At 31.4% G+C, this 72,089-nt stretch overlaps 2 protein-coding genes and 3 pseudogenes across 2 annotated transcripts; all 5 read left to right on the top strand.

Annotated features, from left to right (window-relative positions):
• Window positions 1-24,406: 24,406 nt before the first annotated feature.
• Window positions 24,407-25,717, top strand: LOC129308144 (carboxylesterase 1-like). The gene has a single exon (XM_054949180.1). It carries the CDS (start codon window positions 24,501-24,503, stop codon window positions 25,590-25,592), a length of 1,092 nt encoding a protein of 363 aa, XP_054805155.1. The 5' UTR covers window positions 24,407-24,500; the 3' UTR covers window positions 25,593-25,717.
• Window positions 25,414-26,759, top strand: LOC129308152 (carboxylesterase 1-like; annotated as a pseudogene).
• A 1,947-nt stretch (window positions 26,760-28,706) lies between these two features.
• LOC129288626 (uncharacterized) lies at window positions 28,707-32,430 on the top strand. The gene is made up of 6 exons (XM_054925335.1): window positions 28,707-28,719; window positions 29,284-29,422; window positions 29,557-29,701; window positions 30,672-30,752; window positions 31,007-31,129; window positions 32,221-32,430. Exons 1-6 carry the CDS (start codon window positions 28,707-28,709, stop codon window positions 32,233-32,235), a joined length of 516 nt encoding a protein of 171 aa, XP_054781310.1. The 3' UTR covers window positions 32,236-32,430.
• A 16,668-nt stretch (window positions 32,431-49,098) lies between these two features.
• On the top strand, window positions 49,099-50,503 carry LOC129291044 (carboxylesterase 1-like; annotated as a pseudogene).
• Window positions 50,504-53,633: 3,130 nt separating this feature from the next.
• LOC129288549 (carboxylesterase 1-like) lies at window positions 53,634-54,644 on the top strand (annotated as a pseudogene).
• Window positions 54,645-72,089: the final 17,445 nt, after the last annotated feature.

Below are 72,089 nucleotides of genomic sequence, written 5' to 3'. Positions count from 1 at the left end.
TTGAGTGTTCGACACTTCTCAGTGGGAGAGGGAATTCGGCATATAAAGTGTGAGGTTGAATGCCTAGGCCAAGGTAGCCCTCACATGGAGAGTAAGTCGGGATGGCTCTGGGAAGGAGTTAGCTTTGACTGCTCAGGATTCACATTAAAAGGGCACAAGCAGTTCGATGGATCAGATCATGTCTTGGATTATATGTTGTGCCTGTGGAGGTACAGTGGGTACAAGGTTTACTTACAAGTTAAAGAGTGCCAAAGGGCATTCTATTGGTCAAGAAAGGCTATATCGGCCTATCTCATGCATTCAAGCATTTTAATTGGTTAATTATATGTTATTTTGAATCTATTATTTATTTACTTGACTATGGCTTTCCTTGTAATAAGGAATATCAATTTCTCTGTTACTGAGATTGTGGTTGTCTTACCCCTTTCTTTACAATATTTACAGGTCTAGGCAAAGGATCCATTGGTAGATGGGGGAAGAGCTAAGCTAGGTGTTTCCTTGTGATTTGTAAAGAACTGCAACCCCTTTCTTTTGAGCAAGTACATTATAATGTATTTAGGATTAGGGTGCCAATAGGATGTGATTATATGTATGCGCGTGAGTATGTGTGGATTGTATGGCTTGTGTATGAATTTTTGTTTGCTTGTAGACTTATGGCTAGGGAACTTGGTTATGGTGTGTGGTTTTAATAGATTTATTTAGTAGACCAAGTTTTCACTATAAGAAAATATTTATTTTAATATATATGTGATTCCATAAGCAAATACAAAATGGTTGCATTGCAAATAGTGTGCTATGAGCAAACATACACCTTGGATAGAGAGAGTAGGTGTGTGGGCCCCACAGAGATCTTTGAACCAAGTGAAAATGTTTGGCATGTGTATTCATATGTGCATATGATATTTGGAATAGTTTTTGGCCACTCTTGTGTGATTTGTGCATTTTGGGGGTTTAGGGTCTATTTTGAAAAAATGGCACCCGGGTGGTCAAATTCTGGTATAAAGGATTTTTCTATCATTTAAATATTCTAACAGGTTTTTTTAGTCCTATTTGATGTGTCCAAAGTGTTCCCATAGGTTTGTGACCATTAGGATGAGATTTTAAAAATTTTGAAAATGGTTTTTACCAAAAAACTGCACTTTTGCATTCAGGTGTCCAAATTTTAATCTGACCGTTGGATTTCTCTAAAATTTAGGTCACAAATAAAACATTTTATAAGTTCATGTGGGCTTTGGAATCACATTGATCGGATATCGAACGGAAAACGGTGCACTTCAGAATTTGGTTTGGAGGAGCTGTCATAGCAGCAAAAGTGCTGTCATGACAGCAACAGTAATGATGTTGCAACATACACGAAATTCAATCCGTCTGTTGGATCTTTTCAAAATTTGGTATGCTAATAGTACTATTTAAAAATGACATGTGAGCTTTAGAATCGCTCTGATCGGAGGTCGGATGATGAAATGGTGCACTCTGAAAGTTAGTCCAAAGGTGTTGTCATGACAGCTTTTTTTAGCTGTCATAACAGCAAAAATGACCAAACCTTTAACATGTCCAATTTTTAATCAAACCGTTGGATTTTTTTGAAATTTGTTACACCTATATTACCCTTTGAATGTGATGTGTGAGCTTTAAAATTTCTTCGATCAAGGATCGGATGACAGAACGGCGCCTCCTGGAAGTTGGCCCGTGAGGGCTATCATGACAGCATGACAGCATCTTTTTACCTCGCTTTCACCTAGCTTGCTTCCATGCGCTATAGGTAAAACTTATAAATTTTTTTATGAAAAAAAGTTTTAAATGTTTACTTTGGAATCATGTATCTTCTTAGTAATTTAAATGGTTTGTTTCTTAAGTTAGTGTTTAGGATTAACTCCTTAACCACACTTAGTTTTTTTGAATTGTGTGATTTTTGGATAACACTCGGGGCAAGTGTTACATTCTCTCTCTCAGTACTAAAGCTAGAGCCTGAAAAGTGTTAAATGAAAGGGATGAGTCTAGCCATTCATTAACCAAGATTAAACCTACCCTATGCAGTTATATATCAATTAAAAACCAAATATATGCATAAGAGACCAAGTAAGTAAAACATGCTTACAATTTATCATAACTTGTCATTATTCATTTAATAACTTCTTTATCTCACATATATTAGGTATATTGTCATCATATTTTCATATATGTGACCATGACCCATTATTCTTGTGACTTGCCACAACTTAACTTATGTGATACGTCATATATTTATTTAGGCAATGATCAACCAACCTTATACCCTCCTTATTTTCTCAAACTAAAACCGTAGACTATCACACTGATGAGGGCTCTGTCTGTATGATTGAACTACCCAAGCTCACCAATCGTGAGGTGTGACCTGACCAAGATCACAGGACTCACTCTCAAACTATGGCTTTCCCTATTCTCAAATCTCTAGGGTGTCTCATACCCTAGGCTATTCTCCTCACTTAACTAATAAAAATAACTAGGTTTTAATCCCTCGACAAATAATAGGACAGTTCCTCGACAAATTGTGGGACAAGGCTATACTCCCATGCACTAGAAGGCAACCTAAATACCATATAAAATTTTCTCTACTCCCAATCCCTAGGCGAACTCCCACCACTGATCATGTTATAATCAACACTCACTCATTTTCACATTTTCACTTTCTTTTACTCATTATCACAACAATTATGTTAGGCTCATAACTATGTACTACCCAAGTATGTATTCTTATCATTTTCTCAACATTATCTCACTTATCTCAAAATTCACTTCTCATTAACACACATTTACCTCTATTCAACATCACATTCATTAATTTTCCAAAAGCATGAGTATGGTCATAGTTCAAAAAACCTCTTAACTTTATATTTTTCATTTCAAGCCAAAAATAACATTATGCACATATAAATTTCCATACATTCATTAAAACTAATACATGGTTTCACATTGAAAATTAATCTGATGCATGTAATATTCACAATTCACATTTAACAATCAATTAATATATAACTATTTCAAGTAAGGTTCCCTCGATTACCTCAAACTTTTAAGAAGTTAAAGGTTTACCCCTTAATGTTATAGCTTTTAAGCTTGAATTTCCAAGCCAAATGGGTGACCAAGAGCCAAAAACTACAATCAACTAAGTTGAATGTCATCAACATCATCAACTCAAGCATTAACCCTCAATCCTCTACTTTTAAATTGCCCAATGTTCACTTTATAAGAGTTTGAGCCTATCTCTTGGGTTTATTAATTATCTTTAGTCTCTAATAACATTACATTCTTCCAACCACCCATACTAAATACAAATTTTGGATATTAATGGTGCTTAATAATCTAAGACACCAAAATTCATTATACATTGGTTTAGATACTCGAATCTACTCCCATTAACTCCATTTGGGTTAATAAAATCAGAGCCATAATCTATATGAATTGAAAATTTACTTTCACTATCAAACCCTAACTATAAACTCATAAATGTAGAAGAGGTGGAGAGATTAATGAGTGTAGTACTTATCTTGAGTGTTTGTAACCTCCAAAATACTCCTAATGTTATCCATAAGTAAGCCTAAGCAAAGCTTGGTGCATCCTCTTTGTTCTCTTCTTTCTTTTCTCTCTTTTCTGTCTCAAGTTCACATCTGATAACTTTCAAAAAATGACCATGCGCTCTGGTGGATGCATAATGTGCTGTGGCACATGGCACGGAGAGGTCCTCTTTTGCATATAAAGTGTCTGTGTGCCACGGCGGGTGATCTCTACGCTACAGTGTGTGGCAGAGTAATATCACTCTTTATTTTCTTCTCCTTTTATATAGTGGTATCACTCTTTTAGTAATATCACTCTTTATTTATAAAGTGTCTATGCGCCACGGTGGATGATCTCTATATTGTGGCGTGTGGCACAGTAATATCACTCTTTATTTTCTTCTCCTTTCGATGCCCGGGTGGTCCACCTTGATATCAGACCTACAAGTTGGGCTAAAATACAATCAAATATGCTTATTAGACCTTCCTAGCCATACACCACCTTAACTTACATAATTACTCTAATTAGGTTTAATTAATCAAGCCATTAAAAATTGGGATGTTACAATATGCATATGAAAGAAGGCATTACTGTTAAAATGCACTTGCAGTTGTGGCTATGGAAAGGGATATGATTTTAGATTTGATAAGATAGATCTCAAGGAGTTCCTAAATTTAACAGAGCTAAACATATCATGAGCTAAATTGGGAATCTTTTAAGTTTTTTGTCTACTTGTTTCTTTTATTTCATTTTACTTTCATACCAGTAATCTCATTTCAATGATATGTACCTCTATAATATTTGTTATGTGATGGGAAAACAAAATACATTTGGATTTTTGTGCCCAACAGTTGTGCAGAAAACTCATAATGTGGTATATAGGAGGATGACATTTGTGATGAATTATATGTCAGACACAAAATTGCCATATTATCTAGCACCAATATTGATGGGCAAGTATTTTGTATTCATGAATGTGTATTCATGTGTGTGTGTGTGTGTTCATATTATCTAATACTTATTTAAATTTTTATATGCTGCAACTACCATTGGTCACTTTGTGTTATTTGTCCAAATCAAAGTGTAGTATATTGGTTTTATTCTTTGGGCAGAACACCAAGTAAGGAGTTAACATGGATTTTCAATAAGTAAGCTTTTATCTATATAAAATTTTGCTTCTAGCTATATTTATGCTTTTGTAATGTTTTTTTTCATTTACAAATGATAATAGTTGACTTTTAGGGAATGCAAGCAAAAGTTATCGGTGGAATAGATTTATCTAAATGTAAGTATGAACCTTTAGCTTTTGCATTTAATTATTCTTTTCATTTTTTGGTTTAATTTTAAATTTTCATTTATTTTAGTGCCGTAAAATATATATTGTAGTTGTAACTTGTTGTATAGTGATTGTGGTTTTGCTGGCTGACTATTTATAAGCTATATAATTTACATGTTTCCAATTGTGGATGTACAGAAAACAAAAAAAATTATTTTTTAAATGAACTTTTAGCCATGGTTTTTGTGAAACCATTGTTAAAAATCTTTTAACCACAGTTGTTAACCAAAACCATTGTTAAAAACTGCTTTTAACTACAATTGTCATATGATAACCATAGTTAAAAGCAATTTTTAACAATGGTTTTTAGAAAATCATTGTTAAAATTCAAATTTTTTAAAAAAATTGAATTATTTTTTAGATCATTCAATGTCAGTTAGATATATAATTGACATTGAAAGTGATTTTTGACATAAGTTATTTAACCAAAGTCAAAAGCTAATTTTTGCTTCCTAATAATAACTAGCATCAAAAAGTTACTTTTCACTTCTCAATTTTTCATTCCCCCTTAATAACTGAATTTAAAAGTTCAAAATAATCATTTTTAAAAGTTCGTTTTGTAGTAGTGTATATACCAATGATATTTTCACATTTGCTTCAAAATTGCTTTTGGATTGGAATCTAGTTTCTGCTATAGATTTCTTTTTTCGTAAAAAATGGGGCAAAATGCCCAAAACATCCGGATTACAACTTACATTTCTTGGGCACCTAACACCTAAGGCATCCTTGTGTAATATCTCCATACAATCATCAGGAACAATTTCTAAAAAACATTATCAAAATTATAAACCAAGCTCATATTAGCTAATCTATTTGCACATTGATTGCCTCCTCTATAAACAGAAAAACAAACTTTATTAAATCGCCTTAGCTCCTTAATCAATAATGTCTAAAGCTAATTCACAGGCGCCTTACCATCAAACAAATTCTTTAAAGTACCAATTATAGCAACCGAATCTCCTTCCACCTCCAAATTCAACACCCTATGATTACCAGCCAACTTAAACCTTAAAAAGCCCCCTATATTTAGCAACAACAGCTCTGCACATACCAATCTTCCACACAAATCCACCTCTCCAACTTATCTCCTTATCTCTCAAAACCCTACCATATCCATATAAACCAGAACTCTTTACAGCCTATCAAAATTTAACTTCCACTAACCACCCATTGGTCTTTCCTGGTGAACTAACATAGATTGCTTATACAATCCATTAGATCTAAAAAAGCTAGTCAGGTTAGTCACATCCTCAACATATTTACAAATAACCAAATTAGGCCTACTAGGAAAAGTAAACCCATCTTCAAATAAACACCTATTCCTCCAATTCCACAAAAACCAAAAACAAATAAAAAAAATAATATGCCAATTATCACTATCCTTCATAAGATTCTGCATTATCCAGTCCACATGACCTATACTAAAGAAGGCACTACAAACGTTCCTCTAACCCAAGGCATGCCAAACACCCTCAACAAACCTGTAATCACACAAAACATGCATAATATCTTCCTTGTCAGTACCACAACGACAACAAATATTTGAGCCTCGCATCATGCAAGCCCTCCTCTCAGAAGTAAAAAGTTTATTAGACTAACCATAAGAAAGTTTGTACTCTCCTTGGCCCCTTCCACTTCCATATAATACCCCATAACATGTTCCCAATCATCCTGTAATAGAATAAATAGGGAGCAACGAGTCTTTCCAAACCCTTATGTCTTTGCCAAAGTCACTACTCGAAGGGGGCATGGCTCTGATTTTCATCACATCATCATCACATAGAAACCACTTTATCAAATGAACATTTCAGTCTGCCTCTTCCTCTTCCTTTATCCAATCAACCACTCTATTATCAAGCATAAAATTATCAGGTTGATTAAGACACCTCCACCTCAGACATTCCCCCTTGTCCAGCCATCTATCCTTCTAGAACATAGTTCTCCTACCATCATTAACACACCACATAATATTCTCTTCAATCTTTGGCCATAAATTAGCCAAATATGGAAAAGTTGCTGAATCAGACCTCCCACCCTTTTATAGCTTCCATGTTTCGAATCCCAAGACCTCCCACCCTTTTAGGCTTACATATAGTATCCCAATTAACTAGATGCATCCTCCTCCTTTCCGCTATAGTTCCCCACACAAAATTTCTTTGAATTTCTCCGACTCTCTACAAATATTTTTTGGCAAATGACTACTCTACATATGAAAAATCGGCATTTGAGAGGTGATTAACTAGACCAACGTTACCCAACCAGCTAAAGACAAAGTTTGGGCTTTCCAACTACTCAACTTATTTTGTACCTTATCAATAGGAAATTCAAACTTACTTCGATTAGTTCTCCCTTTGGTAATAAAAGCGCCCAAGTACCTTCCAAGTTTCACTGATAACCACACAAATCACATGATTCTTTTTGTTTCTGTCTTGACACACTACTAGAAAAGAACACGCAAGTCTTTTGTACATTAAGCTTTTGTCTTGACATATCACCGAACATACTCAAACAATCAATAACACATTGTAATTGCTTCATATCTGCCTCACAGAAGAGAAATAAATCATCAGCAAAAAGGAGATAAGAAATTGTTTTTCCATGCCTACCCATCTTCAACAGCTTCCATCTTCTCTCGAAAACCATATCAGCAATCAAATGAGATAATTTTTCCATTCCAAGAACAAATAAATAAGGAGATATTGGATCCCCTTGTCTTACCCCACGGGTAGGTTAAACTCATCCTTTTTTTCTCCATTCCACATAATGGACATCGTAGGAGAAATAATACAATATTTGATTATTTCAATAATGTTCATAGAAATTTTAATGTCAAGTAATACCTTCAAAATGAAACTCCAAGACATGCGATCATAAGCCTTCTCCAAGTCAATTTTAATTGCAAGAAATCCCTTCCCGCTCTTCATCCTCACCATTGAATGAGCAATTTCCTCTGCAATGATGATATTATCCTGTATGTTCCTTCCTGGTACAAAGCTGGCTTGAAAAGAGGAAACAAGCTAATCCATTAAAGGCTTCAATCTTTTCACAATCACCTTAGTGATACTCTTGTAAAGAACATTACATAATGCAATTGGCTGAAAATGTGTAACCAAATCAGGATTATCCATTTTTGGAATTAACACTAATAAAGTTTTCTTAATTTCATTTACCCTCTCAAGAGTTTTCCAAAGCTGCATAATAAAATCAACTACATTCCTCCCAATAACTTCCCAGTTTTTCTGATATTTTAATCATGATTCATTTTGCCTGGTGATGCTTTTTTTTTTTTTTAAATTGTGCAGGTTGCCTTCTTCACATCCAGGAAAGTAGCTACACTGGAACAGCTAACTCGGGCAAGTAATCTTGGTTTTATAGTAAGGTGTTTGGTGAGTTTGCCTTAGCTATGTTGATTGCTTCAATTTTATATGGTACTATTACATCTCTTCCTCTCTCAATTTTCAAGTAGAACATGAATGGCAACAGGGACAGGGTTGAGATATGTGGAATAAAATTATGATTGAAATAAATACATTATATTTTTATGCGACCAACCTCCTATAGTATCTTATATTACATGACTCCATTTTTAATTGTGTGATTTTTATATTTGTAGAAAATTTATCCTTATGTCTTCCAATTGGCATCTTTATTTCTTTCTTTTCCTTTTACAAATGATCTTGTTCTCTCAAAATTGGGTGTTCGTTTTGGATTATGATATTAACAATAATGAGCTTAAATCAAAGAAGATCACTTGGAAACAACGTAAGGCCTTATAGCTGGCCCAACCATATGTTCAATCAACTGCAAAACCACACTTTGAAAATTGTTTTTGCCTATTGTGTATTTGTTGAGGAGTATAAAAAAAAAAGTGGCTTAGTTTATATACCCAAAAAAGATGCTTGCTTTAATTATTCTTACGTGTTTATGTCTCCGTTTGCATGTGTATACTTTAAAATCTAAACTAATTAACACTGTTTCCTTTAAAATGAAGATTAAAGTTTCGCACAAAATTTAAATAACAAAACAAGGTTTCATATATAATTAATACTTGTTTTCAAACATATTCCTTCTAAGTAAAATTAACACTTATTTTTAGATATAATTATAAATTACTGTTTTGTGCTTAAAATGATTAACTTCTATATTATTATCTTAGGAAGAAGTTGGACCATGAAGAGAATGTTGGAGTGATTTCTGAGGTTGAGAATAATATTATTGTTTTGCAATTTCAAGCCTTGATATTTACCAAGTCCGTGTTTCTTTCTTCTTTCTTAGATTCCTTTTATATTTGGCATTGAATTTGTCTTTTACTTTGGGTCTTTCAAACGTTGGCCTTGTTGAAAACAGATTGTTATATTATTCAAAATTAAGCTCAAACCTTATATTTGTTATACAATTTATAGGTTTTACGTCCTAGATGTATAATTTTTTTTCAAAAAAAAAAAACACTTTAAACAATGGCTATCTAAAAAACTGTTGTGGAAAGCTTTTTACAATAGTTATATGTAAATAACCGTTGTGGAATCAGATGATCATTGTAAAAAACTTTTCACAATAGTTATTTAAATAAATGTTGTTAAAAGTTCATTTGTTTTAAAATGTAGTTTGTTTTTTGGGCAACTTTCCACATCGGTTATATAAACAACTAATGTTGAAAATCTTTTTCCATGTTAGTTTAATAACTGATGAGGAAAAGCAACTTTCTACTTTTCTTTTTTTTCTTTTACCTCTCCTTAATAAGTGACATAAAAAATTTAAAATAATCATTGTTAATATCCTTTTTTTACATTAATATATTAAAATTTAACTTGAATAGTTGAAAAATAGAACTGTATTAAAAAATATTTTATAATAACGTTTTTTCTTTTTTTTTTACCAAAATTCTCTATGTTTAGGTTAAATTTTAACCATTTAATTTTTTATTATATAATATAATAATAATTCATATAATAAAAATTAAATATCAATTATTAAAATTGAAATCCAAAAATAGGAAAGATGGAAGTGGATAAGACGATGGAAGCCAATTCTGAAAAAAGAGTGGTTTTAATGGAACAGAGTTAAGAGAAGCTGAGGGGAGTGAGGAATGGGGAGGGATTTTAATAATTTCCCGATTGTGGGGAGGGTTAAAAGAAGAAGAGAACGAATAAAATTAAAATTTATTTTTTAAAAAAATGTTGTTAAAATTAAAACTAACATACTCTTAATATCATACGATTATTTAACAGTATACCTAAACTCATTTAGGACATGAACTTAATATATTTTATAATAACATCTTCTTATATAAATATAAATATGATTAAGTTTATATAAGTACTTAACACATGAACTAAGCATGGCTTGCTTGTGTAATGTCCGTCCAAGAAAAAATGTTCACATTGGTGCACATGTTAAAAGTGACTAGTTCCTTTCAATGATAAAAAACATCTACCAGTTCATTTTTAGTAAGAATATATATATATATATATATATATATATATGTATGTATGTATGTATGTATCTATGTATGTATGTATGTATGTATAGTTTAATGTCAATAAAATAAACTACAACTAAAACAATATGATGTAATTTGGGGGGAAAACCATGCACACATTAATTTTTTAGTTATTGTTTTGAGACAGCGTTTTCTATCAGTTAGTTTTTGAGAGAAATGATCAAATTTATTTTGTCTTTTTTCGGGAGAATGTTTAAAGAAACCCAAATAAGAATATTTAATCTTTTCTTTCTAGTTTAGTTGGGAGAATAATTTTCTTTTGAATTTTTCAGACAGAAACTTTTCTCTCAAATTTTCTTTCCTGAGAGAAATGCAAATAGATCCGATGGAGATAACTTTTTACATAATATTATTTTCATTAATTGGCTATGAGAGAAAATTCCAAAATTTCTTACTAGAAAGTTATGAAAAAGTTTAAGGGCTTACCAACACAGGCACTATATATATATATATATATATATCTATCCACATCAACCACTATTACAAAAATACAAATTAGTAAAGGATTATCTTCCTCTCTAAAATGCTTAATTAGCGAGGAAATTAACAAGAAATATTGATTTCATAGCTTGACTAAAAATTAGTGAGAAAAAATAGTGAATGATTGTTTATCCCTCTCTAAAATAAGGTAATTAGAGAGGAAATTAACAAACTATTTTTATACCTCTCTAAAATGAGAGATTAATGACGGATTTAGCGAGGAATTTGCATTCCTCTCTAAAATAAAATAATTAATGAAAAAATTAGTGAGGCATTTTTATACTTCTCTAAAATGAGATACTAACTAGGGATTTAGCAAGAGTTTTTGTATTCCTCTCTAAAATGAGAGATTAGTGAGAGATTTAGTAGGAAATTTTGTATTCCTCTTCAAAATAAGATAATTAGTTAGGAAATTAACTAGGCATTTTAATACCTCTCTAAAATGAGAGATTAGTGAGGGATTTAGTGAGAGATTTTATATCCTTATATAAAATAAGATAATTAGTGAGAGATTTTGTATTCCTCCCTAAAATAAGATAATTAGTGAGAAAATTAGCGAGGTATTTTTACACCTCTCTAAAATGAGAGATTAGTGAGAGATTTTGTATTTGTCTCTAAAATAAGATAATTCGTGCAGGATTTAGTTAGGTATTTTGTATTTCTTTCTAAAATAAAATAATTAGCAAAGTATTTTTATATCTCTATAAATATATAATTAGCTAGGAAATTATCAAGAATTTTTACCTTTCTAAAAATATATAATTAGCTAGAAAAATATGGAAAGATATTTTTTTATACTTCTCTAAAAAAATTATATTAGCAAGAAAATTAGCAAGGTGATTTTATGCTTATCTAGATTGACTGATTGAGATAATTAGTAAGATATTTTTATGATTTTTTACTCCTCTTTATAAAAAATTATATTTTCTTAATACTTTCATAATTTTCTTAATATAAAATTTTATTTTTCTCTTAATTTTTAGGAGTAAAATTCAAGTTAGGCGCCAATGCTTTACGTGTTCCCTCTATTTTTTTTTTTATACTTGAATATTGATTCACCAGGAACAACTTTCATCTGTCAGTGCTCTAAGTCTCCAAACCCTTGACATTTTCTGGCTGGCTCTCTGTTCTGTTCCTTTCCCTCTTTTTTCTTTTGGTTTCCCTTTATGATTGAGTAATTTATCTGTGAAGAGATGGACTTGGACAGAGTGGAATAATTTGTGAATGTTCTATCTCTGGCTTTGATTTTGCCTATCAATAATTGATTTTTCCTACCATTAATCGAACTGGGAACCTTTCAGCATTTAAGCTGGACCTCTTAGATGAATTAATGCGTCTCAGTGAAACTTTGAAAAGCATAGTCATTTTATTTTTTGAGTAGTGGAATCTCAAGGGATGTATGAATGCAATAATTCCATTACAAATTTTGATTTTTGATTATTCAGTAATGCTGTGGGTGAGGTGAATGTAGCAATTTATTTGTTCTTTTTATCCAGACTTTTTTTTTGGAAATTATATGATTTTTTAGATTATTTAAAAGCTCTATAATTAATTATATTTTGAACCATCTATGATGTAGGTGATTTTGAATTGAATAATATTTATTGAAGCACTTAGGGTTGAGCTAAAGGAGAGAAGCTCAATGACACATGATTCCATCTTCTCTTTAAATAAGTTGGGGTCAATTTTTACGTTTTATTCTTTAGTGATACACAAATTTTGTTTTTTGTTTTTACAATTAAATCTTTAAATATTAACCAGCAAGTTTGGAATGATTAATATCATCCTCCAGATTTATGGGGAGATCATTAATAGAGTAGTTATCGTAATTACTAAATTTTGGAATTCATATTTGATTCATTCCTATTATGTGTATGTTTCATTCAGTATTAATAGAGATTGACCTTTTGTCAGTAAGCACCACATAAAACCTCCAATAAAACATTTCCTAGCTACTGAGAATGAAGGTTACAAGAATATCTTGCCCAACACATGAATATGGTTCCCACCAAGTAGCAGCCCATAAAATTGCAAAAGACAAATAAACTAACATCACTGCAAGTGAGAAAACAAAAACCTCCTCAACCTTAAGAATATTCATAGTCTTCCTCCCATATTTTGCATATATTCAATATGTAAAACAAACAATATAGTTGAGAAATATAAGATATCAAAAGCATTTCTCAATTAGAAAAATAAAAGCAGCAATAAACATTAACTACATGTTGGTATGAAATCAATATGCTTACCTCCTTTTAGCAGCGGGCAAATTGGAGTTTTAGACTGTAAAATAATAAAATACAAACTTTAAGATCTTAGATGAGCTTCTTTGAAGTGTTAATATACAAGGCTCACTAAATTAATGATTCTAATAAAAATTGTTTATTTTGCATGCTTGGCTAGCTCTCGTAAGTTTTGTAAATTCTTGTTTTTGGTGCATACTTATATGATAGCATTTAGAATTTGTTATAACTTGTGTTCTATAGATGACCAATTAAGCATTTTTTTTATTTTCATCTAATTGCAACTTACTCTTGTTATGTTACTCAAGGTGTAAAAGTTCATTGTCATATCATTAATATGTCTTGTTATGTCTTGTCTTTTCCCAATTGTGACTTCTTTAAGCAATCTTCTATAAATTGATGCTTGTCTTTTCATATGAATTACAAATATATTGTAATGTTAGCAATAACTTTTCATATGTAAGATGAGCCATATCCTATATAATCTTGTCATTATATTTCTCTTATATGTTTATATTTGTTCATACACAAAAATTAATTAGATTGAGTAGATCTAAGTGAAATGGTTAGTGCACATTCTCTTAGCACTCTTTTTATTTCTTTTATAATGTAGAAAGCATGAAGGTTGATAAAATTTAGATGTACAATAGAAAGGATCAAAGTAGAAAAAGGGTAACAGAAGAATTTATAAGTGGTATAAATGGTTTCTTAGAATTTGAAATATGTCAAGATGACTTTGTTTATGATGGCACGATAACATGTCCTCGCTCAAGGTGCTATAATCAACACTTTCTTGAAATAGATATTGTTAGAACTGACCTCTATAAACATGGTTTTGTACCTGAGTACTATCAATGGGTCTTTTATAGAGAATCTTACATAGCGATGGATAGAGCAGAATGTAATATCAATTGTACTTCTCAATTGAGTGAGGAAAGTGTGCCAATTATAAGTCCTTATTATAGGATGGTTTTAGAAGCTGCTAGTCCTAGTTTTAGTCCAATGTATTTGATGGGGATAGGATCTTTGCTAGAGATGAAATGCTTAGAGATAAGGAAGAGCTTCCTAATTGCGAGGCTAAGAAGTTTAAAGGAGCCGCTTTTACATGGGTGTAAAAACACATTCTACATTGTCCGCGGTGACAATATTGTTAAATATCAAATTGGAATTTAACTTGAGTGAAAGTTGTTTTAATTGCATATTGCAACTAATTAAAGAACTTCTACCTGGAGATGCAAAGTTGCCTAATAACTTGTATAAGACAAAACAGATGGTTAGTAGGCTTGGGCTAGGGTATGAGGATGGTTGTATTCTCTATTACAAGGAACACAAAGACAAGATCACTTGTCCTAAATGTGGTTATCCTCGTTATAAACCTAGGAAAAAGGTGATAAACAGAAGCATAATATACCTTATAAAGTTTTGAGATGCATGCCTCTCACCCCTAGACTATAAAGGTTGTATATGTCATCAAAAACATCTAAACACATGACATGGCGAGCAACAACTCATCGAGAGCTAGGGGTGATGAGCCATCCATGTGATGGGGAAGCATGGAAGCGTTTTAATCAATGCCATCCTTCCTTTAATATAAAACTCACAATGTTCGATTAGCTTTGCTAGCAACTCTATATTCTACATTAACAATGATTCATCTCTTGCTGCTCCCCAATCTACATTAAGTATAGATAATGTTGTTCAAACGCCTACATTTAAAGAAGCTGTTAACTATGCTGTAAAGGGAAGGGTACAATGTGTTCTCAAAGAAAAGAAGAACCAAGCATTGGATCAAAGATTGTCAAATATGAGACTTTCAATACAACAAGACATATTTAAGGCTATTCATACTCTAGTTAAAGGGTCTCAACTCCATAGCAAAATGCCAATAGCTCTAATTCCTCTAGGCAACAAGATTCTAATCATGATTATGCAAAATAACTTATGTATGAAGTGTTTTAAACTTGTTGTGTACTTCTTTCACTACTACAAAATAAGCTTACAGGAGCTTTTTTTTTTTTACCTCAGGGAGTGCTTTTGAAGCGCTCCCATATCGAGCGCTCTGAAATGTATAGGAGTGCTTAAAAAAAGTGCTCCTGTATGTACGCTATACAGGAGTGCTTTTCTAAAAGCGCTCCCGTAAGAGAGCTTCGGTTTATAAGGGCACATATCATGTACGAGAGCACTCTCTATAAGAGCACTCCTGTATGTCGCATACAAGAGCGCTCTCTGTAGGAGCGCTCCCGTATGCTGTCACCTTACTAGAGTACTCTTTAAAAGAGTGCTCCTATATGCTGACAACTTATCGGAGCACTCTCATAAGTTACTTTATAGGAGCGATCCTCAAATGAGCGCTCTCGTATATCATATTTATTTTTTTTTAAATCAAATTTTTCAAATTTCTCCTTTTACATATTTTTAACAATGGCAAATCATAATATCAAAAACTAATTTAAAAATAATATCAACATAAAAATTTATATACAAGAAAAGAATTTGAAACTGATACAACAATTTTAATTTTCTAACTAACCTAGTTTAATTTCTAACAAGCCTAACAAATGAAACTATTGTTATTTTTTTAACATTGAAATCTAACTTCCTATCACAAACAGCCAAGAATATATTCTGACCATTCTTCAACTAAATCTTCTATTTGCTCCATAGTAAAATGTCAATATTTTGCTCCAACAAAATACTACACAAGATATGAAAGCAATATATAAGTAATTAACATTATATTAACTTAATTTCAAAGCTTTTGACTTACATTTCCAGGAATGATCAACTCTTATTATATGATTTCTTCTCTCATAAACTTCATAACATAGTATCCACACTCCCAACCTTGTAATTGTGTAGGTACCTATAAAACAATAAAAGATGTCATTATCAAAATATGGTAGAAACAAATTCTAACTCAATTTGAAATACTTCAGTAATGAAGTTATATATATGATACAAGTATTTGCTATCGAAAATCCAACAAAGTCTCCCCTATAACTTGAAAGTTCCAGAATTTTCCAAAAATTCTATATCAATCCAGAACAACATATTTAGAATAACAAACATAAAATATCAATCAAACAATCATTTAGATATGTACCAACTTGTTTTATTAAGAAAATAATACAAACCTTTATTCTTTTTCATGAATAAAACTCAACAGGATCAGGTCTTTCGGTGTTTGGAGGGAGACCTTCACCTCCTCGATAACGTGCTACAACCCTATTATATAATGATTAAGCATACCAAGTAAAATTAATTGTTATAATAAACATATATAAAGAATATAGAACTAAAAACTTACTGATTAAATAATATCTTCATAGATTTGTAGTTCTTAAAGTCACTATCTCTTAATGAATCAAGATAATAAATCACAGGGACGAATGGATTGATACAAACAAGCACCCAATGTTGCCTGAAAAAATAAAATATTTTATTAACTAAAATATCAACTAAAGTTAAAAATAAACAATAATAACAATTCACCCTAGATTGTGAGAAGCTAAAAATAACATGTTTCTTTTGCCTTTGGCTTTGAATGCATCAATAATCTTTTGAGAATGGTACTCAACATTGTAGGTACTAGTGTTGTGCAAGCTAATAAATGAAAATTTGTTATCAATGAGCCCGGCACCATAAAAGTATGATATAAGTACCTAAAATGAAAACAAATAGAATCATTCACAACTAAAATTAAATAAATACCACAATAAGTAATAAAATTGAGAAAGTACCTGATGTATAAACTAATTTGTGTAGTTTGTAGCCAATCCTTGGTCAGAATCTTGTTAATATTTTCAGCCACTAATTTTTTACTAATTATTTCGCCATAAATCTCCTTTTCAAATTCTACTTCATGGATCTCATTTTTAAATGTTGTCCGTATAATCACTTTAAGTGCATTTTGATGAGGATATTTCAACTGAGTAGATTCTGTGCTGGTCTTCCCTGCCTTAGTCACAGAGGTAGATCCTTTTAACGGCTTTCCTTTCGCTTTGATTGGCTTCTTTACAACTTCTTTAAATTTTGAGGACTACAAGATGTAAAATGGATTGGTAAGGCTACAAGAAAACATGAATAATTTTAAAGAACTATCAACTATTATACCTGTAACTTAATAAACTTTGAAGGCCAAGCCATATAAGTTCCAACAACATCAAAAATCATGAATATATCCTCATCTTCTATTTGCACTAGCAACTCAACATCATTTTCTGTTGGAATAGTTATAATCACCTTTAAGTGATCAGCAGGCAATGATCTGAAGTGTATAGTAATATTATTGTCATTATACATAGATCCGAGTGCCACAACACGATAATATGGTGATTCTAACCATAATTGACATTGAGACTCGCCCTAAAAATTAAAAATTAATATTTTAAAAAAATGTGAAACATAATTTGTGAATAAAGAGAAGATGATAGAAAGAAAAATTATAACCTTAGGAAAGTCTTCTTTAGTATGGAAGGAGTAACTATCTTTATCACTGGGGCTACCTTGTGGCACATTTATATCTCCAATCATTTGCTCAAATCTCTTTTACATTTGAGCTTGAAATTTTTTTTTCATTCTCGCCTCCATTTCTGCCATCCTTTCATTAAAATCATCTTCAATAAAAATTTTGGACTGACATCCAAAGTAGGTGCCCTAAGAAATGCCAAATCCGACTCCTCTATCGTGACCAGAGACCTCTAGAGCCCCCAATGCCCTACCAAGGACATCCACATGCTCCCCCACATCATATTGTGATATTGATTGTGATAATGCTTCTTGTTGAACAAATTATAAAATAATTATTAAGTAAATAATGTAAATAAAGTAATACACTAAAATATTAATACTCACACAATCCTCCCAGAATTTTTGAGTGCGTTCATCAGGTAATTTGTCTTCTTTATCTTCACGAGCAGTCTTCCAAACAAGAGCTCGAGAAATTGGAGCATTAAGTTCAACTTCTTCCCTCTATTTAAAGAAGATATTAGAATAATTAAAAAATATTTCCTTATATATATATAAGTAATATCAACAGACGATATTAATTGAAACTTACCAAACCATGTTCAATATCTAGATAGCTCTTTCCTCCTGCTCTATATTGAAAAGGAGTACTTGCGTCTCTAGAGCGATTAACCTGGCTGATATGTTGAAATTCAGGCTGTTAGTGCATTTTAATAAATTCATCCCAATGCTCTTGCTAGATCTCTGGATACATTTTAGGAGGATGAGGATTGAATTCTTCATTTGCATCTTTTAGATGATATGTTGTGAGCGTGGCTCAAAACTTTCTATGAGCATATGTTGCTTTTCTCATGATATAATGCCTATGACTCTCATCTAGGTCAAAAGATACACACAAATCTTCCCATATATTATTTTTTTCTTCTTCAAGCTGTGGGTCATTTTTCTTTCTCCAGTCTGCAATGCAACAGGGAACATAATGACGAGCTAAGACCCCTATCATTCCAATTTACTGGTAATTTACGACCAGCTGCTCAAGCCCATATTACTGTTTTCATAACAATTTTACCTCATTTAACTTCTTTGAATGCTTCTTCTTCAGTGGGTAGAGCATCACCACTGTTCTCAGGTAGGGTAGCCATATACCTGAAAGGAAAAAAAGTAAATTTTTAGCAAAAAAAAAAATTTAACAACTAAAAATAAATTTTTAACAATTAAAATGAAATTTAAATAAAGAACTTACAAGTGTTAAAATTTATTTTTTCTTTTTTTTTCTTTTGTGTGTTCTACATGTCCCTCATCAATACAAATCCCTTCTGCGTGATCTTCTCTAATATAGAAGGCATTATCCCCAGTTGAAACATCAAATGTCCGTGATGTTCCCATGAAAGGGTCATCCTCAACATTGAAATCTTCATCCTCTTCATTACCCATTATTTTATTTGTTAAAAGAACAATTGACCAATTTTTATGCGCTGGATTTGACATATAGAACACTTATCGAGCTTATGATGCCAAAATGAATGGTTCATCTTTATGAGCCACCTTATTAAGATCTACTTGAATAAAACCTAACTCATCAATTCGAAAGCCGTTTTTATTGTCAACCTACGTGCAACAAAAGACAGGTTCGCAAAACTTGATATAATCCAATTTCCAAATATGCTTTATAATCCTAAAATATGACATCATTGTATAGATTAGGTTCTTGTCTTTAAAACTAGAGACATGCATTGATTGAGCTTTAAGCGTTATACGACTATTTTGCATAGTGCTCCGAGCATCTTGGCTTTTCGTATAAAATGTAAAGTCATTAATTACATAACCTAGATAAGAAAATATTTCAAATTCAAGACCCCTAGCTAAAAACCTCAACCTTTTCGATGGGTGAGACTCCTCAGAGATGCGAGCTCTAAACCAATATATAAAGTGCCAGTTGTGATATGTTGTTAGCCATGTTTCATTTTTACCTTTATTTTGACTCTTAACTATTGCCTTGTGTTCGTTGATAAATGGTTGAACTTCCTCAGTATTGTGTAAAACATACAAGTGAACTGGCTCCCATTGTGTCTTGTTTATGCTAATGAGTTTTTTCCCAATGATTCCACCCTATTCACTTATGGTGTCTTTTGTGTACTTTAGCAACCCAATGGCATCCACATTAGAGAGATATCTAGTGCATAATTCAACTGCTTCTTTCATGATGTACCTCTTAACAATATACCCCTCAGGCCGACTTTGATTTTTTACAAATCCTTTTAATACTTTTAAGTAACGCTCTACTGGGTACATCCATCTCAAATAAGTGGGGCCACGTAACTTTATCTCTCTAACTAAGTGAAATGATAAATGAACCATGATGTCGAAGAACGAAGGCAGAAAATACATTTCCAACTTGCTTAAAATCTTAGTTATTTCATATTCTAGCTTTGGCAATTTTTATGGATCAATTACCTTGCGACAAATTGCCTTAAAGAAGAAACAAAATCTAGTAATCGTGGCTCATACCTTCTTCGGCAAAATGGATCGTATACTAACCGGCAATAAATTTTCCATGATGATATGACAATCATGAGTCTTGAGACCTACTAGTTTGAGGTCTTTCATAGGTACGAGGCTACTTACATTTGAAGAATATCCTTCTGGTACTTTAACTTCATGCAAGAATTCACAGAAAGCTAATTTTTCTTTTCTAGACAAGGTGTGAGCTGCTGGAGGTAAAAAAGTACATTTTCCCTTCCTTTCTAGTGCCAACTCTTCTCTTAACCCCATGCTAATCAAATCCATCCTTATATTAATACCGTCTTTACTCTTTCTTGAAATGTGGAGTAATGTGCCAACAAAACTATCACAGACATTCTTTTCGATATGCATTACATCTAGAAAATGCCTAACATCTAGGTTCTTCCAGTATGGTAGATCAAAGAATATGAACTTCTTTTTCCAACCATTCTTAACAATCTTTCTTGCAAATGGTTTTCCAAATTCAATATTTAAATTTTTGACCTTTTCAAAGAGCTGTTCACTAGTTAATGGCATTGGAACTCTACCCTTCTCCCGGTGGCCATTAAAGGCCTTCTTCAGTCGTCAGTAATGATGTGTTTGTGGCAAAAATCATCGATAACCAATAAAGACATTCTTCCTACAATGTTCCAACCGCACTGAACAAGTGTGCTCCTCACATACTGGACATGCATCTCGTCCTTTGATATTGTATCCTGATAAATTGTCATAAGCAGGAAAGTCATTTATGGTGCCAAACAACATTGCTCGCTGGATGAAATGTTCTTCTCTATATCCATCATAAACTTCCACACATGCCTCCCACAAAATCTTTAAATCTTCAATCAAAGGAGCTAAGTACACATCTATATCATTTCCTGCTTGTCGAGGCCTAGAAATTAACAATGACAGCATCATAAATTTGCGCTTCATGCACAATGCTGGAGCAAGGTTGTAGATCATCAAAATAACCGGCTATATACTATGAGTACTACTTTGCATGCCATGTGGGTTCATTCTGTCAGTGGCTAGTGCAAGGTGTAAGTTTCTATCTTCAACCCCAAACTCAGGATATATAAGATCAAACTTTTTCCATTGAGGAGAATCTGCAGGGTACCGTAGCTTGCCATCCTTAATTCTCTCATCAACATGCCATGTTAAGTGTTTAGCATCTTCTACAATGCTGTATAGGCGTCTAAATCTTAGTATGATTGGAAAATACCACAATGCCTTCACTGGGCTACATCCATTTGTTTTGTACCATGATGCATCACATTTTGGACACTTATATAAGGTTGAATACTCTTTCTGAAAGAAGACACAATCATTTGGACATACATGTATCTTATTATAGCTCATCCCAATAGAACAGAGCACTTTTTTAGCTTCGTAAGTATTAGGTGGAAGCTCGTTGTACTCAGTTAACATTTCATATAAGAGTTCAAGCAAATCCGTGAAACTCTTATCGCTCCATCCATTCGCTACTTTCAGGTTGTATAGTTTCAAAATAACTGATAGTTTTGTGAATTTTTTACAACTGGGGTATAATAGTTTATCAGCATCACTCTTCAATCTCTCAAACATCTCAGGATAGTCCCTAAGATCCTCTTCAATCACATCAATCATTTCATCAACACGGTTAACATCATATATCCCACTATCACAATCAAATGTTGAGTAGCTCGCACTATCCCTCCAATCACTTGCATTATTCCTTGTCTCCCTATACATGGTCCAACAAGTATAAGTTGGATCAATCCTATTACATATTAAATGATCTTTCAATTCTATTAGCTTTACTCTTTTTCCATAACAACATTTCAAACAAGAACATATGACTCCACAGGGGTCTTAATCACAACAAAATGCAAATTCAATGAATTCATCCACACCATTCCAATATTCTCTAGATAGTTGATTAGCCAACATCCACTTATGATCCATATCACTAATATGACTACCAAAATTCAATAAACAAAAGACTTAGATTTTCATAAAAAAATTCAACAGCATCTTTCTTAAAAGAACAACCTCCCAAATGGGATTCAAACTAAAAAAATTAATTCATCCAAATAAAAATTTAGTAGCATAATGCATCTAAATTCTGTCAATCAATTGTAATTTAATCAATAACAATAATCTTCCTTAAAAGTATATTTCATAAATAAAATAAAAATGTTCAAGTAGTATCCTCAACTTTAATCTAAATTATCAACTACAAATACTCCATAATTTTAATATAAATAACTTCAATTCATATATTATCTATAATATTGATTATTAAAAAAATTATTTAAAATTTATTCTCAAATATATATAAATTAATTATTAAAAAAATACCTTCAAAGTATAGTCTTCATGGCAGAAAATAGCGGTATTCACGACAGCAGCGACGTCACTTCCTCCGCTGTATAGCAGCGACACACGGCGGCAACGGAGGTCTTCATGGCGTCGCTTCCTCTGGTGTACAGCAACAGCATAAATCTGGAACAGGAATGCAAATATGGAACAGCAAACAGCATAGACAGATGGACGGCGGCGCGATGAAGACGGCAAAACGGACGGCGATAGCGACGTAGGAGATGGACGGTGATGTGGCACAGAAAAAGAGACAGATGCGCAACACAGAGAAGGAACGAGCGGCAATAGCGAACTGGAACAATAAATAGTGGTGATCATAAACTAATACAACAAAGATCTGGAACTCGTTGGGAACGCACAACCTCAACAAAAGAGAAAGAAGTTTGAAAGAAATTGAATGGAGAAAAGAAAACTGACGGGAAATAAATAAAGGTTGGAAACACTCTTTCGGAGTGCTCGTCGAAGAGTGCTCTACTAGGCTCTTCCAAAGCGCTTAAGTACGAGCGCTCCCGAAGGTATTTTTAAATTTTTTACAATATTTTATATATATTAATTAGGAGCATTATTTTATTAAAAAACCTGACATACAGGAGCGCTTATTAAGAAAAGCACTCCAATAAATTCCGTATTCACATTTTAGAGTGCTTATTTAAAAAGCGCTCCAAATACCTACTTCTAAAGATATATTCTATAGTAGTGTTTCTATTTTGATCAACTCTTTATGCATGAAATAGCTTGAACTTTATGACTATAATTGATATAGTATTAAATTTTTATTATATTAATGTGATTATCGTTTATGATTAAAAATTTAGATGGATGGTTATACAGAAATCAAAATATTAAAAATTTAGAATTTGCTAAATTAAATTAGTGAGGGATTAGTGGAGGATTATATAAAAAAATTTTATATTTTTAATGAAGGATTTATCCCTTGCTAAAGTGTGCGCGAATCTCATTTAGCGAGGGAATGGTGAGGGCCAAGACCCTCACTATAAAATAGCAAGGGTTTGGTCCCTCACCATTGTCTCATTGAAAAGGTAAAATTTTAACCACAGTTAGCGATGGAATAGTGAAAAATAGTTTTGTTGCTAGTTTTATTGAGGGATGTTAGCCCTCATTATTTCCTTGCTAAATGGTCAGATTCTATCCCAGTTTGTGAGAGATAAGTCCCTTGCTAAATTTAGCGAGAGATATCTTTTCTTGCTAAATTTAGCGAGGGATATCTTTTCTCGCTAAATCTGTCGCTATTTTGTTTTATTTGAGAGTAATTTGATCATTTCATTTAATTTTCTAATAATAAAAAAATTTCATGGGATTCTAAGAAAATTATGTCATTTCATGAGACTAATATGTCATTTTACATAATTTAAATTTTTTCTGTCATTTTCCCTTACAAAAAATTATAAAATTTTAATAAATTTGTTTTTTTATCAATTTGAATAATACAGATTTAATTTAAATAATTTAATTTAATATTATATTTTTTAATAATTTTTATAAATTAACTATTTAGATATATTTTGAACAATCTAAATTTAATAATAAACTTTTTTATAAATTTTTATTTTAGTAAATATAATATTAAAAAATGAAGATAAAGATAATATTCAAATTGGCACTTTAAAAAATTAAGAAAGCATTGTAATTTAAAAATTTTGAATTTAAATTATATAGAGTACAGCTAGATAGTCAATTTATAAAAATTATAAAAAAATTTAATATTAAATTGGACCATCTAAATTAAATTTATATTGCTCAAATTAATAAAAAGATAGATTTATTAAAATTTTATATTTTTATAATAAAGATAAAATAAAAATATAAAAATAAAATCTTAAAATTAATTTATATGATCCAGATCATTAAAATCAAACTTGTATGAAGAAGAGTTTATTATTAAAAGTTTATTATTAACGAACTCCTTACATGTTCACTGCATCTAATCATGTGCAAAATCAATATATATTTCCCCTCTCTCTACGCGCGCGCGCGCAAAACGGCATGTATGTGTCCTTCGATAACATAGAAAACAATTTGTCAGTTCAGTCCCAGTCCCACCACTGTGTTTTCACTCATGTCTCTCTTGTCTTTTTCACCACCCAGATTCTTCAGCATAGCCGCCGTCGCCTTCTCTCTCTACTATCTCTCCGTCGCATTTTCAACCACCATCGTCGCGGGACCTCCACCAACCACCATGGATCCTTACCAACTCCTCCACATAATCCGGAATCCAAACGGTACTCTTACTCGCTTGGAAAAACACCCCGAGTCTCCTGCCGCACCAGATCCAAACCCTCATCTTCCTGTTCTTTCCAAAGATCTCACCATCAATCCTTCACGTGACACCTGGGCTCGCATCTTCCTTCCTCTTCGAGCACTCAACCATTCCCGATCTTCCCTCACCAAGCTGCCCCTCATTGTCTTCTTTCACGGTGGCGGCTTCATCTTCTATGCCGCAAACTCAACTTATTTCCATGACTTCTGTGTAAGCTTGGTACAAAACACCCAATCCGTCATCGTTTCAGTCAACTACCGTCTCGCTCCCGAGCACAGGCTGCCGGCGGCGTACGATGATGCATTGGAAGCATTGCACTGGATCCAAACCTCCGAGGATCGGTGGTTGACACGTTTTGCTGATTATTCCAGATGCTATCTCATTGGGGGGAGTGCAGGGGGTAATATCGCCTGCAATGCGGGCCTACGTGCAGCCGCGGAAGTCGATCAACTTGAACCGGTGAAGATCCAAGGGCTGATATTGATTCAACCATTCTTCGGCGGAGTGAGGCGAACTCCTTCGGAACAGAGGCTCGCAAATGACACGATTTTGCCACTGCTCGCGACTGATCTCATGTGGGAGCTTTCGCTGCCCGTAGGGGCTGATCGTGATCACGAGTACTCCAATCCGACGGCCGAGAGAGGTTCTAAGGGTTTTGATAATATCACTCGGCTTGGATGGAAAGTTATAGTGTTTGGAAGTTATGGGGACCCACTTGTTGACCGGCAGATAAAGCTGGTGAATCCATTACAAGAAAATGGTGCACAAGTGGAGAGTCACTTTCAGGGTGAGGACAAGCATGGAGCGTTCGTTGGCCAGCCTACGCAAGGGAAAGCCTTGGAGCTGTATGACACTTTAAAGAAATTATTCAACACGCCATTAGTGGCGTAGGTTTTTTTTTATTTTAATTCATTGTGGATTAAGTAGTTTAATTTGTTTTTATTTTTATGTTCGAATAATACCTTTAGGTCCTCTTCGTATCTTAAGATGCCAATGATGTTTGTTTGAGTCGAAGCACAGAGGTTGTTTGATGGAAGAAGAAGACCAAAGTCTTGATCCCCACAAGCACCTCAAGGTAGTTCTCAATCACGATGGCACCTTCACGCGCCTGCGCTTGGACCCACCCATTTCACCGGCGTCAGATCTTAACCTTCCGATTTCTGTTCTGACCAAAGATATCACGATCAGCCAAGAACTTAACGTCTATGTTAGAATCTTCTTGCCTCGGAAAGCACTGGATAATTCCTCTCCGAAGCTACCTCTGATCTTATACTTCCATGGTGGTGGGTTCATCTTATTCAGTTCAGCCTCATCGATGTTTCATGACTTCTGCATAAACATGGCCGACGATGTCCACATCATTGTTGCATCCTTGGGGTATCGTCTTGCTCCGGAGCATCGGTTGCCGGAGGCGTACGAGGATGCCATGCAAGCGTTGCACTGGATCCAAACCAACCAAGATGACTGGCACTCGGAATACGCCGATTACTCTTGTTTCCTCATGGGCGGTAGCGCGGAGGAAAATATAGCGTACCACGCGGGTCTACGTGCAGCTGCGGAACCGGAACGTTTGGAAGCGTTGAAGATCAGAGGGATGATATTGGTGCAGCCATTTGTGGGTGGGATGGAGAGGTGTGGATCGGAATTGAGGCTGGTGAATGAACCGGTGTTGCCGCTGTGCGTCAGTGACTTGATGTGGGAGTTGTCGTTGCCCGTTGGATCGGACTGTGATCATGAGTACCGCAATCCAACGGCTGGGAGAGAAGATGACGCAGAAGATGAAAGTGGGGAAGATGATGGGGCTTGGATGGAGGGTGATGGTGATTGGGTGTGAGGGGGACCCACTGGTGGATCGTCAGAGAGAGATGGTGACGTGGATGGAAGAAAATGGAGTGAGAGGGAAGGGTAGTTTTGAACCAGGGTTTAATTATGGGGTTGAACTGCGTAGTCCTCTTAAACAAAAAGAGCTCTTTTCAATGATCAAGACTTTTGTTTGTTCTTTATTATCTTCTGCTTAGACAAATGAAATTTAAATAATATGAATGGTTTCCAATTCAATGATCTTGTGTATTCTTTTCTATTACATCAAATGCCTTTATATTTCCTGTCACTTGTCTGTGTTTTGTTATTTGGGTTTCTATTTTACCATTATATTTGCTTGTATATTTTATACTTAATTTACGAGGGGCAAGTAGGCATGTCACAAAAATTTTATAAAAATTAGTAATTACTTAATTTTTACTCGTAAAAAATGCTTAAATTAATTATGGCCCCACTATCATGTAATTTTGCATTTTGGCTCTCCCATATAATTATTTCTGGATCCGTCTTGATAAGAAGATAAGTTGGATTGGTTACGTTTTTATTTTGCTTTAAGAGAACATATACATTATATTTTGCTTATGCTAATTTTATTTCAAATATCTTTATATATTATTTATAGCATATAATATATGAAAAATATAATTTTTAGTCCTTATAGTTTTATCAAATTTTGCTTTTAGTCCCTGTTATTTTTTTTGTGCTTTTAATCCAAGACTAAAATCACTGAAAAATTGAAAGTATAAGAATCTAAAAAATAAAGATCACCCAATATTTCTGAAACTAGTTATGGGGATTAAGAACATTTTTAAAAAAATAGGTATTAAAAACAAAACTCAATAAAATTATAAAAATAAAAAATTTCATTTTCCTTATAATAAATACTGAAGAATTTGCAATGTATAAAAAAGGCCTACTTTTTTTTTTCATTAATCGAGCTAAAATCTTTTTTTATTTTTGGGGTTCAAATTGAGGTAAAATCTTAATCATCTCCATGTTTCCATATCTTTGGTGCCAGCGTCAAGATTCGATCGGCCAAGTATTCGGGCATCTTGAAATTGACAACATCGTGGAGTATACTTTCTTCATTAAAAATATAAAATATATTTTTTATTAAATTTTATCTCTCATTAAAATAATTATTTTTTTAAATTAATTTATTTTTTTTATTTATCTCTATTAAATATTTTATAATAAATATAAAATCACAATCAATAGAACACTTAAAAAAAATAATAATTATATTTTAAAAGATTAAAAATACTTTTTATTTTTTTTAATATTTAATTTTTTAAAAAATGTCGACAGTATATATTATTTTTTATTCTCATTACGTGGATCCAAAGCCTAATTAAAGCTTTACCATTTTTTTTTCCCCGCTTTAACCGGTGTATCTTCCAATAGACCTGGGCTAAAGACTAATCTCTTGAAGTATTGAGATTTCATTCGTTAGTCAAAAAAAAAAAAAAAAAAGTATTGAGATTTCATTCAAAGGATTGACTTCTTTTATAAAAATACTTTTTCCACATATATACACATGGCTCAGGAATTTATCCTAGTTACATGTTTCAGAAAGTCAGACAACTCTCCATTGAAAAAGCTTTACTCCTTTTATTTCTTTGTCTACAATTTCTGTGATTCGAAAGTGTAGAAATTCAGGCGGGCCGAATTTATTCGGGCTCGACTTGAATAGACCCGAACCTGAACAGGCCGACTCCTTAAAAAGCCCGAATAGTCAAGCCCGACCTGAATTCTTTCGGGCTTTAGGCAGCCCGAATACTCGAATTTAATTTTTAAAATTATTTTTAATTATTTTTTACTTTAAAATTAATTATTTTATTTTATAAAAAATATAAAATATATTTTTTAATACTTAAACGATATCTAGGACTCAAATATATGGTATTTTAGTATAAATTTATCTAAAACTTAAAGAATTAATTAATATTTATTATATTTTATATATTTTTTAAAAATATAATTGTTTTATTCGAGTATTCGGGCCAAGCCCAAACCTGATCGGGCTCGGCCCGAATTTTTTCGAGCCTATTCAGACCGGATCAAATAGGTCCGAACATAAAAAACATCTTTTTTTTTTTTAAACCCGGCCCTAAAATTTTTCAGGCCAATTCGGGCTAACCCGTTGGGTTTGGCCAGAATTATCAGTTCTATGAAAGTGCATGAATGCCATTGTCAAGTTTGTGGACACCTCAATAGCCTTGTAGTCTAATAATATGAAAACTCTCTTATAAATGAGAGGTCACCAATTTGATCTTACTTGTAGCCTTAGGCTATTAATGTCTGTTCTTTAATTGAAAAAAAAAAAAAAAAGTTTGTGCACACTGCAATAAACATGTTGTTTGTGCTTACGATATACTAATTTATTGTACGTTGAAATTTACTTTCCAATGATTGATAAAAGCTTTTGCTGCGGATACTAATTAATATTCCATCCAATTTAAAATTTAAATAATTTTTTTAAAAAATTATATATTAATAAAATTTCCATTCTCATAAAACTATATCATTTTTATTTTTAATTATAATTTCCAATGCATGACACATAAATTTACAAAAAATTATGCTAATAAATAAAAAAAAGTAAATGCAAAATATATTTTTATATATATTAGATTATTTATATTTTAAACTAATATTAATTAAAAAATATTTATATTTTAAATCAACAATCTTCATCTAAAGGAAACTAAAAAGCAAGCCTGGACGACTACTCTTCAATTCAACTGTATCGCTTTGTCAGAATGCCATGATTCTTTCCAGCTCCTCCATATCGTCCCCGATCCTGATGGTACTCTCACTCGTCTGCTCCAAGACCCACACACTCCTCCCACATCCGATCCAAACCTCCCAATCTCTAGTGTTGACAGCGTTCGGTTTCGGTACTCAGCGGATGATGACGGTGCTCATCCACCGAAACGCACAGTTTAATTAAATGGAGAATCCCTGCCGTTCAATTGCGTTTTAATCTCAACTGTTCGTTCATTTTTTGATTTAATTAAATTTTTAGTAACAGCTTAGGCCGACTTTGGCGTTCGCTTGGCTATCGGGTTCAAGAGTTTCTCAAACTAGAGCTCCATCATCGTTTCCCTCATCGGCGCCGTCACTGTCACCGGGTTCTGTATCTCCATCTGGGCCTTCTCCGTCAGATTGTCGCCAAGGTAGCCTTTATCCGTATTTCCAATTATTGCCTCACTTTCAGTATTTATCCGTAGTTCCATACCTTCAAATTCAGGTGTGTTTGTTTTCTTTCTCTGTAACCCAATTATTCGCTTTAGTATTTCCATTCACTTTCAGTATCAATTTCGAATTTGTTTGTCCTTTTACCTCAAACCTTGTTTTTTCTCCTCTTTATAATAGAACTTATTTTGCTTTATAGAATAACTTATTGTAATCCAAGTTACACTTCTGTCCTTGACTTTTTATTTTATTGGAACATTGAATCTTATAGATTATTGCCGTGCTGTTTAGAAGAAGAAAATTTGCAATAAGTTTATGCCTCCTCTTGTGAATTGAAGGGAAGAAATTTTGAAAATTTCATAACCTTGCAATTAAAAACTGTTCTAAACATTTCTTGCTCTCGCCTCAAGAAATCGAGCCTTCTAATGAAACAAAGAAAATCTAGTCATGATGAAAACTCTTCAATAGGGATATCTAAATCTAAAATGGAGATTCCAAATTCTAAATGCTATAAGGTTTGGGCCTTCTTTCTTTCTGTTTGTTTGTTTCTGTTTTGGTTGGGGAAGTAAGTTTGTCATTAAGTAACCAAAAAATAAAAAAAATAAAATACTTTCGTTATTTGTGAAAGACAAATTGCCACATCTGAACATAGGAAGCCACATTGGCTGTTTGTGATAGCATCACTTTTAATTTAAGACATCTTGGTATCATTTTAGTTTTATCAGATGTCTTTAAGGAACTACTAGTCTAAGGCATCACTGAATTAATGCGCCTAGTTAAGGGGAATCTTTAGATATATATTAGTTAACTCTTGTTTGGTGTATTCTTTTCAAGCACATAACTTATCAATCTAAGTGAAGGAAAAATCATAAATAGTGAATACCAAATCGAGGATTGGTTCATTATCTTACTTGATCATACAAGAAAACTTTATTTCTTTCTTCTTCCCAGATCCTAGTCATATGCACAAGCAAATCAACCAAAGCTGAAAAGGATTTAAAAAACGTCGGGCTAATTAGCAACATGTACTATGTAAGCCAGGTGCAGGTTTATTAATGAATTAAGTCACTCATGTTTTATACTCGGGATTTTCTTGACCAGTGATTGAGCACGTTCTACACGTCTCAAGTTCTTATGATTTCCTCTACTTACTGTGTATCTTCCTGACACACACAAGTTTCATACTTTAGAATTTCAACATGGATTTAATTTTCATAAGATTTGAGGTGTCTATTGTTCTGTCTGATGTCTCTTCTAACATCTAAAATCTCAATCTTTCATTTCAGCTAATAGCATGGTCAGGGAAAGTTCATCCAATTCTACCAATGAAGGACGTTTACTTTGTTCTTCTATTGGCTAGAACAAGACAATTTTTCATTTTCTTTCTTTCAACACAGATATCACAACAGGTATTTAATGTCCTATCATGATAACTATTATACAGAGTTATTTTTTTTGTTTTTAATACGTTTTGAAATAATTAATTCGTAATACTTATATTTAATTCGTTTTAGGGTAATTAATTTCTTTTTTCTTGTACATATCACAACAGGCCATTAATGGCGTGTCATTAATTCTTAAATATTTTTTTAAAATCCCAACATGTTTTAATGTTCTTGTCTTTTTATCATTAATTTGTTTAATAAAAGAATATCTTATTTAATTTAATAAACAAAAATAATTTTTTTATGAAAAAATTTGATAATATAACGATAGGCCAATAGTGGCTTGTCGTTATATATTTAAATTATTAATATTTTACAATATAATTTAATTTATTTAAAATTTGAAATCATTTAATATTTATTTAATTTATTTAAATAATTTAATAATTAATATATATATATATATTATTTAGAATTTAAAAAATAAATTTATTAATATATAATGACAGTTATGTGTATCAACTGTCATTATTATGATACAATTTCTATATTTATTTATTGAAATTGCCATTAACTCTATTATAACCATAGTTGCTTATATAACTGTGGTTAAAAGTGTGTCGTTAAAACCTCTTTTTACATTAGTGATTGTTACTTTGTGGCACAGGATTTTCTCATTGAGATATTTTCCAAAAAAAAAAAATCAAGTTCATTAGTTGTCAATTGCTAGTCATGGCAATTTCAAGCACACAATGACTAACTAAATTGATAGCAAAACAATATATCCTTGTTTATGCAATTAAAGATCGGCTTTAAATGGTAAGAAAATCAAAGTTGGTGACTTTTTTTTTTGGGCATATTTATAGCTCCATTTCCTTCATATCTTATTTGACTAAATGAATTTTCTAATAAATAATTTAGCAAGAGATTCAATTTAGTTGATGCTTTTTCATAGTGCAGTAATATTGATATTGTTGATTGGTTCACTCAAATACATTTGACAAAATATATGTAGCAAGAGTAGTTTGACGTATATTCCCAAAATAAAAAAGATAATGTAAAGCTATAAATGGATAAGGATGGCAATTGATTTGCTTTATATTGACTGGCTCCAGGATAGATGTTGCTAGCAGAGTTGGGTAGAAATCTACATTGAAGCAAAGCAAAAGGACCATGCCACAAAAAATATGTACAATTATTCTAGAATTGCTTTACAAAAGGATCCAAAAGTTGTATTATGGTTGTGATGGTTGTAGAATCAGTGTGCTACAAAGAGAAAAATAAAAAAACAAAAGCAAAACTACTCACAAGCTATCTTATAGAGTTATTGCTGAAAAGAACAAAGACTCCAAACTTGCCATATGCATTATGCTAATTTGAGCAAAGAGTATAGTACTGGTTGTACATTAGTACAAAAATAACTTTTTACAGCGGTTAAAAATGACTTTTTACAGCGGTTAAAAATGACTTTTTACAGCGGTTAAAGAGGCGATTTTATTTCATGGGGTGTAAAAAGTCCATCTTTTTACATTAGTTATAAACCCGATGTAAAAATTAAATTTTTTACATCAGTTATAAAGTCAATATTAAAAATTATATACAAGAAAATAAAAAAATTTATTTTAACTTTTAACACCGGTTGGGCTCCCAACCGGTGTAAAAAGCCCAACCGGTGTAAAAAGTACTTTTTACACCGGTTATTACCATAACTGATGTAAAAAATATTATATTCTACAATGGTTATGATAATAACCGGTGTAAAAAGTATTTTATTTTTTATACTATATTATTTTTATCGATTTTACCTATTCTTGTGTATAAAAATTGCCAAATCAGACAGCTCAATTCATTTATAATTGTTTATCAAGTATTTATCAACTATACAAAGCTATTTAACTATTAAAAAAACTAATAATTGTCTAAATTGTCAAAATTGCCATTCCTATGTATAAAAATTGCCAAATCAGACAGCTCAATTCATTTACAATTATTTATCAAGTATTTATCAACTATACAAAACTATTTAACTATTAGAAAAACTAATAATTGTCTAAATTGTTTCAACTATCAAAATTAAAACATGTCCAAAAGTAACAAAAAATCTCACAAGTTTTCCACAAAATAGGTTGCTCAACATATGCAGATGTCTTCAATTTCAGCTTCAAAAAATGCATTCGAATTGTCGAACATCTAAAATTTGATTCATGAAATAGGCATATTAATCAATTTGAAATAACATAATAAAATAAAAATTTTAAAAATATATTTACCTCTTTTGTAAATTCGGTTATGCCTAATGTGATAATATTGAGCATGTGTCTAATGACATATAGACCGCATAAGTTCATCTTCACTGATTGTCTATGACTCTGTATAAGAACAAATCATAAAAAATTAATAAGAAATCTTAATAATTGAACATATTAATAAAGTATAGCATCATCTTTGGCTCAATCCATGTGGGTTCCTTAAGCTCATGTCCATACTTTTGTAAGACTACATTTTGATATGTTCTCATTGCCCTATGATCAAGATTACCGAGTTAGTAAAAATATTAAAAAAAATTAAATTAAATAGTTTAGTAAAAGTATTCTTACAAGTCTATCGTCTTCTTCATTTCTTTCCCAAGTTTGTAATGGAGGGAGCATAAAAAGACAACAGTGTTACTCTTCATTGAAAGAACAAATAACTACCAATGGTCCCTACTAAATATAATACAAGTTAAAGTAAATCCATATTGAAAAACTATTAATTATAAATTGAACCTTACGAGTGCATATATAGAGCCATAAAAATATCCTTTTTAACTTCACATATTCTCTGTTGGAGGTTCACAATCCTTAACTCTGGAGTATTACCTTTCTCTGTCATGTGATGAGGGCAAAGGAATCCAAACTTATCACCTTTGCCCGATGTAATGCACAAATTATGAAGGTACCTATAACAATACAATTATATTAGTTTACTAAACTTGATGATTAAGTTTACTTACAATAATGCAATTATATTAAAGAAAAATATACTTACATCATAAATAGTTCAATGTGTGGTGTGGTAAGCTGATTATTCGACAGAAGTCAAACCAAATCTTCCCGTTCAATTGTCACTATCATGTCTTTCTTACCCACAACCTCCAGATCCATTTCTAAACTCTTGAATTCGAATGATAAATCATACGCCATTAAGATTATTCGCTAATGCGAAGTCAACGAAGGTTGTGGAAGCTTTAAGAGATTCGGCGAGAAAAGCTTCTACATAATAAAAAGGTAAGAAATAGTTAATAAAAAACATATATTAGGAAGTTGCTACGTAATAAAAATTCATGAAATTTCGTACCACAGCTTGAACCAAATTCACAAGTCTCTTGGGCCATAGGATAAAATTGCCAACAGCTTCAACCACAGTCTTCACCTCATCAGTAAGGAATAGAACCAAAGCATCTAGCATTTTTAGATCTGCAACCACCACTCTTACTTAATCATCTTGAATTTGCTTGTGGTGGATGGTTGACCCCAAGCTGTAGATGCTACCAAGAGCAACCAAGCGTTTATCAGGATCTTCTAGAAATATCTCACAGGGTTCACCAATGTTGTCACCAGAAGGACCCTCTGACACACGCTCAAGAACATTACTCCCTTTTGTACTATGAAATGCAGGAGACGTATGAACTAGTTCAGCAGTTGTCTCCTGTCGTGAGCTCATCATGCTCATCATCTCCTCCTTCATTTGCTCTTTCATTTATAGAAACCGAGCTACAAATAAAGCTTCAAATTCATCCTTAGTCTGCTGCCTCACAGTGGATATCAATGTATCAAGCTCTTCTCTAGTCACTACATCTCCTGAATTGGGACGTGCAGGTGCTCCAACGTAGTCCTTAATGCTTACACCATATCCAACGCCCCTCACACGACCTGGATGCTCTAGCTTGCCTATGGCAACTGTTAAGATATCATTTCTGCCCTCTGGAATGAAGCTTCTTTAGGCTTGTTGCTCCTTAAGAGCATCCTATAATATAAAAATAACAATATTAATTAATAATATATACAATTGTATAGAAATTTAAAGGGACAAGGAATAATAATTTTACTTACAATCCTCTCAGTAATCTCCCGTGCTATCTCACTTGTATAGCCTCCTTTCTTGTACTAATGTCCATATCTCCATTTCTCCTCTCGAGAGATAGGTGATGGTGAAGAAAGGAGTATGGAAGGATCAGACTTGGATTCTTCTTCTCTCTTCTTCTGTTTCTCTGCCATCAGTATATCATCAGCTCTAGCATAACCTCCATGAGATAGGGTGTGGGGGCATTGATTTTACCGAGCAATTTCTTGCCTTTTAGCTCATTTTTCCTGTTAATAAATTGATTTTAGATTTTATAATTGAAGTAAATCTAAATAAAACTTAAATAAATTAAAAATCAACAAACCAAAGCCTTTTCAGAAGTCCGAATCCTGACAAATTCTTCCCAGGTATCTTCATTAAGGAACTGGTATGTATCAAGAGGATTGGGATGAGCCTGACCCTCTGGCACCTCAATAAAGATATATCTTCTAACAAGATCAGTCTTAAAATTTCTCCAACGTGTTCCACAGTAAAAAATCAACTTGTGTCGACAATCTTAATTAGATAGAACATCGTATGTGAGCCACAATGAAGACATAAGATAATAATCAATAATTGCCCAATAATATATAACCATAAAAAAATTTTAATTTTTAATTATTTACCTGAATACTTTCCCAAATCTGTTCCTTCACATGTTCTGGCACATCAGGCTAGTCCTCAAACACAATAGGAGGCTTGGTACGCGATAGGAGGCCAAGAAAACTAACAAACTTGACTTTATGTGGCCCTATCGGATTCCATCTCCGGTCAAATTGAATTGGTAACCTACGCCCAACACTCCTACTTAAAGTTAAATCTCTCAATCGTGTGCCACGTCTCCCCCTCTTCACAGACTGGCTCTGACTCTGCTCCTTACTAGGGGTGCCCTAACTCAGCTCCCCACTAGGAGTAACATCACCAATTGATTGGCTTGTAGTGGGCTAGCTCTAAGTGTCATCACCTTAATTCTCCATATTCCTATTAATTCAAATAAATGAAATTAATTAAAAAAATCAAAGATAAGATAATTAAGAAAAACAATCCCACAACATAAATTTAATTGAACTAAATTAACATACTTTAATTTCAAAACTAAACTCATATAGGGATATTCTCCCATATCCCTTCATGGTGATCACTTCTTATGGCATGCTCATCATCTACTTTAACTACCACATCCAAAATTGGTAGCCCACTTGAGAAGTTAGGAGTTTCAGAAATATCAAAATTTGATTCATGATCGTCATTACTATCAATCATCCTTTTTCCTTTAAGTGCTATTGACTAATTTTTATTTGCTGGATCCGTGACATAGAAAACTTATTTAGCTTGGTCTGCCATAATAAATGGCTCATCTCCAAAAGTTAGTTTTTTAAGATCAACCATTATAAATCCAAACTTATCATCACGAATACTATTGACGTCAACCCACTTGCATTTGAAAACAGGAACTCTAAATTTTGTATAATCAACCTCCCAAATCTCTTCAATAATCCTAAAGTAAGTCCTAGATGCTAGTTTAGGTTTCTTATCTTTTGAATTAGAGAAGTATACGGTTTCAGCCACTATCATAACTCTACTATTTTGCACCGTACTCTTCTTATCCAAGGACTTTGTATAAAAGGAATACCCATTAATATCATAGGCACTCCAACATATAAAATCAAAGTTAAGACCTCCAGCCAACCATTTAACTGTTTCAGAAACACCACTTTCATTCAAAATTTTCTGCTTAAACTAATTCACAAAAGTCCTATTATGCTCTTTTAACAACTTTTGTTCTGTCATTCTCATTCGATAATTTTTTGCCTTTAAAAGTTCTTTATGAGAAGATATGTAATCTTTAACTTCATCAATATTATTCAAGATATATAAATGTACTTCTTGTAATTCATCATGATTCATGCTCTTCTTTGATATACCATGTGTGCCTTGACCATATTGCCTTTTCTTATGATGAGATTTAGGAAGTCCAATTGATTCTGTACTTGACAAGTAATCAGAACAAAACTCCATAGCTTCTTCAACAACATATTTCTCAACTATCGATGCTTCGGGTCGAAATGGATTTCTGACATACCCTTTCAATATTTTCATGTATCTCTCAACTGGGTACATCCATCGCAAATAAATAGGGCCACACAATTTTACCTCCCTTACTAGATGCACTATTAAGTGAATCATAATGTCAAAAAATGTAGGAAAAAAGTGCATCTCAAGTTGGCACAAGATAGTACAAGCTTCTTGTTCTAACTCTTCCAGTTTACGAAGATCAATAACTTTACTGCATATAGCATTGAAAAAGAAACAAAGTCTAGTTATTGTAAGTCTTAAATTTTCTTTCAATATGCCTTGAATAGCCAAAGGTAATAGTTGTTGCATCAAGACATGGCAATCATAAAATTTTAAGCTTACCAGTTTTAACTCTTTCACAGATACAAGCTTCATAATATTTGAAGAATACCCTGAAGGAACTTTGATTTCATGTAAATACTCATAAAAACTTGTTTTCTCAAATTTGCACAATGTATAAGAGGCTGGGGGACAATAAGTTTGTTTACCTTTTGGTCTTGGGTATAAGTCTTCTCGTATTCCCATTTCTTTCAAATCCAATCTTGCATTCACACCATCCTTAGTCTTACTTGGGATGTTCAGAAGCGTTCCAATAATACTATCACACATGTTTTTCTCTGCGTACATAACATCAATAAAATGCCTTACTTCAAGATTGCGCCAATATGGGAGGTCTAAAAAGATAGACCTTTTTTCCATATGCTTTTTGCACCAGTATTCTTTTTAGTCCTACCGAAGACCATATTAATGTTTTTCACACGTTCATACACTTAATCCCTAGTCAAAGCATCCGGAGCATCATTGTGTTCTTGGTAACCATGAAAAGCTTTCTTCAATCTACAATATGGGTGATCTTGTCTAAGAAACCTCTAATAGCCAAGGTAAACTATCTTCCTTCCATGTTAAAGTTGAGGTAGTTTGTGCTTTCTTCACAAATTGGACAAGCTTTATGACCTTTCATGCTATAACTAGACAAATTTTCATATGCAGGAAAATCATTTATAGTACAAAAGATCATAGCACGTAACTTAAAATTCTCCTTTTGATTTGCATCAAACACTTCCACACCTACCTCTCACAACACTTTTAAATCTTTAATCAGAGGTCTTAGGTAAATATTAATATCATTTCCCGGTTGTTTTGGTCTCGAAATCAACATGGATAGCATCATGTACTTCTGTTTCATGCACAACCTAGGTGATAGATTGTAAATCACCAAAAGAACAGACCATGAACTATGTATACTACTAAGACTACCATAAGGATTCATTCTATCGGTAGAAAGTCCAAACCTCAAGTTCCTTGGCTCATTGCCAAATTCAGGAAACAATTGATCAATTTTCTTCCATTGAGGAGAATGGGCTGGATGTCAAAGTTTTCCATCAGATATCCTCTCATTTGCATGCCACATCAAGTTCTTTGTATCATTAGTATTTGTAAACAAACACTTGAACCTTGGTATAATTGGAAGATATCATAAGACCTTTTTAGGAGCCCCCTTCTCTTTGTACCGTGGTGCCTCACATTTTGGACACTTCTCCTCCCCTTCAAGCTCTTTTCTGTACAACACACAATCATTAGGACATGTGTGTATTTTTTTATACTTCATACCTATGGGACACAAGATCTTCTTGGCATCATAATAATGATTTGGTAGTGCATTGCCTTTCGAAAACATTATTTAAAGTAACTCTAACAACCATGTAAAACTTTGGTCACTCTACCCAGCTCTTGCCTTTAAGGTAACTAGTTTTAACACCCCAGATAACAAACTAAAATCAATACACCCTGGGTATAGAGGCTTCTCTACGTCAGTACACAAGTTATCATACACATGTGCTCGTTCAAAAGCCTCTTCCCCAATATCACGAATCATGTTCTCTAACCGATCTTCATTCATTTCTACTTCATCATCAAGATTATCAACTCCCACACATTGAGATATGTTACTATAATTTTTCAATAGCTCACCATGCCAAATCCATATTGTATAATTTTTACAAACCCTATCACAAACTAAGTGCTCTCTTATTTCGACAACACCTAGTCTCCTCTCATTTAAACAATTAACACAAGGACAATAGAACCTTTCATTACTGTCAACAGCATTTTTCTTAGCAAATTCTAAAAATTCTTTCACCCCATTATCATACTCGTCACTCGTTCGTCTAGCATTCATCCAACTACGATCCATGTGTCACCTCCTAAAGAATATAACTAATGTTATTACCTTCAAACTATTTCAAGAAACTAAGTTCCTAATTAAATTAAGATTTGAAAAAATTTTGACAGAGTCTCCCTTGAAAATTGGATCTCTGAAGACTTTTAAAAAAAATTTACAAGAGAAAATTGATAATTTTAAACCAAATAAATGATCACATGCAACAACCTGAGGCCTTATGAAGCCATTAACAACACTCTCAGTAACAATCAATATCATTAAAAACTAAATTTAAGCAAATTAGAGGAAAAAATGAATTCAAAAAAAATTTCGACAGAGTCTCCCCTAAAAATTGGACTTCCTAAAAGTTTTAGAAAATTTTATAGGAGAAAATTGACAATTTTAAACCAAATAAATGATCACATGCAACAACCTGAGGCCTTATGAAGCCACTAACAGCACTCCCAGCAACAATCAATATCATTAAAAACTAAATTTAAGCATTATAAAATTTAAAAATTCATATTCAACACAGACCTGGGTGGTGACAGCTGCAGCAAAGGCTCAACACTAAGAGAGTGAGGAAGCGAGAAAGAGTGGTAGTAGGGCAGAGGTACTAAGGAGGGGGGCAAGAGGGAGAGAGAGGGGGAGGGGGCGGCTAAGGGAGGGGGAGGGAGAGGGGGCGGCAAGACGAGGGGGGAGGGGGGACGGGGAGGGGGAGGGGTGTCGACAAGAGAGTGGAGACGAGAGGGAGGAGAACTGAATAGAGAGGAAGTAGACAAGAAATTTAAAAAACACTTTTTACATCAGGTGGCTAGGAACTCAGTGTAAAAAGTAGACTTTTTACACCGTGTGCACCCACCCGGTGTAAAAAGTGAGCTTTTTACATCGGGTGCCTGGCCACCAAATGTAAAAAGTGTCAAATAATTTAATATAATTATAAAAATGCCACTGCCTTTATTTTTTACATCGTTTGCCTTCCAACCGATGTAAAAAGTATCCCGTAAATTTTATATTTTGTACTAGTGGTAGAAGTACTAAATGATGTAAAAGTATCATTTTTTGCACCAAATTTGTCTTAGATTGACCAAAATGATTCAATTTTAAGTATGTAAATGTTGTTAATTGTACATAGGCCAAAGAGGCGAATGTTATAAATTGTATATGACATTATGAAAATGAATAAAATTATGTTTTTATGCAAGTTGTGTATCTTTTTTTTTGTTCATTACTTGTGAGTAGTGTTCCATAAGATCTATGGCTTCAAGTGATAGAATTTCATTACTTTATGCCTACATTTGGAAATGTTAGTGGTGACATCAAAATAGGATAACAATATATACCATTTAGGAGTAACCAATTTATTAATTCATACCATTAATAAGCTTGTAAATGACAATAATTGTGATGTAAAGGGTGAACAAATATGTTGTACTAGAGGTATTACATATGAAATTGTTGAATCTTGTAGTTGTAAAGGTTGTGTTGGAGCTTTCAAGTAAGAAATTGCTGAAACTTAAGTTTGTATATCTTTCATTTGATCAACCTTTCTTCTTCTTTTTGATGACAAGGCCTTTTCTTTTTCCTTAGATGTCTTCTTACATTGTGAAACTTCTTGAGAGTTCTATAAAAAATAAATTTAAGCCATGGTTGCCTCTATAGACTACCGCCTTACTCCTGAGCATTAGTTGTTGGCAACTTACAATAATGCCATGGAGGCACTTCACTAGATCGAAACCAACCCTGATGAATGGTTACGAGAGTTCATTGACTATATTATTTATTACTAAATGGGGAATAGTTCAAGTAGTGCAATCGCCTGCTATGTAAGCCTACATGTAGTTGATAAAGTTAATGATCTTGAGCCAATAAAGATCAAAGGGTTAATATTGTGTCAACTATTTTTTGGTGGGATTCAGAGAATGAAGCCATAAGTGAGGCTAGATAAGAACCCTATTTTTTCTATACATGTGAGTAACTTGATATGGGAGCTACCATTGCTAGTAGAAGAGAACAATGATCACAAGTACTATAAACCAATGATGGGGAATCTATCTGAGAAGATAGAGAAGATAAGAGAGATGGAGTGGAAGGTAATAGTGAGTAGAAATGGATAGGACACACTAGTTGAAAGAGGAAGAGAGATGGCGAGATTAATGGAGAAAAAGGGAGTACAACAAAGGTAGGGACTGAGCTTGTTACTTTACCTTCTAAATTTATACAATCTTCTAATTTGTGGCATCTTAAGTTAAGACATGCTTCCTTTGCTACTATTAGTATTTTAGGATAGAAATCATCTTCAATCACTTGTAAACCTACCTTAAATAAAAGTTGTGATGTTTTTCATTTTACAAATAAAGAAAATTACTGTTTTCTATTAGTGTTTCTCATAGTACTCATTCTCTTAAACTTTCACATGTTAATATTTGGAGTTTATTTAATACCGCTTTTGTTCATAGCCATCATTATTTTTTAACTATTATCGATGATTACTCTTGTTTTACTTAGGTCATTTTAATGAAATTAAAATCTAAAACTAGAACTCATTTAGAGTGCCTCATTCTATTTCAAAAAAATCAATTTTATTTTATTGTAAAAATTATTCACTCAGATAATGGTCTTAAATTCTTCATGCATTCTTTCTTTAATTTAAAAGCCATTCTTCATCAAATAACTTGTGTTGAAATGCTTGGACAAAATAGTGTTGTGGAACATAAACACTAGCATATTCTTAATGTTGCTCGAGCTTTATTTTTTCAAAGTTATTTACCTTTAGATTATTGATCTCATGTTATTTTACATTATGTTCATATAATTAATTATCTTCCCATCCCTATTTTGCAACAACAAACAGCTTACAAACTTCTTTATAATGCATTCTCTGATTTTTCTAATTTTCATGTTTTTGGCTCTCTTCTGTTTCTCATCGCACTAAATTTAATCATCAAGCTAGGAAATGCTTTTTTCTTGGTTTTCTCTTTGGCACTAAAAGTTTTGTATGTCTTGATTTGCATTCTCACAATACTTTCACTAGTTGGCATGTCATTTACCATAAGATCGAATTTCCTTTTTCTCCATCTTCCACTTCTTCTTCTTCTACTTATTTTCCTTTACCACAATCTATAACTTCCTTTGATTATTCTGATCCTTTTATCATTCAAACCTTCTCTATTTCTACTATTTTCGTTACTTTAAAATCCTCAACTCCTGTTTCTCCCACCTTTTCACATCATTCTTCAATTGCTGTCCTTTCTATATTAACTTTACATTGCTCTTCTCAATCCTATAACCCTCTTTCTTACTTGCATGATTATCAAATATTGTTCAATTCTCGGCTCAACACCATCTTCTTCCCCTAGTGTAGGTGTCTGTTTTCCCTTATCTTCTATCCTTTCTTATAATCATCTTTCTCCTTCCTACAAATACTTTGTTCTCTCTATTTCTGCTTCCTTTAAGCCTAAGACATATAATCAAGTAGTGAAATATCTTGAATGGAGGGAAGCTGTGTAGACTAAAATTTATGCTCTTAAGCAAAATAATACATGGATCCTGGTTAAGCTCCCTATAAGCAAACATCCTATTGGTTGTTAATAGGTGTTTAAAAAGAAGTTTAAGACTGATGGTTCTCTTGACAAGCATAAAGCCCGTTTAGTTGCTAAAGGTTATACACAAATTGAAGGGATTGACTACTTTGATACTTTTTCATCTATAGCTAAACTAACCATAGTTTCTTTAATTTTGGCATTGGTAGCTACCAACTCTTAGCTCTTAGAGTAGTTAGATGTCAATAATGCCTTCCTTCATGGTGATTTGGATAAGGAGGTCTATATGGATCTTCCTCCTGGTTTTAATTCTTCATCACCTAATACTATTTGCAAAGTTCAGAAGTCTCTTTATGGTTTGAAGTAGGCTAGCCGCCAATGATTTGCTAAGCTTACAATCGCTCTTACTTCATATGGTTATCTCTAATCTATAACTAATTATTCTTTATTTTTCAAGAAAATTGATTATGGATTTATAGTGTTATTAGTTTGTGTTGATAACATTATATTGATTGGTAATGATTCTATTAAAATTATCAATATTAAAAGTCTTCTTTATCAATCTTTTAGAATCAAGGATTTGGGTCAGCTCCACTATTTTCTTGGTATGGACATAGCTCAAACATCCTCTAGTATATCTATTTGCCAAGGGAAATTTATTTTAGACATTCTTTCTAATTGTAGTTATCTTGCTTGCAAACTAAGTTATTTTTATTTTATGAAAGGCGTGAGTTGAGAAATAGGTGTCTAATTTTTAACTGAGAAATAATTTGGTTGTAAAAAGAGTGCCATTAGTTAGAGATAAGAAAAAGTTCTTTATAGAAACCTAGATCACCTCGATAAGATGTTAGATAGAGAAATAGGGTACATCAAAAGTCTTCCCCTATTGCTGTCAAAATTGTGCAATGTACCATGGCACATGGCGTCTGTGCTGCAATGCATGGCATAAAGAGGAACATGGTATGGCACACATCACACATGTTACAACGCACCTTTATGCTTTTCTATATTGTTTTGTTATTTTCTAACTAAAATGCAAATGCTTTGACATAAATTAGTATCCCATGCTTCCACATATACTTTCTACTTTGATTTTTCATTTATAAAAGTATGTTAGAGTAATTTGAAAATTTGACAACTTAGGATCCCATTATTGTAAAGTTTACAAACTTAGTAATCTATATGGGTTGCCCTTGATTACTTTAAATTTTAGAGTTAAATGTAGATTAGTAAGGGAGACCTCACACCTTCCACTCCTTCTATCAATGCGTATTTAATACCAAATTAGTTATAACCACCCAAACTATATAGAATAATATATATACTAAAAAATCTAATATTGGCCTATGTTAATTTAGAAGAAGGTGGTGAATATGGGGTTGGGTTGATGGCTGATTGATAACTTGTTGAAATTGATGCCAATTTAGCATATTTTTTTACACTTTCATATACCATTGGTTCAATTGTGAATATTTTGACTTCAAATATAGGAAAATGGGCTTTGATTGAATTTAGCCTTGATGATAGAATTTACTAGCAATTTTTGTAAAAAAATATTTCCTTGATTTAAACTTTGAAAGATCTTATAGTTGTGTTTATTGTGTTAGGTGACTTCTAATGAGTAATCGTGATAGTAGAGAGCCAAATGATGCTTAAAGATGTATTTGGAAGCATAAAAGCAACCAAAAGTAGGCCACAAATGAAGATTAAGCTCTCTGTGCTATGTGTCATTGTGCATGCACAATATGCAACAATATGTGGTATAGAGAAGTGGTTTTTAGGAACTGCACATGTGCAGCGCCGCATGTACAAAATGTCATGGCGCACTTCATAACACAACTTAAATGTTGCCAAGCATTTTGAGTTCCATAACAAAAATTAAGGCTACATAAACTCATTTCTACACCTTCAGCCAGACACACGATTTCCAGAGGTTCTTGAAGGCTAACTCTACTAGGATTTTGGGTTTTTAAAGGAGATTTGGCTAAGAAAAGAAGATTTGAAGAGATTCACATGAGTAACTAGTTTACTTGTTCTAGAATTATTTCAAACCTTTGTATGGATTAAGACTTGATTACTCTTCTTTTTTGATAGTTAATGGCATATATGCATTTATTGTATCCTATGCTAAGTGTTTGGCCACCATTTGGACTATTTTGTTTATGTAACTTGTGCTTGAGAAAGCTAATTTGGATATAGAACTTGGATAAAATAATATAGGACTTGAAATTTACAAAGATAAAATAAATGGATAGTTTTGTTGGTAAAATAGAGATATTTTACTAACCCTTCATAGTCAAATTAAGATTGAAGCTTCACACTTGTTTTCATTGTTAATTATTTTTAAGAGATTGGAAAATTTTAATGTTTGAAAAAATACTTGATTTTGGCTTCAGAAAACTTTTTCAAATAAATTAGAATTTTAAATTAATACATATTTTTATTAAAAATCGTTTTGAGAAGAATTAATTTAAGTTTTATGAAATACAAAGAGGAAAGATAATCTTAGGTCCTTATCTCTTGAAGTCAAAGTTTCAACTAATTTACTTGCTTTAAAAACACTTTTTAATCTAATTTTCAAACTTCTACACAAACCTTACTCTTAATTTTGCTCAATCTAACTCAAAGCTTAATAGTAAAAATTCACTTTTGCCTAAATCCTCATAAGAACGATATCTCTGGAATATTATGTACTTGTGACAATATGTGCCTTTGCGGTAACGCTTGACGATAAACACTGATCCCTCTAAAGCTCCACAAATGATTGGGCTGATCAAACTTTTCATTTCTTCATCGAAGGTTTAATTAAGCTAGTGTCCTTTGTTGATCAAAGCTATTGATTTAAATAATTAATAGTACCATATTGTATTGTCTATGTAATATGGGTTGTTGAAGCGAAATATCACAATAGGCTACTAAAGTTCAATTTCTATTTCTCATTTGTCTCTAGCTACCAACTAGATTTTTTAATCAATGCATCGTAATATATAATTTTTTTCATGTGGTTTTTTTTGTGCACAGATATGTCAGAAGAGCTGTCCTCAAAAGGTGTGATGTTCGTAACTTCTAAATCAAAAATTGAGTTTTCAGGGTCCTTGACCATAATTTCTTGTAAAGCAAGTTCTTAAAAGTAAAGGGAAGGAAGAAATAAAAATGAAGAAATATGTGAGACTTAATTTGCATGGTGAAAATAGCTATGATAATAAAAATGATAAAAAGAAAATTACAATAAATATAAGATGACAAATAAAAGAAAAGCGCTAGCACACTGTTACTACTATTCTTCTAAAAGTTAGCGCTCTATTAATTGCTGGAGAACTCACTGCTCTTTGCTAAATGCGTGATGTGCTCAAGGAATCATGTCGAATTTGCTGAAGGAGAATGCATTTGGCTTGGTTAGACAATGTATTGAAGCAATTAGAATGCTTTTGAGTTGATATAAATGGAGTTGGCTCCCTCTTCTGAAGGAAACCCTCCTTCACACCTTTGTTAAGGAGGTGCAGAATTTGGACTGTCCAGTTTTAGACGGTCCAGATTTAATTTTTTTTATTTTAAATTTTTTTAAAATAAAAAAATTATATAAATTTTGAAAATTTTTAATAAATTTGTTTATTTGTTTCTACAGTCTAAATTTAACATAAATAGTCCATATTTAATATTAAATATTTTATAAATTAAATTTTTAGATATATTTAATATAAAAATTTTAATAAATTTGTTCACCTGTTTGTACAGTCTAAATTTAATATAAATGGTTCATATTTAATATCAAATATTTTACAAATCAAATTTTCATATATATATTTGAAAATTTTCAATAAATTTGTCCAATTGTCCGTATAGTATAAATGGTCCATATTTAATATTAAATATTTTATAAATTAACTTTTTAGATATTTTTTAAACAATATAGGTTCAATATTAATTTTTTATAATTTTTATGAATTAAATATAGACTATTCATATTAAATCTAGATTATCCAGACTAATAAATAGATTTATTAAAATTTATATAATTTTTTATTTTTAAAATATATAAAATAAAAAACATTAAATTTGGTAATTTGAAAAGTTCAGATTTAATAAGGGGGTGGGATGAGGGTAGGAGGAGGGGATAGCCAAAGGAGAAAACCCAATCTAATAGGAATGGAGATTGTGGAAAAGATTGGAAAGATTATCTTAGTGTGTAGAGTTTGTGTTGAGAGATTGTATGTAAATCTTATGTCTGTGGTGGCTTTTCCATAAGTGCAAAGTGATAGTTTTTTCATGACTTCATGCTCCACTTTTTTAGAGCCCTTAGTCGCAGCTTTCCTAATATTTCTTGACTTTTGTCTTCTTAGCGAAGTGATGCGTTTTTTAGCAAGTCTTCCCTTAAATTTCTTCTTTCTAGAAGATCTTGGTGGGCTTGGATTAAAATTAAAGGCTTTGAGCCCAAATAATTGGGCTCGGGGTAAAGTTTATATTTTAACACCAATAATAAAATTATTGTTATCTATTTTTTTTATTTCTTACAAGTATCTCATATTAGAAGTAATTTTGTTTGAGACTCAATTAAATATTAAATGTGAGTACTTTTTTCAATAAAGATTTTAAACTTTAGTTTATCATATCATGAGGATTAATCGCTTCTACAAAATCCTATCCCCGTTTGTCAATGTTGCTCATTCTTGAGACTTAATGCAATATTACAAAGGCCTACATTCATTAATTACATAAATTCCAAAGCATAAATTAAAAATTATAGATTAGTACTTGTTTAATTAATAGCACCGCAACAATCTCTGAAACGCATTAAAAAAAAAAAGAAAAAGAAGATGAAGCCACAGCCCACGCGGACAGAAATCAATATATAAGATTAGTGATCTTGTTTCCCAAGGAAAAAAAAATAAAACTAAAGATCAGCGATCTTATTGGCATTTGGCCCAGCTAATAACTAGTTCATCTACCCAGCACATTTTTATATTTTTTGTGAACTGTGTTATATACCTGTGGACCAAAATAAATAAATAAAAACTGTGTTGTAAGTTGCAGCTAACAGCAGGGGCGGAGCCAGATTTTTAATTAGGGGGCCTGATCACATAGCATATACTGTGATAGAAGAAGCGATATATATATATATATATATATTATATTCATATTGGATTTTACAAATATTGAACCAAAATAAATTTGTACCTTTATTTTTTAAGTTTTGACCATCGTCGTCAATTTTTCATGATGTAAAAATAATCAATCATCATATTTGTGGTAAACTTTTCATTAATCTCATTTTTAATATAAACTATTATCAAATTAGTTAGCCATAACTCAATAGTTTTTTTTTAGACATTAGTCTTTCACTCCTAAAAAATATGGATTATTGTAAAATATATTACATAAAATATTAAAAGGAATAAAAACTAAAAAAAATCATAACACAAATTGAACAATATTATATATATATATATATATATAAGGTATTGCAAATCATAACATAAATTGACCAATGCATATGGAGATTGGAGTGGTTCAACTTAACATTGTCCTTTATATTTGCTTAATTGATATACTATCAAGGTCATGAGATTGAGATCGCAGCCAAGGTCATCGATTTAGCAATAAGGAGATAAAAACAAAGACAAGGGGAAGACCAAAGGCAAAAACATGAGAGATTGCTTTATTGATATTCAGCCAAGGTCATCATTTACTTGACAGTGGGATAATGAGATCGCTTTGATATTTGATAATGGGGCAGCGACAGATACAAATTCTCATATATAGCATAGTATATATGACATATATTAACAAATACTCAATTTTTTATTACTAATAAGATAAAATTAACATTTATCATAACTTTCACTTTGCACATTTCACGCTCTAAAATAAAATTTTAATGTTCTAATAATTATTTATTTTAAAATGTCATGAAAAAATAAACAAAGATTATTTCATATACTTTCGTTTTTACTCTTTCAACACTTGGCGTTACTTTAATATGGATAAAATAAAAAAGGTGGGTTCTAATGTTATATTGCTTTAAAAAAATCTTAATTTTTTTAATAAAAATTGAAATTGGCTTTAAAACGAGAAAAATAAAATAAAATAATATTTAAGAATTTAAATATTCAGCGCAACCCAAAAGCATGTCAGGCTTAACTAAATAATTATACATGCATACATTAATCAGTGCTGTGGACCTCCCACTAACGACTATAGACTAGGCCGCTACAATTTATTACTGTCCACAGAAAATTTTCAACGATTCAAAGCATTTTGCAGCGAGTAATAGACTTGATCGGCTTCTCAACTCTCTGTGATCATGTCAACATCGTCTGAATCCCCTGATCCGTATGAGCTTCTCCAAGTTGTCCTAAACCCTGATGGTACCCTCTCTCTCTCCCTTGACGATCCCCACACACACACCCACATCTGATCCCAATCTTCCCATCCAAGTTCTGACAAAGGATCTCACCATTAACCAATCAAACAACACCTGGCTTCGATTATTCCTTCCCCGTAAAGCACTGGATCATCCCTCCATCAACTCCAAGTTGCCTCTTATCGTTTACTTCCATGGCGGTGGTTTCACCTATTACAGTGCAGCTTCCACCGTTGTTCACGACTTCTGTTCAAAGATAGCAAACGACGTCCAAGCCGTGGTCGCCTCTGTGGATTATCGCCTCGCTCCGGAGCACCGGTTGCCGGCGGCTTATGATGATGCCGTGGAGGCGCTTCATTGGATCAAGACCTGCCCTGATGATGATTGGTTTAGAGAGTTCGTTGACTATTCCAGTTGTTACTTGATGGGGAATAGCGCGGGGGCTACAATCGCCCACTATGCAGGTCTACGTGTAGCTGAGAAAGGTCATCAAGATCTGAAGCCCATGAAGATCCAAGGGTTGATATTGCGTCAACCCTTCTTTGGTGGGACCCGAAGGACGGATTCAGAAATGAGACTAGAGAAGAATCCTGTACTTCTGATGTGTGTGTGTGACTTATTGTGGTAGCTGGCTCTGCCTGTAGGAGCAAACCGCGATCATGAGTACTGTAATCCGACGGCGGCGCGTGGGCCGGAGAAGATGGAGAAGATAAGAGAGATGGGGTGGAAGGTGATGGTGAGTGGGAATGGAGAGGACCCACTGGTTGACAGAGGAAGAGAGGTAGTGAGATTAATGGAGAAGAAGGGAGTGAAGGTTGTGACTGACTTTGAAGAAGATGGCACTCATGGGGTTGAGTTCGTGGATCCTTCAGTAGCTTCGCGATTCACTCGAGTGCTCAAACACTTCATTTCTTCATCCAACAACTGTGCTTGACCTTGATCAGACCTATTCATTATATAACTACAATATATGAGGGGGTTTTAAGGAAGAAGGCTGAAGCTATAACAAGCTTCATGGTTTTTCTTGTAGAGATTGTTTTGACTTCAATCTCCTCATTTTGGGGATTGGAATCAAGTTGATGTTTTTACTTTTTAGACGCCACATATGATGCTGTCGTTATGAATAAATTAGTGATAAAATCACATATATCATTGCATATTCCCTGGCCATTTTTATTTATAAATCATCTCCCGTATGTATATTTCATCTAAACCAAAAAAACAAAATTCAATCTAATTAAATTTATTTTAAAATTTAAAGCTTTTGTCTTTACCTCTAAAAAAGGATAAAAAAATTATTTTTTATAAATTTTCATAACATTTAATAAGGGCAGAAAGATAACAAATGGACATAAAAATGGTAAAGTATCCTATAAAATAAGACCAAAAGAATGTATAGAAGGATGGGACGAAGCACACATCAAGTCTTGATAGCGTAATAAAATAACATGAGGCTTTGGATTCTATGAGTGTTTTAATGAATTATCGACACATCACTGAAATTAAACTATCATCAAAATTAAAGAATTTACTATGAGAGACTAAATGATCTCTTTAATCACGTCTTTAAAAAGGTAATAATGGTACTAATTGGCTGGCTCATTAGGCTTCTATATTTTTGATATCCTACTACTTGATTGTAAAAACCTTTTATACACTAACATATGACTTAAGCTGTCTATTTTGTGCAATTTTCTCCTTTGCCTTGTATAAAACCATTGGATTAAAATAGAGGGCACAACAAAGATAGAGCTGCAATTCAATATTTTTCCGTATCTTGTGTTTACATTTTTTATTGAATGGACAATCTTTACAGTGCGTGCCATGGGGGATGCTTATTGAATAAGATAATTTGAGACGCTCACCAAATCTGGATCCGCTGCTAACATGTCCAATTTAATGATTATTGTATTAATTTAATAAAAAATTAAAATGGTATTTTTAATAATTATTACTTAAATAATAATTTTTACAACCCCAAAAAAAGAAATCTCACTCCGTTCCTGAACGGTGAATATGGCAAATCTCATCCCTCATGACAACCTCCATCGTCAAAACCAGCTGTCACCAACTTCACTTCCTTGTCTCCTCCATTAATCTCTCCGCCTCCTCCTCCTAGCCCTGACCTTTCTCATTTTAGACATCGGATACGTACATATTTGATAGTTATACAGGTATAGATTTTAGGTTATATTGGAATAAATTTATAAATATTTTTACCTGTTTAATTTAATTTTATATATATTTCTACTAAACAACATATACTAATATTTTTATTTCTTTCTTTATATTTTAGAGAAAAATTATAAAAGACAGAAAAGAATTGTAGAAAAGAAAATTAGGAGAGAGAAAGCCAAAAAAAAGATGTTGAAAAATAGAGAGAGAGAGAGAGAGAGAGAGAGAAGAGAGTGAAGAGAAGTAGGCGGTTCAGTTTGTTGCGAGAAAGAGAAAAGAGAAAAGAGAGAAGAAAACAAATTCAAATTTGAGATCTGATCGAATCCATCTAGAAGAAAAAAAATAAAAAAACTATAGTATTCTAGTAGGATTGATTAAGCGTTAAGGTAAAATATTATAAGGGGAGAATTAATTATTATAATTTTGTAATTTTGATTCAAAGTCCTTGAACCTTACTACATGTAATTCAATTTTTATAATTTTAATTTGATTGTAATTCAATTTTTAAACCTGATTTAGTACAACTTAATTCTTATGATTTTAATTATTTAAAAAATAAAATTCTAAAAACTAAAATTGTTTAGAAATTAATGCAGAAGGTTCAACAATAAAAGCAGTTGATTTTCATCTTCATCTTTCACCTCCATCCAAACGAGTATAAGCCCACACTTGTATATAGCCTCTGATAGGTAACCAATCAAGGCACTTTTCATCATATAACATTCAAAAAATTCAGTTTATCAAACTATTTTTTTTAAATATATATATATATATTCAAACATAAATTTTATTACAATAATTAGCTTTTATTAAATTCAATCGTGAAACTGAAAACCAAACACAAAATATTAAATAACCTAAATTATTAGTGAAAGTTCACAAGTTGAGCATATCCATATTCAAAGATCACAACAATCTGACTGGTGCAGCAAATAATAATAAAATTAAAGACACTTCACTCACTGTTTCAAAGTAGAATTAGACCAAAGCTGAAAAATGAATATTTAACCCATTCATATAAAGAATGTAGCATGTGCTTAAATTTGAATAGCAATCCATGGCATTTTTCCAGATTTGACAAAAAATTATTATTATATTTGTTTCGTCATAGAAAAGCATACCCCTTCAGGTCCTATCACGTACTTTTTTAAAAAAAATCAGTATATACAAATATATAAAATATTGGATGAGATATTAATTATAATTTTTTTAATATTATTTCTATCTAAATTCATCAATTATATAAGAGAGAATATAATGTAAATTTAAAAATTTATCTAAATACCAGTAAAATTAAAATTTTATTTTATTTTCTTGCAAAGTTAATCACTTAATAATTTTTCCTTGATTTCAGTGAATTAATTAGAAGTATCTTGTAATATAGATTGGAGAGAGCATTATTGTGTACGTGACAGTGGCATCTCTTAATTTTGAAAATAAATAAAGTACCGCTAATTAATTATATCCCTTCGGGTTCATTCCTCGATCGATAAGGCAACAACAATTTTTCTTTTTGCGAAATTGATAATCACCAAAAAAAAAAAAACCATCACTTCCGGCGAAAAACAATACTTTTCTAATTAAATATATTATTCATCCATAAGTTATGGTCACCATGGAATGGCCAAAAAAGTCAAAATCTAGCGTAGTTGCCCATAAGTAATAATTATAAGATAAAATATATTGTTAATTCTCTAATTTTATATAAAATTTTTATTTATTTTTAATTTTTTAATTTTAATATTTTTAATTTTAAATGATCGTTTTTAATACTAATCATTGGTTTTTTTAAAAAATAAACTTAATAAGTCAACTTTTAATAATATTTTATTAATATTTAAAAATTTAATGTAATTTTTTTGTGATAAAATTAACGGTATTAAGTTAAATGATTAAAAATATATTTTATAATATTAAATGATTAAAATGAAATTTTATGTAAAATTAAATGAGTAAAATTAAAGCTTTAATTAAATTGTATTGTTTTAAATGATGCAATTCTCTTGAACGGATAGAAAAATCAGATTAATTGCAGCAATAAAAGCAGTACATCCTCGTCGTCGTCTTCATGCAAAGATCAAAACAAAATAAGCCCACACTCACTCTGTCACCATGACAACTAAATCTGATCCCTTGGATGCTTACAAGCTTCTTCAAATCGTCGTCAACGACGATGGTTTTCTCACTCGCTTCCTCAGAGAACCACGCACACCGGCGACATCTGATCCCAACCTTCCTATCTCCGTTCTCACCAAAGATCTTACCATTAACCAATTAAACAACACGTGGGTCCGACTATTCCTCCTCCGCAAAGCACTGGATCATCATCCCCACAACAACTTCCCTCTCATCGTTTTCTTTCATGGAGGTTGGCTTCATCTATTTCAGCGCAGCTTCAATTGGTTTCCATGACTTCTGTTCGAAGATGGCAATGGACATGGAAGCTGTTGTCGTTGAGTACCGCCTCGCTCCGGAGCACCGGTTGCCGGCGGCTTACGACGATGCGGTGGAGGCGCTTCACTTAATCAAGTCCAGCCACGATCCTTGGCTGCAAGACTTCGTTGACTATTCCAATTGTTACTTGATGGGGAACAGTACAGGGGGAACCATCGCCTACCATGCAGGCCTACGTGTAGCTGGGGAAGGTCCGGATCTAGCGCCGATGAAGATCAAGGGGCTGATATTGCGTTAACCCTTCTTCGGTGGGACCCAAAGGACTGAGTCGGAAGTGAGGCTAGAGAGGAACCCTATGATTCCGATGTGTATGTGCGACTTATTCTGAGAGCTGTCTTTGCCGGTTGGAGCAAACCGTGATCATGAGTACTGTAATCCGACGGCAGGGGACCTGCCGGAGAAGATGGAGAAGATAAGAGAGATGGGGTTGAAGGTGATGGTAAGTGGCAATGGAGGGGACCCACTGATTGACAGAGGAAGAGAGTTGGCGAGATTAATGGAGGAAATGGGAGTGAAGGTGGTGACTGATTTTGAAGAAGGTTCTCATGGGGTTGAGGTTGTGGATCCTTCAGTAGCTTCGCGATTCACCCGAGTGCTCAACTACTTCATTTCTTCATCGGAGGATTAAGGTCCCGTCAGGTCCATCACATATTGATTAAGGTTTTTCATTATTTGCTTACGCACTCCGATGATAGTACTATTTATTGTAATGTAATCTGAACTCATTTAGTTTTAGAAAATGAAAATGTAACCCATGCATGTAATGTTGTTGTAAATTCCTCGAGGAAGCTGGGGATAATAACCTAGGAAAATCTATAAACCATAGTACATTTTTTTTTATTTCATCTCCCAGTATTATTATTACTACAAAAAAAAAGAAAATTTATTAAACAATTATTTTTCTCTATATTTAACGGTTTTTAACAGTTGAATAAAGTGGCCATATATTCACTGAACTTTTATTTAATTGTTTTGAACCATTTAATAAAAGGGTATGTAAAATGATTTTTTTTTAAATAACTGTCGAATAAACATATACCCCTAAGTCAACTCCTGCATTGGCATGGAATCATATAGGACTCCCTCGAGTGCCTTTGCAGTTAGTAGTGGGTAGAGAAAATTTCCAACTAGGTCGTTTGACCGGTCATTTCCGATAACTAAATATCATTGGAGAAAGGGGGAGTGAAGGCTGCAGCGATGATGAAGGGGAGCGAGTCGCCGTCGTAGTGGAGGATGTGAGGGCAGAGAAGAAGAGGTTGGGAGGGAGGACGAAATTGTCGGCGAAGGGGAAGAAGTGTTGTAGAGAGAGAAAGAGAGAGAGCTTGTGGTTGGGATGGAGAGAGAGTGGAGGAAGTGGAACCGTGGAAGAAGAGTAACTGACTTGTGTTTGTAGCCAAGAAACATCAGCCATTGGATTTAAACAGTCAAGGTCTCTAAAAGAACGATGGCAGCCCTTGATCGCCTTTGCATTATATATTTTCACTAAAAGAATAAAAATAATTATGGAGGGTCTTTTTAATTTTTTTTTATTTAAACTAATCTATAGTTCTCTATCCAACCGTTTAAATGATTCTGTAGGACAACTGTTTAATAGTTTCTGACTTTTAAAAATTTAAAAGTTAAAAGACTACTCAATGGCTATTTCTATTAACAGCTGAGTAATTACCTAAATTATTAAATAGTTTTGAATGTAATTGTTTAATAATCACTACCATAAAAAATATCCATACTTGATGCTTATTCTTTACAATACTTGACGGTTTTTAATCGTTAAGTAAAGGTGCAACATATATTAAAGAAACCTTACTTGACGGTTAAAAACCGTCAAGTATTAAGCTAATACTTGACGGTTATTTAAAAAAAACTACCAAGTATATGAACTAAATATGTACTCCCCTAAATAAATGCTTGACACTTGTTTGGAAACAAGCGTCAAGTATATTGATACTTGTATTTATGGCATATTTTCTTTCACTAGGGATGCTGCTTTTAAAGCAACCCCCCTGCATAAAGATACAGATACATACAGATAAAAAACAGTCAGCCAGCAACAAAAATAATGCAATATAATGCAATGTTTCTAATAGTATCTACTATCTAATTAATATTTCCTATACATTTAACCTTAAAACCTAAAAAATCTATGCTTAATTTATTTGCAAGCTAAAGTTTCAAAACTAAGTGGCCTATTCCATAAATATTGGCTCAAAAAATGTGTATATATGTAACTAACTATTGTACCGGCCTAACTACTGTTGCTACCCACATATTGAAAACACATTGGGCTACCTCTTTAAAGACTTCTTCTACATGTGCAGCCATATAATGAACACAGTAGACGTCCTCAAAGTACTGTAAGCAAATAGTCACAATAATTTTCAGTTAATAGATAGTTAATTAAAATTTATGATTGAAATGTAATTAAATTTAATATATATACCTTGTCAGATAATGTGGTAGGGGCATGGGTGATAATGTCTTTCATAAACTTATCAAGCAATAACCACAATCATTGCTCTGATCTAGTTGGAGTGGACACTGTAAAAAAAAACACATATCAATGAAATTCTAAAATATAATATGAGATAGTTTCTTGATTAAAAACTTGATCAATTAAATGAATACCTTAATAGTGACCCATTTCTTTAAAGATTCGAATGCCCTTATCTTAAGGGATATAGTCTTGTCGGTTGTAATGCGATACAACACCACAGCTCTAAAAAGGAATTATAGAATGAATATGAGAAATATATATGAATGAAAACTAAAAATAACAAGAAATAACAAGTGAAAAAATCTAACTTACTCATTAAAAAGTACCACCATATCTTCCCTGTTGCTTGGCTCTCCATTAAACGGATTGAAATACCATATTTTTGGAACAATGGGATTAATCACAATAAGTATCCAGTGTCTCCTAACAAAAAAAAGCACATGTTACCAAACAAGTAAATATAAAAAAATATTTACTCATAACAAGTATTAACAATTCACCCTTAGTAGTAAGGAGCAAGAAATAAAGTATCCTTCTCTACTCTCCTTTCTCGAAATTGATCTAAAAGCATTTTTGCCTGATTTTTAAGAGATTTCTTTGTAATATTATTGTGGGGAGAGACATCATGAGGACTAACCAGCTTGATTTTTGACTCGAGGCCACCAGGATTAAGAATGAGGTATAAAGGTGACTTGGGTGAAAAAAATATACAAATTAATATGCTTGCATACTCACACACATAAATAATTCGAGAAATCATGTCCAAGCTTACTTTTATGCCATCTTTTATTTTTCTTAACACTTGAAGTAAAGTCCCAATAAGATTCTCACAGACATCTTTCTCAATATGCATGACATCAAGAAAATGCCAAACATCCAAGGTGGTCAAATAAGGAAGTTTAAAGAAAATAAATATCTTCTTTCATCTACAAAAACCAATCAGTCAATAAATCACTAACCACATGTTTACACATTTCCTCTTTAATCTTGTCTAAAACTAATAATTACATTTTAATGCTAGCTATTGAAATAATTTCGGCAGCATAACGACTTAAAATAAAGAGTTTCTCGGGTTTTATCCCCTCTCTCTATTAATCTAAATAACAACAACAGCAGCATCCACAATAACAATCACATAAAGTTATATTCAAGAATAACTTAAAAAAAATAGATAGTATATATAACGGCTTAAAATGAGTATTACCAGGGTTTTATGCCTTTAGAAAAATTAAGTTTTCCATAACAAAACTATATATGATCCAACAACAATAATAACAACATTAATAAGAAACCTAATTTTAATTAAAATCACACAAACCACATTGTGAACACCGTATTTTGTCTGGATATTTTTTAAATTTAATAATAAATAATCAAAAAATATAAAAAATAAAAATAAAATTTAATCCTTTTTAGTATTATATTTTCAAAACAAAAAAGTTAAATTAATTAATAGGGCTTAATTTTATTTTAGATAATATTTTTTAGTTAGGATTTTATTTCTTTTAGTTCATTAAAATAACCAAAAAAATATAAAAATACACAAATGAAATTTAATCTTTTTTAGGATTATATTTAAAAAAATAATTTTAACAAAATTTAAAAAAATCTTGTTTAAATCTTTTAAAATCTCTCCTAAATTATCCCAACCATTCAAAATATTGGGAATCAATTTTTTTGAGACTCAACTATTTTTAAATTTTCTTTCCTTAAATCTTTTTGTTTTCCATTTAAATATATATATATATATATATATATTAAAATTAGACTTTTCTTTCTCTTCCTTAATCCAATTAATAATAAAAAAAGCATTAAAACAAAGAATGGCTGAAAAAAGGGATATGCACGTATGAAGCTTGAGCACAGAGCAAGCAAACACAGTAGTAGACTAGGGAGAAGCAAATGTGCACAATGAACACACGAATACCAAATGCTGCAAAAAGAAAAGGAAAGGAAGAAGACGTATGCAGGAAAAGATAGAACCAAAAAAAAAGAAAGGAAGCACACACATAGAGCCAAAAGACTCAAACCTTTTCGACAAGATCAAAGGAGATGTGACAGAACAAAAAAAAAAAGGGAAGCACACACACACAAAGCCACAACTGGACGAGAGAAGCACTTGAAAAGGTAGAGCCTGCTAGACATGCGAAAGAATGAAGAGCAGAGCATGTTTTCGGCCACGCAAAAGGTAAGTTGTTTTGTTTTTCCTTCTTTGGTTTTGAATATAAGAGAGGGCATGAGAGATCGAGGAGAGGGAAGCTGATTCTGGGCAAAGAGATTTTTTTCTTCTAAAGAGAGGGAGAGATGAAAAAAAATAAAGATGGAGAGGAGAAAGAGAGAAGACAGAAACTGGTCGAGAAACAAAGAGAAAAGAAAAGAGAGACCAAAAGAAGAGGGAAGCATGCATACGCATGCATGAGGCCTTGGAGCAGAAGAGGCCGAGATCAGAAGAGAGACCAAGAATGAGGAAGAAAACAGCACGAGAAGCTTGGACAGAGATAGAGATCACGAGAAGTAGAGACGGAGAAGGACTGGAGACAAAGAGAAGAGGGAAGAGATCGAGAAGGTGAGGAGAGTCTGTAGAAAAGAAAAAAAAACAACGAGGACGAGCAAGATGGAGAAGAGAGAGGGAAAAAGAAGAGAGAGATCGAGAGGGAGAAACAAGGAAGGAAAAATAGAGCATCAAAACACAGCACGCATGCAACTTTTTATACACTAAGTGACACCAAGAGAGAGAGAGCAGTGACCGAGTATAGGAGATGGAGACAGAGGAATGAGAAATAAAGCAAAAAAAAAAGGGAAGGGAGAGACTGAAAAAATGAACGAGAAATAGAGCAGAAAAAGAGGAGAGGGAGAGACTGAAAACTGGACAAAAAACAGAGTACCAAGGACCACACAGCATAGATGAAGAACAGAGAAAGCAAAGAGCAAAAAGGAAACAAAAAAAAGGGCTAGACATGCATGAAAAAAAAGAGAGAGGAGGGTGGCTTCAGTGATGAAAAGAGCTAACCGAAAGAGAAAAAGAGATTGTGATTTTGGCTTCGGATTTTTGAGGTGGAAATGAACCGAGAGAAGAAGATGAAAACGATGAAGAAGGAAGAGGAGAGAGAAGCTAATGGATCATATGGAAGGTGAAGATGAAAGGTGATGACATGGAGAGTAATGGCTCAGTATCAAATGGGTAATAATTTTGCTTGTTCATTCTTCAAAGCTTAATCTGTGGGATTAATAGAGTAATTAGGAAATTTCAAAATTTATATAGATCACATGATTTATTTTGTGTGGCATTGTACCAAGTTATGCATTTTGGGATTCTCCTTGTCCTTTTGCATGTTTTAGGCTATCATTGAAATTATTTATGACTGTAAGCTTCACAATTATTTGTTGGTTGTAAAATTCTTAATAAATAATATTTAAATCTATTTGCCATGTTAGATTTCAAGAATCCCTGCAAACATTTAAATTTAAAATGATTATCATGAAAATCAATAAGATTTCGCAGGTATGAGGATCAGTTTTGTATAATAATATGGATTCTAAAGACTCATCATCAAAATTAATTATAATCAATAAAATATTTAAGTCTCATAAGAGATTCCAAGAATCTTCATAAGGACTTAAATTAATCACATTATCGTGTGAGATAATAAGTCCTCGCAGATAAAGTGATTCTCAATTTTTATGATAAATAAATGATTTTTGTAAATAATGATATAATACACAATTTAGAAAAATTAATTAGTCAAGTTAATGCATTTAAATGGTAATCATATTTACCGATTATATCTTTTAGTTATGTGAAATTTTGAAATCTCCATAGATTTTTAAGATAATCATATTATTGTATGAGCCAATAAAACTTTACAGATATAATGATTAAGTCTTTTAAAATATATATATATATATATATTATACGCTCAAAAATATAAATAAATTTAATTCTTTTATTGTCAGAGATTTTGAAATCTCCACAGATATTTAAAATAATTACATTATTGTATGAGTCAATAAGGCTTTGCAAGAAGTGCGATTAAATTCCCAATCAGAAAACATAAAAAAAATAATTTTAAACCCTTTTCTTTTCCAAAAATTCAAAAAATTAAGAAAATAATTAAAATTAAATTACTTTTTACAATTTAAAACACACATATCAAGATTTCAGAAATTGTTTTATTTGCAAATTGGTGAATTATTTCTAATTAATTTCTCTTTAAAAAAAATATTTTCACTAACAACTTTCAAGCATGAACTACGTAGACTTTGATCCCCATCACGGGATACGTAAGCCTTAGAACTAGATTCTGAGTCAAGTCCTCCCTGTAAATAAATAAATATTTCTCACTTAATTTTTTTTTATTTTTATATCAAACACATAAATATAAAAGAGATAATTAAAATAATTTTAAAACTATATTAATATAGCACAACAAACTTCAGGTAACTGTTCTAACGAACGTGTGTTGTGGGATGCTTAACATCTTCCCTACACTCAATCGATTTTCAAACATATTCTCTAATTTCACAGACTACCCTTATCCTCCATTAATCGGTTTCCCGAGATTTACCTCAAAATCTTGGTGGTGACTTCTCGTTCCCATCACGAAGGTCGGGACCTCCACTCGCACGCTATCTGCGTCGCATTTCTGAGTGCGACACACATCAAACACTATATATATATCAATTTAAAATTTCAAAAATATTTTTACATAAGCCAATTTTCAATCAGTTGAAAAACTAATAATGTGAAAATAAACAACTCAAGGAATATAAATCTAAAGTAATCATTCAATTATAGAACAAATACCAAAACTCAAAAACATATGTGTACCAGTAGAGGAAACAAAGTAATTAGGTGATATACTATTTTTATATGCTTAATGAATCTCCTCATACCAGCAGAAAAATTGGATGATCTATTAATTCAATAATTAAGTATCAAAAACTTAAAAGTTCAAACACCCACTAACAAGAACAAAAATGCAAAGCAAAATAATTAACACAGAAACTATTTGTTGTGCATGAAAATCAAAATCAATAACCCATACATTCAAAATGAAGATTAATGATTGGGAAAGCAAAAACCAACCTCAACAAGAAGAGGGAACATCGAATGTGCAGAAAAATAGAGAGGCGAGTGTGTTGAAGAATGATGAAGGCCGAGAATCCACACGAACGAGCACCTACGAGACTTATGAAGGCTGAGAATCCAAAACCCCTCAAGAATCGAGACCAAAAATGTGTTTTTGACAGTTAGAGTGGTGAAAAAGGAGTTTCGATGGCACTAGGTTTATTTCTAAAGATGAACAATTTGCAGAAATGGAGAGCGAAAAAGAAATTTAGAGGAAAATTTAAATGAGAATACTTGATAGTTATTTCAAAACAAGCGTTAAGTACATATACTTGAAGGTTATTTCAAAACAAGCATTAAGTATGTGAACAAATTTATTTTTTTAAATTATTAATTTACCGTTTGTTTATCGAAGATTGACATGTAAATTTTACCTTTATTTTATAGTTATTTTTTAAAAAAGTCAAATATAGATACTTGATGGTTATTATAAGATAACCATTAAGTATGTGTTTCACTAATTGACACTTGTTTTATAACAACTATTAAGTATTTTTTACCTTTTTTATTTTTTATTTTTTCAAATAAGTGTCAATTATAGAACGTCAACTATTTCCTTTTTTATAGTAGTGAATAGTTGTTCAAACTCACTCCTACATTTATATATAATGGTTTTCTATAGAATCATTTAATAAATGGCTTTATATAAACCTATCTTTTGTACTAGTATATCTTAGAAATCCTCAAATGTTGCCACGTTTTGTTCAAACTAATCCGAGTTCAATTAAATCAACCACATATACTTTAAAAAGAGTTTTGCAGATATAATTTATGTTATAGAATCAATCCAAACAAACATTTCAACATTTATTATATTTTATATTATGATCAATTTATTATATTTGTTAATCATATGCTGTTATATATCAATGACAAATTTTTTTGTATATCAATGATAAACTTCTTATATATCAATAATTAATCTTTGTACATCAATGTGAAGTAGCCATATTCTCATATTTTTAAAAATTTGGTTCATATTTTTTAGGAATAAGTTTTTTTTTAAGCCAATGGGCCAATTTATCCTACTTTAAATTGCCTAATCAATTTGTAACAATATTGTATTTTCAATACTGATAGCATGTTAATACTTTATTGATCAAAATACTTTTTTCAAGAAAAAAAAACATTTTTTTAAAAAATTCAATACGTACGTTTCTCATGCTTCTAGAATCTTAGTCCATACTTTAAGACTGCAACTTTAAGACAATTTTTAAAAATTAATTTTTGTTTAAATTACAATGAAAAAACTCTTATTGTTAGAATATATTTTACTTTTCTAGATTAATTAAATTTTAATTTTGCTAGAAATCTTTATTAAGATAAGCAATATGGGTTAAATCTAATAGAGTAAGCTAATATTTTATAATGTGATAAACTAATATTTAAATTCTCACTAAAAGAGATATACATATTTAGTGTGCAACAATGTTTCAAATTAAATTACTTTCAATAGGGGTAGTAATAAATTAAATTTAGTATCTGTGATCAATTAAAAAAAACAAAATGTGACACATTAATGGAGATACATGAGATTACTTTGATGGTGTTGGCATGGAGTAAAAATATATAATTGTAAATTAATTACTTATATACAGTCAACTTATTAATTGCTCATCATTCTGTATTGTAAAGTTCATCATCCCACTGGATGAACAGTAAATAATTTTTTAAGAAAATACATTTTTTAAAATTATGTGAGACCTACAATATAAAAATAAGTGTGAGGTTTATGATAAAAAATTAAAATAAACGTGACGCTTATAATAAAAAAAAAATTAGTGTTGATATTACACGCACACACAAGATAATAATATATAATATGTTTGTTCCACTGTAAATCACCAATGGCTTTGGCTTTTTCTTAATATTTTTAGAGATTACGTGGGACCCACAATATAAAAATAACTATGATATTGATAGTGAATAAATGGTGGTAAATGAGAGATTCATGATAAAAAAATGGGTGTGGGGCCCTATCAATAAATTAAAACTGGTTAATAGCAAACAAAAAAATTGTATATATTCGGTGATAATCATGTAAAATGTATTTGCCTTAATATAAATCAATGTAGATGCATGTTACTCCCTGTAAAAATATAAAATATTTTTAATTAAATTTTATATTTTAATAAAGTACTTACATATTTTTAAATTAATTTTATTTTTTTATATTTACTTCTATTAAATACCGTATAATAAATATAAAGTTATTATCAATATTTTTGAAAAAAATAATAATTACACCTTAAAAGATTTAAAATAAAAATATCTTATATTTTTAAATATTAAACTTCTAAAAAAATATTTTATATTTTTAAATGAAAGGAGTAATTTTTTAATTTTTTAAAAAATTATAGATTTTGAAATATCACGGGGCACTTGCAATAAAAATAGGTATAGGACACAGTGTAAAATTGAAATGAATATAAGACTTGCAGTCAAAATGGAGGAATTTTTATATGGGCTTAGTTCACCACATTATTTATGACTTATTCAATAAAATTATACTAATTTAATCAAACAAAATCTTACTCTTTCCATTTAAAAATATAAGAAATTTTTTAAAGAGTTGAATGTTCAAAAATATAAAGCATTTTTAATCTTTTGAGGTGTAATCAATGCTTTTTTTTGTCAAAAGTATTCCTATTGATGAATAATTTTATATTTATTTTAAAATATTTAATGAGGATAAATATAAAAAAATATGGTTAGTTTAAAAGTAGGTAATCACTTTATTGAAAGTGAGATTTAATTAAAAATAACTTACATTTTTTAATGAATAGAGTATACGTCATTATTTTAATTACTTTTTTATAATAAAATATTTATTTAACTTATTATATTTTTTTATTTTTATTAATATAATCAATTTACATATACTTCACATATCTAAATCAGTTTAGATGAATAATTTTAATTTGTTTAGATAAAGTTTTTTTGTAATAATGCGAATCGAGAGATTGAGATACGCAAGTTTGTGTGTAGAACAGAGTTGTATTGTTGAAGAGCAGTCACAACGTGCTGCTCGAATGATTGAAGGGGAAGGTGAAGCGACAAGCCTGGGAGGTCTAAAAAGCCTAAAGAAAGAATCCACAGTCGCTCTCGGCGATATTGAAAATTTAGAATTGCAATGGGCAAGTTGAGAATTCATTGAGGATTAGAAAATTTGAAAATAAGTAAAATAATTTAAAAAAGAGTTTACCAAAAAAAAAGTATAAGATTTAGTTTTAAAAAAAAATAATAAAATATATGTATGAAAAAAAGAGAGTGTTAAAAAGAAATAATGACAACAAACGAAAACATATATAAATGTTTACTATAAATACTCTGGTAAAAAAAATATAAACACACACACAACACATTATATTTATTTATATAAATATATTTATAATATATACTCTATTTGTTAAACAATATAAGATATTTTTAATTAAATTTTATTTTTTAATAAAATAATTATTTACTTTTAAATTAATCCTATTTTTTTATATTTATTCTTATTAAATATTCTACAATAAATATAAAATAATTCATTAATATAAATATTTTAAAAATAATAATAATTATATTTTAAAAAATTAAAAATATTTTATATTTTTAAATATTTAATTTTTTAAAAATATTTTATACTTTTAAATGAATAAAATATATTATATAAAAAATAATAATAACAAAAGATGAAGGGTTAGGGTGTGGGCCCACCTCACTAATTATGAACCTGCTACCTACAGTACAAGCGCGCATTTACATTTAGCTGTCGGCGCGGAGAGTTTGTGAGAGAAGTGCTGAAAAGATATTTCAAAAGTGATTTTAGAGTGTTTTCAAAAAAAAGTAATTTTTAGATTTTTTTTTTCTTAAAGAAATGGTAAGTGTTCCAAATTTTCTTACTGTCTATCTTTTTAGTTTCTAGATTTTTGAGGGTGATAAATTTAGGGAGTGATCTATTTAAAATTTTGGATCTTTTTTATTGATAGAGAATTATTTTAATAATACAGCTAAATAGGGCCATTGGAAGTTGCAAAACCTCTAATTATTTTATTAAATAATTCTTTTATTTAAAAATATAAGATTTTTTTAATTAAATTTCACCTTCAATAAAATAGTTAATTATTTTTCAACTAACTCTATCTTTTTATATTTATCCCTATTAAATATCCTATAATAAATATAAATTTATTATCAATAAGGTCACTTTTTTAAAAAAAGTACTGATTATATTTCGAAAGATTAAAAATATTTTAAATTTTTAAATATTAACTCCTTAACAAACACCTTATATTTTTTAATGGAAGCAGTAGGTAAGAGTATTTGAAAGTTTTGAGACATTTAACAACTAAATATGAATTTTATATCATATCAGAGGAATCTTAGGTGAAGTTTTGGGGCTTATAATAAATATTTGAGATGACTTTAAATAAATATTTTTGAGCTATAAAAAAAATAAAATTTTTTTAGAGGCATAAATATTGAGAAACTAGCTCTCAAAAAAAAAAAACTCAATTTAGGAGTGGAATTTAGAGACAAATCATAATCCGTCTACAATAGTAACAGAATTAGAGACAGATAATAATTATTTTAATTATTTATTTAATTATTTTGAAAAAATAATTTAAAAATTATAGACATAGATTTAGAGATGAATGAAGGAGTCTCTAAATATGTTGTCGCCAATGCCGTAGCAAAATACTATTAGAGACATTTTTTGTTCGCCTCTAATTAATTTAAGTTATTTTTCCTATAGCTGTCTCAAAATCTGCTTCTAAAAAAATCCGTTAAGACTATTTTAGAGACAGTAAAAAAAAAAATCCATATCTAACTACTAACAAGCCTGTCTCCATAGCCGTCCCTAAAATTTAAAAAAAAATTAACAAAATTTAGGAAATTGTTTTATTTGACCCACATTTTAAGGATAACAAATTAAGAAAAATATGAGTGATGGGTGGTTGCGGATTCGAACAGGGATATGTGATTGTTTAGAAGCACACGTTTAGCCACCCCGCCCCCAAGGGAAACGGTTTTGGTGGTGATCTCGTGCTCATCACTTGATGAGGATTTGGTCTGTCTAGATTTTCAGATTTTATAATTTTTTTTTATTTTTATTTAAAAATTATAAAAATTTAATAAATTTATTTTATTATTAATTTAAACAATACAAATTGCTCATCACGACGCCACGATCGAACTCACCTCTAAGTCTATTATTGATACATTGAAATTTTTAATTTATATCAAATAGTAAAATCATTTTAAAAAAGAAAACGACAATTAAGAACTCTTTAAGAACGTTAATCTCAATTAAGAATCATAACATTTTAAAATTTCAATAATAATCTTTAATTGAGATAAAAAATATTATTTATGAGGTGAGATTCATTAACATCTCTTAAAAATTCACTAACTTAACTTAAAAAAATTGCTAATGTATATTGTAAAAACATGAAACCATACTTGAAAATTAATAATTTAACAAAAAGATCTACTTAAGAATTCACTAATTCAATTTAAGAAAATTTTTAACGTATATTATAAAAATATGAAACTCGACTTGAAAATTAAATGTTTAACAAAAAGTACCACTTAGAAATTCCTAATCAGGCTTCAAAAATTTTTAACGTATATTATAAAAAAATAAAAACCTACTTAGGAATTGATTGTTTGGCAAAAAATAGCTTATTCAAATTGAAGTTTTTTGCTAAATAATCAATTCTCAAATGGAGTTTCATGTTTTCACAATACAAGATAGTAATTTTTTTAAGTTAAGTTAGTGAATTTTTAAATAGTGCTTTTTATTAAACAATTAATTTTTAAGTGAAGTTTCATGTTTTCACAATATACGTTAGTATTTTTTTTAAATTGAGTTAGCGAATCTCCAAATGACATTGGTGAATCCCATCTTACAAATTATATTTTTTATCCCATAATCCTTAATTGAAATTTCAAAATATTATAATCCTTAATTAAAATTAATATTTTTAGAGGTCCTTATTGTCATCTTTCCATTATAAAAAGCCGTACAACACCGGCGCAGCACGGGTGCGATTTTTTTTAATCCCTAACTCCTAATTGCTTCTCTCATTTTGGCATTACAGTGGCGCGATTTTTTCCCTTCCATCTTCAAGCCAAAATGTAAGCCCTAGTTCATTTTACTTCTTTCGAAAATCTGAAAAATAGTGTGTTCTAAATCTTCAGCTCACTATTTTGTTCTGTTTATTTCTTCCCTCATTCCAGCAAAAAATGGTGTATGCTTTTTAATTGGGTTGCTCTTCAGCTCTATTCAACACTGGTATGTTTTGCCTTCCATGGATGCTTCTTCTCCTTTTTGCTGTATTTTTCCTTTACTTGTTTACAGAGCACTTCTTGGTTGTAGTTTTCTATTTTTTTATTTGTAACTGGCTTGATAATTAATTTAATATAGTGAAATAATTTCAAATCTGGCCTAACCTTTTTAGAAACACGCATCCATTTCCATGCATTTGAATATGGCCTCTGTACATTTATGGAGAAATGAATATATGGAGTTATATAATATATAAGTGAATCATATTATGGAGTCAGTGTCATATACATGATGATGCATGCAACACTTGAAAAATACCTTCAATAATAATATTATAGATATGCGAAATGCAACGCTTTATCAATTTATATACGTACAAACAGTGATGTGTGCATATATAATGAAGTTTTGTGGCGTGAAGGGAGAAGATGTGAATGTGGCTTCAATTAAATATTAAACACGCACATATATATTGCTTACCTTAATTTATAATTATAATATCTTCTGTAACTAGAAAAGGCCAGAAGGGGACCTCATGTATTGTAATTTAATTTTTCAATAATAATGCTCGTTCAAAGTGTGATTTCCCATAAAAGTGGAAATGCACTAGGCAGGTATTGTAATGTGGTCCCACTCAAGTTACTTGTTCAGGGAAAGTTAAAGCGATTCACTTACTTTTAGGAGAATGACAAATAAAAGCCTTGTAAGAAAGTTAATGTAAAATTAAAAATTTCAGTATCAAAACATGAGAGAAGGAGTACTAAATTTGGGAATTTTAGTATTGAAGAAATCATAATTTGACATTAACTTTCTTTTGAGGTCCTTACTTGTCATTTTCCTTTACTTTTATTCATGGTATTGAAACCCGGACCGGACCAACCGGATCAACCCGAAAACCGGTGACTTGGTCCCTTGTCCAGTCTGGGTTTACTCCTAAATCGGTGAGGGAATGAATCGGTATATCCTGATCAACTCGGTTAACCCGGTGGGTTGATTGGGTCAACCGGGTTAATTTTTTTTAAGATTTTTTTTTCATTTTTGATTTTTCAGAGTGCTGAATTCAAAAATAAGATAACAAAAAAAAGTAAAACTAAAGTCAAAAAATGAGAAGTTAGAGGTAGAGCACGTTAAGTCCAATCCAGCTTTTCAAACAGCATTTAGTTCGGCCTTTCATTTGTGTCTCTCGTCTCTCGCCTCTCGCCCTAACCTAATCAGCGTCTCTTCTCTAGCTTAGTCTCCATCTCTTCTCCAGGCTCCAGCTCTATCTCCATCTCTTCTCCAGCTCTATCTCTATTTCTGCTATCTCCATCTCTTCTCCAACTTAGTCTTTGACTCTTCGTCTCTTTTCTAACTCAATCTCTGTCTCTTTTCCAGCTCTATCTCCATCTCTTCTCTAGACTTTTGAGATTGAAGAGTTGTAATTATAATGATAGATATTTAAAGTGTTGTATTTTATTACTATTAGACTTTTGAATGGTTGGATTTAGTTGAATATTTTTATAATTAATGTCTTTTTATTTAAATTGTATTATTTTAATCATGACCGGTTTATCATCTGTTTAATCTCTGATTTAACTCTAATTGAACCACTAATCCGTAACTCAATGTCATGGTTCAATAACTGATCGGGTTTTACGTACTTTGCTTTTATTTGTTCTCTCTCAATTGCTTTTGTTTCAAGGGGAAGCAATGCCTGATTAAAGATGAAACGTCTACAGTATATACTCAGAATTGATGTGACAACTTATACCTAGGATTAGTGATGCGGAACTTGACAGCGAGATTGCCCCGAACTTTCCTTCACGGTTCAAATGTCATGTATGTATGTGAATACTTCAATTATTTTTAAAATAAGTTGCTTCCTTTTGTCAGATTAATTTTCTTGGATCAAAATTTAAAAAATTTATTGATTATTGATGTTAGGTGGAAATTCCAGAAAATCAAATACTTTTGAGGAGTTTGGCATGGGGGAGGTAGTGATTATGGCCAATCAAAAAATGATTTTTATGGGATTTTAATTGATATTATAGAACTCGAATACATCGGTTGGCTGAGGAAAAAAAAAGTTGTGCTATTCAAATGTGATTGGTTTGACCTCCTCCTAGTCAAGGGACGAGGACCAGTGTCAACTATGGACTAGTTGAGGTAAAAGCATCTAGAAGGTCCAAGTTATATAATGCTTTCATACTTGCTCAACAAGCAGAGTAGGTTTACTATACTCGAAATGAAATATCTCTTACTAAATATAATTAACCACTTAAATCTAAAGTAACATTTGGATTGACCCAAGTGAAATTACCAAATTTGTAATTTATAAAAATGATATCCCAAGTTTTCATAGTCTAACAAAAATCAAAACCATTTATTAAACTTTTAATCAGAGTAAAATAATGTTTTGAAAGTATAAGATACCTTATAAGAGTGAAAAGATTCAAAATAATTGAAAAAACATTAAGGAATGAAAATCAGAGCAATGCGCCCCGACATATGCACATGTGCTGCAGCAGCACCTTCTAAAAAATATGGATTCAAAAGAGAATTTTAAGCTCTCTAAAATAACTTTACAATCTTAGAGTAAATTAAATTTAGAATAATTTTAGAGGAGCTTTAGGTTAATTTTAGCAGCTTTGAATTATGAATTAATATTTTTATATGTGTGTAACTCTTGTAGACTCTCACTAAGATCTCTTATTGTTTGAACTTGCTGTGTGACTATTTGTAAGTTTTGGAGGACAAATAACTTGAAGTTTTTCCATATATGTGCAAACTCTATGTGTGATAACAAAATTGTAAAACTACAAATTTATTTGTTGAAAATTCACATATTATTTAAATCTTATCAAATATACTTGTAGCTATTTGCAGGGGTGGAACTATATACATGTTCTACATATTATAAACACACATATACACAAATTATGTGTGTGTGTGTTTCATCTAGGCTATTATATGTGACATTAATAAGTATTTTACAATTCTAGAAAAAAGTTAGGTAAAATCTTAATCTCTTAAAAATTGTACTTTTTTTTAGTTATACACTCATTAAATATTTTATATAATTGTTTTAATCATGATATTGAAATTTCAATGTATAATTCTTTTAAGAAAGTAATAAAAAAAGTAGAGGTGTAATTGAAAAATCAATTATAATAACTATCAAATATCAAGTGTTTTGGATTAGTCAAGGCTTTTAAAAAATACATTATACTATGGTTTGGAGGGAGTTCACTCCCTTCACCCTTTACATACACTTCTCAACATTTTTTCATGTAGCTTAAAAAAAATTATTAGATTGTTTTATTTTTTAAAATATTTGAATATTTTACTCATATCCTTACTAAGTTAAGAGAACCTCATCATGCCTTGTTCAAGTTACAAAAAACTATTAAAATTTTAGGGAGTAAGAATGGAGCATCATTTGATATCGAAATTTGATATCTTATAATTTAAACCAACTTTTATTCTTAAAAGGTATCTTACAATATAAGGGATCGAAGAGACATAAGTATGTTGTACTATTTTATTTTAAATGTTTTTAAAATTTTCTAAAAAGTATATATAATTGTACATGACTTGGTATCTAATATTTTCAAATTATAAAATCAATTTTTTGGTTTTCTAAAAGTTAGCCCCCTAACTTTAAGGTTAGTTCTAGCCTTGATTGTTAGTGTCTTTTTTTTTTCCCCCAAAACATGCTTGTAAATGTATATTAATAACTTTTAATTGTTGAAAATTGTATATTATTTAAGAATAGTTTATTTCTTTCAAATATGTTTGTAATTTGAGTTAAGCAAATGAGATATTTTTATTTTTAAACATACTTGCATGTGATGTAAATGTTGTATATACACTTTTGAAAAGGATGTAATATTACCTCTATTGTTAACAAAAATTAATCTTGATAATTAACTGACTAGAAAATAATAAAAAATGACATCAAAAATTATAAAAACAAGAACCAATAATTTTTTCAGGTCCTTTTATATAATTTTTTGGGTCCTTGTTTGTAACTTTTTAGTTCTATAATTTTCATGCATATGTATTTAGGGTTTTAAATGCTCCTAAACTTATAGTTTAAGAGCTAATTTACTATTTAACATTTAACTAAATAATAATCTAAAAAAATTATAAAATAGGAATATATCGGAGCGCTTGGATAGCTTGACATATAGGAGCATTCCTATGTGTTTGTGACTTTTTCTTAACTATACA

Source organism: Prosopis cineraria, unplaced genomic scaffold (genome assembly GCF_029017545.1).
Source record: "Prosopis cineraria cultivar Desert tree isolate PC_DT_omini unplaced genomic scaffold, ASM2901754v1 PC1, whole genome shotgun sequence".
NCBI lineage: Eukaryota > Viridiplantae > Streptophyta > Magnoliopsida > Fabales > Fabaceae > Prosopis > Prosopis cineraria.
The sequence above is the reverse complement of the archived record's forward strand: the minus strand, read 5'-3'. Positions and strand labels throughout refer to the sequence as shown.

What these genes read in the sequence shown, in the direction of transcription:
- LOC129288626 (XM_054925335.1), top strand. An exon ending in GTTGACAGCGTTCGGTTTCG is followed by an intron (nt 29,423 to 29,556) that starts GTACTCAGCGGA and finishes TTTTAGTAACAG; the next exon opens with CTTAGGCCGACTTTGGCGTT. An exon ending in TCCGTCAGATTGTCGCCAAG is followed by an intron (nt 29,702 to 30,671) that starts GTAGCCTTTATC and finishes TCTTCTTCCCAG; the next exon opens with ATCCTAGTCATATGCACAAG.
- LOC129308144 (XM_054949180.1), top strand. Translation starts at nt 24,501, where the DNA reads ATGTCTCTCTTGTCTTTTTCACCACCCAGATTCTTCAGCATAGCCGCC.